This window comes from Amborella trichopoda, chromosome 7, assembly GCF_054954075.1.
Source record: "Amborella trichopoda isolate Santa Cruz 75 chromosome 7, AtrichopodaSantaCruz75HAP2 v2.0, whole genome shotgun sequence".
NCBI lineage: Eukaryota > Viridiplantae > Streptophyta > Magnoliopsida > Amborellales > Amborellaceae > Amborella > Amborella trichopoda.
Window position 1 is genome coordinate 30416719 of NC_142342.1, and position 72089 is coordinate 30488807.

Here is a 72089-nt window from a genome sequence, read left to right on the forward strand (position 1 = left end):
ATGTTCAATCTATTTGTCTCTCACTACTATGGATCAACACCAAGGCCTTTCTCTTTAGCAACGCAAAACCCTAGTGAATCCTTCTAAGCCTTCATCAATCAATTCCACGAGCCGACAATGCGGGTCATCGAATGTCTACTCATGGACCTGGCCAAGATCTCCATGGCCCTAGAAAATGTCACTCCTGAATACAGGACCTTCTGCAGACAAGGTCTTATCCCCTACTCTTTCGACTTCATAATTTAGTGGGGGATACGTTACGAAAGGACCCGAAGTACACCCCTCAGCATCAGGTCCAAGAAAAAACCAATAACCACTCCCCAAAACAAGATAAATAAGAACAACAATAAGGGGAATACTTCTGGTCATGTTAATCAAATTGCCATTAACGTGCCAGCTCGAGGTTCAGCCACTCAGTGCAACTATCTAAACCAAAATCAGAGGGGTCGACCTAGAACCAATGCTCAAAATAACAACCAAAGACAAGAGGATAATTTTACTCGTCTCAAAGACCCACTAGACAAAGTTCTTGCATTACTATGTGAATTACTATTATCTAAAGACATAGTTTACCTTCCAACGTCATCCAAGTCATGGACAACAGCAAGTGGTGCAAATGGCACCAAAACCATGCACATGACACAAAAAATAGTTATCATTTGAAACAGATTAGTCAAGGGTGATAGGGGGACATCACTGTCCCAACGAAAAATCATCATGTTGAAGAGCCTACTCAAAAGATGAGCATCTTTACAAATCCTCTTCCTGAAAATCCGACCACAATGGCTAGAAAGATGGAAGTTCAGGACAACCCAAAAGGGACCGTTGTCATTCACATGATCGAGAATGGAGATGATGAAGAAGACCCGACTCAGTTCATATTCCCTTGTGGCCACCACCTTCAAGAACCCTAAGAGGACCTATTGGGTCTTCTAAAAGGGACCCCTTCACCTCAAAACCTCGACGACCTACCTAAGTAGGATCAATATGATGATGACGAAGTGTTAGAAATCGATGTGGTCCAGAACAATGAGAAGGGTTCATCCTCCAATCGAGGGGCCTACACCCCAAAGTTCCCCATTACTCTTGCAAGGGAAGACCCTTTTGAACTTCATGCATGTGAAGTAGACTCTTTGACCCGAAAAGGTCGAATTTTCAAACTCATTTGATTGATGGCTGATACCCTCGATGAGAGAATAGGAAAGACTCCAGAGCCCAAGCATCCGACGAATGCCATAAATCGAGAACCCCGAAAGGAGTCTCGAGAAAGCTCAACCACTTATGATCTGCTGACTTACATGGGCAAGATTCAGGCTTAGATCTACATCTTGGAGTTGCTTAACAACTCACCAGCACATAGGGCCTAGATCGAGAAAGTCCTCAACAAGACACACGTCCCAAGCAACACACAACCGGAAGAGTTGTGCGGAATGATCAACCAGTTGACGACACCAATGCCAATCGTGTTCGTGGATGAAGACATCCCGACCAGTTTCAACGGCTTTCACATCCAACCATTGCATTTCACCATTTTCATGCAAGGGTACCAGATACGAAGGGTACTTGTTGACAATGGGGCATCCTTAAACATATGCCCGATGAAAACAGTGACACATATAGGCAAGACTCCAGGTGACTTTGAACCGTGTCAGCGCAACATCACAACATATGACAGGACTAAAAGGCAAACGAAAGGCATAATGCCTCCCACTCTCAAGATCTGTCCTATCGTCCAAATGATAAAGTTTTATGTCTTGGACATAAAACACTCATTCAACATCCTACTAAGAAGGCCATGGCCGCATGAGAATCTTGTGGTGGCCTCTATACTCCATCAATGCCTCAAATGTCCAACTGAGATAGGCATTGCCAAGGTATGTGTTGAACTCTCTCCTCTTCTAAACCCTAGTGTAGATAACGGGAAGCTAGTCGTGGGAGTCGAGCTCAAAGAAATCTCGATTGTTTCCTTCGAGCAAGCTAGTTGTGTCACCTTATGCTTAGAGGCTAGCGACTTTGTTCCTCAAATTCTTCAAACTTTTGCATTGATGGAAGACATTATCCAATACCAACATCGATACGGTTTCGGGTCCCTCGAGGCTTGGCATATGCTCTTCTCCCAGGGCCTCCAACCAAGCTAAGGCTTGGGAAGTCAAGGGCAGGGCGTAACGAATGCAATCACTGAATCACCCCTAGCCAAAACCGAAAAAGGGGATCGAAGAGGACTTGAGTGTTCACTCACCTTATTTCAAAGTCGGATGAAGCCTTCATGCCATCTGGGCTTTACATCTGGAGGCATTCAAAGCTTTGATCCTCTCAATCCCCATCCTTCGAAACAGCCAAAGGTGATCCTTAATCCCCAACAATGGAGGATTCTCCTTCCACACCTTGGCACACACAAGAATTGAGAATTGAAGATCTTTTCGCTAACCTGGACTTGAAAGTATACACAATTGGCTCTGACACAACCAATCTTTCCCATTCCCCAATTAAAACCTAGGGATAACATTGGTCAATCACCCTCCTGCCTCAAGAATCGATGGAAGCATACCAGTGGCACCTTTAAATCCCAGTGCCAAAAAATGGATAGGCATGAGGTGGCCACCTAACAGCCCTACGCGTCCGGTTCCCAATATATATCTTGCGAGTCCCATAAGGGACACCCCTTATAACTTTTCAAAAACCGATGAAAATTCAAAACGTGATAAAAATGAGAAAGAGTTTTAAAAATGACAAACACTCAGGATAGCCCATTAACGGTGCAGCACACCCAAGATGATGAATCAGATAACTCGAACGAAGATCAAGAGGACCAAGAGTCCGAGGAAATCCCTCAACTTGAGAAACTCACTTCCCATGTTGAGCATTTCAAGAAGCGATTTGTTGGTGGCCCAACGGCTGCCATCAAAGAGACAATCGACGTCAACCTAGGAACTGAGAAGGACTCAAGTTTAACCAAGATTGGAACCTCCCTATCTCCCTAGGAGGGAAAAAACATGATTTCCTTTCTCAAGGAATATCGTGAAGTCTTTACCTGATCATATGATGATATGTCAAGGTTAGATTCCACATTGGTGCAACTTCACCTAGTATTCAATGAAGGGATGAAGCCAATTAGGCAGAAACTCTAATGCCAAAAGACCCACCTTGAGCTCAAAATCAAAGAAGAAATCGATAAATTGCTCAAGGCAAAATTCATCACCCCTATCGATTACTCAAAATGGTTGGCCAACAAAATAGTCATGCCCAAGAACGACTAGAGGGTCCAAGTGTGTGGTCCTCCTAATTCAAACAAACCCATATTCCTATACATATATGTAAAAGACAAAACCATGGGGGCAATGTTAAGACAATATGATGACCATGGAAAAGAGCATACCATGTATTACATCAGCAAAACCATGGTCGATTATGAGACAAGTGTTATACGTCAGTTTTGACGTACTTGTATCCTCGAGGAGAATAAGGAGAGTGCTGACATTATCTGGTCTTGCCAGTGCCCAAGAAGCCGCCAAACCACCGGAACATTGTATAAATACACTTAAAATTTGGTGACCTTTGAAGAAGTGTCGGAATGGCCTCAAATTTAATGATAGGGTTGTTTTCAATAGCTTAAGGACACTTGTAAAGTTTTGTTGTGTTCTGACGAGTTTTAATATGATCATGACAAAACTTGGCTTTCAAATCCAATTCCTATCATGCTAAAAATGGATCATCTAACTATAGCCCTATCTTCTGGGTCTTAAAATAGTATCAGACCACCGTCATTGGATCCAGAATATTAAAACACCCCCAGGTACCAAATTTCACTCAATTGGACCCTCCGAGACAATTCTGGACCTAACTTACCATAAAAATATAGGTTTTACACTATTACGATGCAACCTTGGTGAACCAATTTCCATTTATGGAAACTATGTTTTCTCATTTCGAGATAATTTTCAAATACTCATAACTCGCTCGTTTTGAGTTCAATTAGGCTCAAATTCGGACACGAGCGAGATCTCGACGACTCGATCGTTTTGAAATATGGCAGACGTCATAGCATAGGAGAGAATTTATAGAGAGAATGGGCTCGAAACATGAAAATTCAAATTTTATAAAGAAGAACATCCAATTCTTTGAGGGGCTATAGCTCAAGATCCCGATGTTGGATTGTGCAAGTGTGGGTCTGTTGCGACCGTGCTTTGAAGAGCTATCGTTTGATATAATTTTTATGTATGATTGGAAATCGGGTGACACAAATTTTAAGGTCGAAAATGACATACTTTCCAGTCGTCGGTAACCCATTTTTTGGCGACTTCCCAAAATTGGAATGTGCTCAAAAGGAGACCAAAATGGACAAAATTTATCACAAAATAATCGTGATAGTATCCCATTCGATTTGTCATCTTAATGAAGGCTTGAAAAGTCAAAGATCGTGTCGGATTGGCAGTCGAAGAATAACGAGTTTATGGAACTTGACTGGATTTTGGGTTCTTCCAAAAACATCTATTTCAAGACGATTAAAGTGTATCAAAACGTACGTAATAGTTCAAACATCGATTCTGCGATGATTAATGACCCGAATTACCATTGTAAGCATCCGAAAAAGATTTCGAGGCCTTGCAATGGCAAGATGCCCCTCATGGAGGGATGGTTTTGTCATTTGTTGAAAAGAACATAGGGGTATCTTGGTCATTTCATAAAAAACCAAGAGTAATATTATAATTCATAAAATGTGTATTTTTTGACAATTTTGGTAGTTTCTTAACATTCCACCCTCGTTTTGTGGTTGCTCTATATAAGGAACTCAAGTCATTTGTAACAGAGTTCTTGAACTTTCTTGAATTCTTGGTCATTTGCAATCAAATTCTTGCTTTGCTTTCAAGTTCAAGACTCAAGATGGGAGGAGAGAGAAACATTTCTTCGAGAGAGAAAATATCCCTAGAACCCCTCACTCTCTAGCACCCCAAAGTTCCAACTACCTTAGGATCCCCAACTCCCAATCTCATACTCCCTAGAACTCCAAGCTTCCCATTAGTTCATGGACCCATGCCATATGAGGGTCCATCTCTCCCCTCTCTATTCTCTTTATCGTCTCTCTCTCACTCCCCCATTATTGGCGGACCTATGCCATAGGCAGGTCCATCTCTCCCCTCTCTATTCTAGCATCATCTCCTTCTCTCTCTCCCCCTATTAGTTGACGGACTCTCGCCATAAGTGAGTCCATCTCTTTCCTCTCTACTCTCTCATTTTCTTCACTCTTTCTATCCCCATCTTGTTAATTCTTCTCTCTCACTCTCTTACTCCATTCTCTCTAAATTCATTTATCTTCATCTACTCTTTCTCATTTAGTATATCCTTCTCTCATCTCTCACACACTCACTTCTCATTCATCTATCTTCACGCCATTTCATTTTGTTTTATCATTTTTTCTTACTCTCTCATCTCTTATTTTCATTACTTCTTCATTCTCTTTCTCACTCATCTCTTCTCTCATCCTTGAGCACTCGATTTAAGGTCGTCCTGAGATAGTGCCTTAGGGTTCTAACTTTGGGATTGCTACTCTAACCATCAGTTCATACATTGAAATCTAGTCATAAGAGACATTGATTCTCTTACACTCGGTCTCTCGGGTTGGGGTCATCCTGAGTTAACTTTCTTTAGAGTTCTAACCCTTTCACTACTTTTACCACCGAGTCACATAGTGTTCGGGTTGTGAGAGGCTATCATCTTTTTCTTTCTCTCTCTGTTTCTCTCTCTCTCACTTTGTAACTTCCCTTAATCACATTTAGGGGGCTTTTTGGTTTAGTGACATAGGTATAGGCTAAGTTTTGTAACTCCATTTTCTAAACCCTTAGGGTACCAAGGCTTCAAGCCCGGTGCTTTTCCTTGTCTTCGGTAATACCTCTTAGGAGGAGGTTACGCCGAGAGGCTGCCCAATTTTCTTTGGGTCATCTATTCACTTTTTTTTACTTTGCTTTCTTCATCTTCTTCTTCTTCTCACTTCTAAAATAAGTCCTCATCAAATTCTTATCCTTACTCTCTTTTTTCTCTTCTCTCTTACTTATTTCTCCTACTACTCTACCCCCCAAACTAGAGCCATTTATCCATAAGAAGCATATCAAAGAGGAGTACATTATATTTGGATTTCATTAGCAGGTTTTTAGTGAGATTTGAGGTGAGGTGTTGAGTTTATAGAGGGGGCCGAATTCAAACCACGCTGCTGGATAGCCGGAGGGCTTTGGTTCATTGATTTAAGAGGGCAATAGCCCTAGCTTATCTGACAAACTCAAACCGTGGTGAGGTAGGTGCTTGAGTCCATCTCTTCATCGCTTCAAAACCCTCTTATGGTTGAACATACCTATCTGCATGTAACACATGAGCCGCACACGCGCTCGTGAGGTCAAGGTGATTTTTCGAGAGGGGGTCAATCGAACCCAAGTCCTCGAGGGAGCCCGGGAGAGGTAGATTCAGGCTCGACCAACGAGATACACGGATGTTGAGAAGCATTGCTTAACGCTTATGTGGGCTATGCGAAAATTAAGACACTATGTCTTATCTCATACAATCCGGCTCATCTAAAAAATAAACTCACTCAAGTACATATTAGAAAGACCAGCCCTTAACGAATGTTTGGCAAACTGGATAATGCTCTTGAGCGAGTTTGAGATCAAATATGTCACTTAAAAGTAGGTCGAAGGACAAGCCATTGCAGACCATTTAACTGAACACACACAACTAGATAACTACTTATGTTAACACGGATCTCCTTGATAAGGACCTCTTCACAATTGAGGACTCAACTTGAGAGCTATACTTTGAAGGTGCAAGGAACGAATACAGGTCAGTGGTAGGGGTTATGTTATGCACACCTAAGAAACTTTTACCAACAGTCATCAGATTGAATTTTCCTTGTACCAATAACATCGCTGAATATGAAGCCCTGGTAGCTAAGCTCGGGAATGATAGCCGAGTCCAACATGGTAAGCCGAGTACATGCAGGTAATTCTTACAAAAAAAAAAATCAAGAGGGGTATGAACTAAACGTTCCCATTAATGTGATTTATCTCAAGAAATACTACCCCCAACGTGCTCAAAAAAAAAAAAGGATGTGAAAAGGAACCACAGGTAAAAAAAAAAATTAAGGACGTGGTGGAAAACCAAAATGGGTGCCACGGGTTAAAAAAAAAAAAAACAAAATTCCAAAACGGAACTTCTGATCCAAAACCTCAAGTACAAATAGGTACTTACAAGTTACAACAATACTGCATAAGCAGACTCTGAGGATGAAGATTCCTCCTATTCCCTACAAGTTCTCAACAGAACAACCTGAGAAGATATGTGAAGGTGACATGAATTGGAGACCTTAGAAACTTCAACTAATCTTGGGAAGAACATCGAGACCTCTCCAAGAAGGAAGCCCATCAAGAACCCAAGAAACCCCTCATGGTTCTGCGAAACACAGGATGGGAGCTCCAAAAGCCAAGGGAAACTTCTAGTCTTTTGGGTCCTCACGATCTTACAAGGAAATCCATTTCATCATCTTTAAAAAAAAAAAAAAATGACCACCAAATGAGTCACAAGTGGCAAAAATTGTAAGGCCCGTCCCTCTTTGAAAATGTTTTTCGAATTGACTATTAAAATCATCAATTTTAAAAACGTTTCCCTTTTTAAAAAGGACTTCCTCCATCATTACAAGAGGTTAAACTATTAGTTGATCTGGTCTCGCTCTTGAAACCAACTTCCTATACCTATTATGAAGTCTTGAAACTAGTTAGGCACCCCATGGTTGTATGAGTATAACTACCAACTACAACATATCAGAGATGGGTGAACCTCGCCAATGACGACATTGGGTAGTTTGGTAGCCTTTTCGCTCTTGACTAGATCTCCTGAAGTAAAAAGAGGCAAACTCGTCCCTGTGTATGACGGTCCGCTAATTGAAATTTTGGGACGTAAACCCTATAACAAGTGGGACTGCGTTTGTTGAAACTCGGTTTGAAAAGTGCGTACAAATAAAATGTCCCTCTCTACTTCGATGAATCAATTGCACATGTAAATATTAACAAACAAAATACCACATAATTGGGGCAATGGAGCAAGAAATTCCTCGAAGCAAGGACAAAAGCTATATAAAAAATGAGCAAGAACTACCATGTATGAATATTTTGCATTTAGGGGCATCTTGGTCATTTTTTACTAGATATAAGGGCAGTAACACGAAAATATTGACTCGAAATTAAATTTGAGAACTAAAAATATAATGTTTTTTCCCAAAATGCCTCTACTCATATTCTAGAGCCTCCTAGAGACTGATACAGCCACATGTATGTATTTTCTCTCTGAAAAAGACTTTTCAAACATTTAATTGATTTTCAAAAGTTTTCAGATGCTCATCGGTGGAATGAAATGGAGAATACTATTGAGCGAGTTCGAGATCAAATATGTCACTCAAAAGTTGGTCAAAGGACAAGCCATTGCTGACCATTTAATTGAACACGCACTACCAGATAACTACTCCTGTTAACACGGATCCCCTTAATGATGACCTCTTCACAATTGAGGACTCAACTTGTGAGCTATACTTTGATGGTGCAAGGAACGAATACGGGTTAGTTGCAAGGATTATACTATGCTCACACAGGATAATTATACCAACAGTCATCAGATTGAATTTTCCTTATACTAATAGCATCGCTGAATATGAAGCCCTGGTAGCCGAGCTCGAGAATGCAATGGAGCTGAAAATCCAGCAAATATCAGTCATTTGACCCATTGCTCATCATAAACCAAGTTCAGGGAATTTGGAAGGTTAAAGAAGAATAGCTCAAACCCTATCAAGAAAACGTGGAAAACATGATAAAATGTTTTAAGCAAATCACCTTCTCGCATGTAACTAGAGAAAACAATCAGTTCGTTGACACCCTTGCAACCCATGTTTCGATTGTCAACATCCCTTTAGAAGTCACCACATTTTCATTTTACATCAAGCACAAACATGACCATTCCTCACCAAGGATAAAAAATGAAATAGAGCAAGTAAATGAGAATGATGAGGAAGTGTCTTTCATGGCCTCAGACGCGCTGGTCAAGGCAAAACTATGGTTCCACGATGTGTTTTCCCTATTGAATGATCATACCCCGATAAAGCCACCAAAAAGGATAAGGAAGGCCTTCGAAGGTTTTCTATGGGTTTCTTAATAAGAGACGGCCTTCTATTCAAGAAATCCTTTGATTGTGTCATCTTGCAGTGCCTTGATCAACCAAAAATTGACCAGGTATCAACAGAATTACACAATGAAGGAGGTCACTTCGGGGCAGCTGCCTTGGCTCAGAAAGTCAGTCGCTAAGACTATTATTGGACCACCATAGCCGAAGACTGTTGGAAATTTGTTAAGAGGTGTCCCAAATGTTAACTTTATAAAGACCTCATCCATGCACCGCCTGTACCACTTAACTCGACACCGCCCGTACGGCCTTTTGCCATGTGGGGTCTTGATATTATCGGAATGATTTCACCAAAGCCTCGAATGGCCACCATTACATACTAATAGCTACATAATACTTCACAAAATAGGTAGAGGCTGCACCATTTTTCAAAATTGAAGGTCAACATGTTGCTTGTTTCATAAAAAATAACATTGTATTCAGATTTGGCGTTCTAGAGTCAAATCATTACTAACAATAGAATTAACTTCAAAAATGAAAGAGTCACTAGGGTGTGCAAACGGTTTGGAATAACGCATAAATTCTCCACACCCTACTACCCACAAGGAAAGGGACAAGCAGATACCACAAACAAAGGACTTCTCATAATGATAGACAGAATAATAGAAAGTGACAAAGATTGATACGAAAACTAACTGAAGTGCTACGAGTTTATCGAACAAATGCAAAGACTCCTACTAGCATGACTCCATACTCATTAGTGTATGGTATGAGGTTGTGCTACCCATTGAAATTGAGATATCATCCATCCGAGTGCTTATTCATAATGATATAGATGAGGAACAAAAGATTGAAGCACGAGTCACTGCCCTCGATACTCTGGATGAAAGATAACTATAAGCAACACATAATATTGTAGCATACCATCGTAGAATCGAAAGGGCATACCAAAGAAAAGTTGTTCCCTGATGATTCAAAGGAGGAGACATGGTACCCAAGAAGATATTTCACCCTCTAGCAAATCCGCACCCATTAGGCAAATTCAAACCTAATTGGGAGGGGTCATTCGTGGTAACCCGAGTACATGCAAGCCATTCTTACAAAATAAAAAATCAAGAGGGGTATGAACTCAAATACCCCATTAATGTAATGTAACTCAAGAAATACTACCTGTAACGAGCTCAAGAAAAAAAGAGGATGTGGTGAAATCCCAAAAAAAGCACCACGGATAAAATAAAAAGAATGAAGGATGTGGTGAAAACCCCAACAGAGCGCCACAGGTAAAAAAATAGAAAGAAATTTTTGTTTCAAAAAGGTGCCTCTGATCCAAAACCTCAAGTACAAATTGGTACTTGCAAGTTACAACAATTCTGCATAAGCAGATCTTGAGGATGGAAACTCCTCCTAATCTCTATAGGTTCCCAATAGAACAAACCTGGGAAGATATGTGAAGGTGACATGAATTGGAGACCCAAGAAACTTCATCGAACCCCTGGAAGAACATCGAGACCTCTCCAAGAAAGAATGTCAGCAAGAGCCCAAAGAACTCCTCATGGTTCTGCGAAACACAGGATGGGAGCTCCAAAAGCCAAGGGAAACTTCAAGTCTTTTGGTCCCTCACGATCTCATAAGGAAATCGATTTCATCATCTTTAAATAAATAAAAAGAAATGACCACCAAAGGTGTCACATGTGGAAAAACTTGTAAGGCCCCTCTCTCTTTGAAAATGTTTTTCGAATTGACTATTAAAATCATCAATTTTAGAAAACTTCCCTTTCTAGAAAGGACTTCCTCAATTATTACAAGAGGTTAAACTGTTAGTCAATTTGGCCTCGCTCTCGAAACCTACTTTCTATGCCTATTATGAAGGCTTGAAACTAGCCATGCATTTCATGTTTGTATAAGTATAACTACCAACTACCACATATCAGATATGGGTGAACCTCGCCAATGATGACCTTGGCTAATTTGGTAGCAATCTCTCTGTTGATTAGATCCCCTGAAGCAATAAGAAGCAAACTCGTCCTTGTGTGTGTGTATGATGGTCCACATATCTTTCTCTTTTTGAAATGATTCACTATATATTTTGTGTTTTCAAAAACCTTAATTTCTTTGTTAAAATTGTAACCCATCCAAAGCTCTTGGTTCTACTCTCCCTATTTTCAAATTTTCTAAAGCGTCTTTTAAAACAAAGGAACTTGGACACCTGTATATGATGATTACCGCGTTGCCGCCTCATATCTCTCTTCATAATTGACCAGGAAAAGTTTTCCTTAATTTAAATGTCAGCAGTATCTACTTCTGTGACACTTACTTATCCCTCGAAGGACATGGAGCGCCAAAGAGGGGCAATTGTAGACACCCCATTTTGAAAACTTGCAAATTCAATGGTTTTCTAAACTATAGGTAGCCTTAGGACCATACTATCCCAGTATACCCCCGAACCGTAGACCCTCATAGTCTATATTGCCTGCTACGTGATCCAGGATCTTGTAGAACTCCCTGTTTTAGTAAAAAAATAATTAAAAATAGCAAACCACTTCGTTTTGACCCAAAATTTGGCAGACAACATTTCAAGAGATTGTAAATTACCCAAGAATTGGAATATGCCAATTCTGAGCATATTTGGTTTGGGCGGCACCACTGTTGCTGCCCAGCCCTGACTGCCTTAAAATGGCAGTTTTTGCATGGCATCTCATCCTGAACCTTTTTTTAGTAGATTTATCGAATCTGGACCCTTTTTATCTGAGCGGGACTACTAGTGCTACTCATCCCTTTGACCCCCAAAACGGAAATTCGGTTGACAAACCTGCTTGAAATTGGTATATATCCCTTCTAGTATGATTTGAGCTTTTATATAAGCACATTTCATGACCCATTAGGGTTAGACCTTATTAACTTGTATGCCAAGGAAAATCCGACTCTAAGATACAAGAGAAGATCTGGAGAAAACCCTAGATCTAGGAAAACCTTAACTTTAGGTCATTGAACATGCAGCCCTTAGGTTAAAAAAATCATCCAACCAAGCTAAGGCCTGATCAAAACCTGAAGAGAGACAAAGATGACATACAACATAAACTCAGCCAGTCCTGATACAGACAAGGTCTTGAAGCCTCGAAAGCCCCAAGCCAATTAGCTTGATCTGGTATATTTTTACTATTTCCCACATTTCCCATATTTCCTTTTATTTTTGTTATTTTATTAGAATTAAATCAATTTTATGGCATTTTATGTAATATTTTACATTTTGGTTCAATGCTGGCTCTGCCACTGATTTGAGAGCATATATGCTCAATTCTGAGTAGCTCTGGTTTCATATCAGAATTTGATTATCCCCACTCTCTATCACTCTTAAAAAAAATTAGTTTGTAGTTCGAATCTAGTATATCTTTATCCTGAGATCGTCTCGATCTGTATCTGCACAATCGTGGATTGGAGTTCGGCTATATTCATGAGCAAGGTGTTTCCATTGCTCAGAAATCTGATCTCGAGGCTCATGTAGCTGAGCTAGTAGCATTGACGGGCGAGATTGATAGGTTGTCCCACCGTTATTGCGATTTGAAGCAGGAGTTGTTCCAATGGGGCCTTAAGAGTAAGGCTGAAGACATGAAGCTAATCAAGTTCAATGCTGACATAAAGGAGGTGAAGGCATCCGTGGGATGGCTTCGTGCATCCGTGGATGACGTTAGAGGGTGCATGGAGGCGACCTCAAAGAAGTCAGGATATCGATGATGAAGATTCGTGAGGCTCTAGGTAGTATTGAGCCGTGAGGGTGGCTTTCTTCCTCATTTCTCTTCCCTTTTCTTTTTTTATTTTGCACTATGAGGTCACACATGTAACCTCCTTTTGCTTGGAATGAATGTTTCTTTTGTTTGACTTTGTCGTCTTCTTTTCTCATGCTCACATGGTTTGCTTTGACAGGGGAATGAAGGGTGTTGGAGACGCTTATTATAGAAGTGCCTTCTGTCTCCATTTTTCTTGACTCGAATGCTTTATCGGCCTTTTATAAAACCTTAAGAAAATTTTTTTGTGGTGCTTTAACCTGTGATTGGTACACCACATCCGCCTTTTCTTTAACATTTTTAGTTACGACACCCTTGCGGGTTTCATTGCGCCCATTTTGACATTTTTACCTGAGATAGGTGATGGGACTTAAATATTGGATGATCTTTATCCACTCATATAATGCATTATTTTTCAGGTACATAGGGCTGTAGCACTGCTAGAGAAAAAGGTTGTGTCAATTTTTCGATCAAAGAAGAGCTCCTAGATTCGGTTTCCGTTGAGGTAATTAATTGAATAAATGCTCCCAAGAACACAAGATGTTTTGAGTTTAATACTTTGATGAAATTGAATTCATGTGGGGTTATTTACCAAAAAAAGATTCAAGGAGGGTCCTAAAAAGAAAAAATGTAAAGGCAAAAATGTTCACAATGAGAAGTGACAAATAAAAATTAATCAATTTTTCAAGTTAGAGGGTATAAAGTCCATAATAAAAATGGAAAATTACAAATATCCCCCAAAAAGAGACTCTCTAGACAACAACCCCCCAATAAAGTTTATTTTTAGCAATTTTTACTCCAAATTTAACTTTCTTAGCAAATACCCCTAAGTCAAAAAGTTATATTTTTTTCCCCATACCGTACATTTAGACATATCAAAGTGTCGGAACCTATGCAACAACTGTTGGACCCCCTAACAATCCAATGCCAATACCGGACCTCCCCTATTTTGTTCTAGACCGCACGCTTTCCAGAAGCCCAAAGTGTCACACAACCCCTATTTTGTGTTGGACCTATGCTTTTCAGAAGCCCAAAGTGACGGATCGCCCCTATTTTGGAACAAACCGCATGCTTTTCAAAAGCCTAAAATGCCATACCGCCCCTATTTAGTGTTGGATCCATGCTTTCCAATAGCCTAAAGTGCCGGACTGTATGCTTGCCACCTTAATGACTAGCTGTATGAGTATATAAACATTTTTGTCAAAAAAAATATGACTTTTTGACTTCGAGGTATTTGTTAAGAAAGTTAATTGAATATTTCGTAATAAAAGTTGAATAGCATTGATCAGATCAACAAAAATACAAAAAGCATTTTAGAAAGCTGAAAAAAAAAAAACAGAAAACGTTTTGATAGGGCTGCCGCCCTATCCAAATAACTCAGGCGGCAGTCCTCCTCACCGGTAATTAATTTGGAGGGTGAGATTGATTTGACTTAGTAAACGAAAATGGGCACCTATAGCACCGGTAAACCCTATATTTTTCTGAAATGCTTTTATTCCTATAAATCCCGTTTTTCCTCTTTTGCCTTATCTCAATACTCTCATCCGTAGTTAGTAAGTTAGGAAAGATCAATATATCAGCTCATCATAAAATCGAAAATAAATCGTTTTTATTTTAAAAAGTAGGATGAAAAATCGGGTAACAAATACAGATCGGCAAAAATACTTTATGTAAAAATATCGCAAATATATCGGACTATGCTCAAAAAATCGGAGTGAAAAAAACGAACATGTTTAAAATAAAATTAAGTAGAAATTAAAATCAAATTAAGTTAGAAATAAACAATAAAATAATAAGTTGCTGATAAATATGCGATATGAATTTTCTCATTAAATGCTTTAACAAACATCACACCTACTTAGTACATAACGCAAACAAAAAACCCAATGTGAGATAAGTAAAATTGAGTTGGGTATATTTATATCTCTCTCCGTATGGTGACCATCCCTTTATAACCATAGTTAAACAATGGGAAGATGTACACTTTTTTTTTGGTTAGATGAGCAACAAACGTAGTAGACCAAGAAAAGACACAGAATAAGAAGACGAGCATTACGTAAAATGAGAGAGAAGCAAACACAAAATCTTCCCTAAAGAAACGCAAAGTGAGAGAGAGAGAGAGAGAGAGAGAGAGAGCATGCATAGGCACAAAGAAACAAGATAGACATAAAATCTTAGAGAAGATGAAGAACACGGTGGACAGAAAACCCTAATCCAAAATTTCAAGCTCTAATATGTTTTTTTTTTTTTTTAAGCTTTTATTTTAGGATTTACTAATCCAAGATTTCCGATCATGAATTTGGGTTGGGGATTGAACTCTAATTTGTCTTTTTTTTTCTTTTTCTTTTTAAAGCTTTTCTTTACGGATTTAAGATGTACAAATTGTGATAATCCGGGTTTTTGTACCCTAATTTGGATGGATTTTTTGGTGGAATTTCGCCAACTCAAAATTTGGGGATTTTTGATTCAATGGTTTTCATGGTATTTTATTATAATTTGATTTCATGGATTTGAGCAAAACCCCTAAAATAATAAACCCTAATAATATACTTGGGGATACAAATTTATTTTTTGGGGAAATTTTTTTTTTTGGAAATAATATATTTTTTTAGAAAGCATCGAAATAACAATTACATAAAGCAGGAAAAAAGTTTTCACCTTTTGGAAGAAAAAAAATACAGGTAAAAAGGCAAAGTTTTTTTGGACCGATTTTTTCGTAAAGATCAATAAAAAGTGTTTTAAACGTTTATGTGAAAAAAACATGTATTTTTGCTGATCTTTTAAAAAAGTCGCTGTTTTATATGTTCTTGAAAATTTTTTGGTATTTTTTTAAAAGTCGCCGTTTTTAACTAGAGACTTGCTAACTATGCTCTCATCTCAATACTCTCTTTGCAGCGAGGAGGAACCGCCCCTATCGCTCTCTGGAACTGTCACGTCCAAGAAAGAACCCTAGCCCCTTGATCTAACTCTCTCTATCGAAACCCGTAAATTTCTATACGAATCTCACAATCAAAAAATTCACAACAAAAAAATAAGAGTAAGAGAGAGAGAAAAGAATTTGATCCTTTTCCTCCTTAAACCAGAGTAAGAGAAAGAAAATAGTTTGTTCCTTTAAAGAAAGTGAGCTCAAATTTGATGAACTGGATCCACCATAAAGATAGTAAGGGGACAAATGATGTCTCTCTCTCTTCATGCAAGGTAAAGCCAAAACTCATGAAACTGACCCATGAAACTGAATTGCAGATATCATAGTGAACTGATCTCTCTCTCCCCATGTAATGTGAAGGCAAAATCGAGAAACTCAACGACACATAATCGAGAAACTGAATAACACATATCAGAATCAATTGAAACCACAAAAGGAAAAACCATAAATCAGTTAATGGTAGGCCTAAGATTTAGTAAAAATGAAAAATATCCCAATTTCAGCCCAAGGAGTTAGGTACTTGAACCTGAAAAATACTAGGCGGTAATTATACAGGAAATTGAAGCCAAAACCCTTACTCCATGAATCTACAATTTCCAAGGGCTTTACCTTGTTATCTCTCTTGTCATCCCAAGCCCCAGGTCCATAACAGAGACTTATCATTCCAAACCCATGTCCATAACAGAGACTACAAAACTAATTAAAACCTTAAATCAATTGTTTCTAAATTGTTATTATTGATTCTGCAATTGTTATTATTGACTCTAAGAACTCCTCTGCAACTTCGAGATGAAGATCAAAGCAATTGCCCTCCATACACTTATATTCTCTCTCCTTTCAATTGGGATTTCTCTCCCTTGAGCCGATCCTAAAACCAACCTAGAAAAAAGGTTGCAGTCAATACGATACAATGTCGTAGATTCATGTGTTCTTTGAGAAATTCACTTGTATTCTTTCAAAATCTAAACGCTTTTTCTCATAGATAAGAACCAAGAGTTTCGTGTAGGGCAGGGGGCGAAGGGCAGGGCGGATGGCGAGGAAAATAGAAATGACAGGACGGGCAACGGGGGGCCCTGTTTCCTTCATCGATAACTGTGTGAGATTTGCACCGTGCAAATACGTGGACAGTGCTTATGGCTGCATCCCAATGTTAATACCTGCATCTCTATATAGATACCGCATCCAAAAACAAATTGGATAAGCTTTTTATGCTTTTCTTACGGTATAAAATTTATATATTTCTCCTTGTCGAATCATCCATTTTGAATGGAGAGTTAAGATTATCCCAATCACAATGTCAAGTCTCAATACTATTTATTTTTATTTTTTTTATAAATTATTTTGACATCAAATTTTGAACTTCAAATCTTCTATTAAATTGACACTAATGAAAAATATAAAAAATATTTTTAATAAAATATAATGATCAAAATACATTTAAAAGATTTAAAATATATTTTGGTCATTATATTTTATCAAAAAATTATTTTCAATATTTTTTATAGGTGCTTCTCAATAAAGAGATGACACATATCAAATTTCATATTTATATAATTTGTATAAAAATATTAAAAATAAAATACTTTAAAATATCAAATCTAAAATGAAAGGCGATCTTGATTAAAATTGAACGGCTAGATGGTAGGGGAAGTACACATCAATCATACAAACCTTTTCCCCTTATTAAAAACCAAGTGGAAAGCCTTCAAATGTTTCATTAGATGCCCTCCCATTCATTGTGACAGAAAATATTCCCCATTTCCCGCTCCACTAGAAATCATGCAACCGGAAGCTTGTGGCCCACTCCTAAAAGGTTCCACTCAGTCTCACCTCTCTCTCTAAACGACCAGTCACGAGTCTCTCTCTCTCAACCATCGTCTTTCCTTGGGACTCTCAATGTTGACAACGTAGAACCATTACGTATTTATATATTCATATAAATCAGAAAACAGCTTGAGAGGGAGCAACAGAGTTTTTGAAGCTCTGTGGTTTCTCTCTCTGCGAAAACGATAGAGGGCCTCAATGGCTTCTGTGAGGCTGAAAGCGGTTGCTGCAGTGGCAGCCGTCGGATCATCTGCATGGGGAATCCTCGCTGTTCAAGATAGGGCCTTAGCAGAGAGTGACCATGGAAGCTTAGAGAATGTAAGGAGAAGAATTCATCAATCAGATGGTTTGGTTCCTTCAAGAGAAGTCCAGGAATCTGCTTTAAAGGGAAGCAGCTCCATTAACCCTCTTGATGTTCTTGTGGTTGGTGGGGGAGCCACTGGTTGTGGTGTTGCCCTAGATGCTGCAACTCGAGGCTTGAGAGTGGGGCTTGTGGAGAGAGAGGATTTTGCATCAGGGACCTCTTCTCGCTCTACTAAGTTGGTTCATGGAGGTTAGTATGCCTGAATTCTTTTGGTTTTACATCATGGAACTGGGTTGTGGGCTATGGCCCAGAAGTTTTTCTTCTTGTTGATTGTTAAGTTGCTTGAATTATGCATGCTGTTCAACTTGTTTTATGATTTATAGTAATGGATGTCTTTGGAAAGTTTTGATTGTTTAAGGAAGTTTTTTTGTGATGTTTATTTGTTATGAGGTTGTCCGCTCTCTTGTTATCTGGTTTTAGAGATGGAAAAAGTTTATATAGAGCCCAGGCTCTAAAAAATCAAATTAGCGCCTACCTCAAAAATTTCACTAGAAGAGGTTGATCTGATGCCTAAATATCCTCAAATTGATTATTTTGAATGGGCATGAAAAAAAATAGATTTCAAGTTTTGGAAATAATGCATCTTGTATAGCATTTTTGGACCGTCAATTTTCAAGATTTTCAAGTTTTCATAGATCTGCCCAATCTACACTGTTTTCTAAGCTTTAAATTTTATAATTAAAGATAAAAGTATATTTTTAGGCTATCACACATATTCCCCATATTAAAACTATATACCATTTGAAAGTGGGCTTTTCTTTGATTGTTTAGAACCTCGGCTCTATACAAACCATACCCTTTGATTGTTTGACAGCTCTGCTTGCTTGACATAATACCCTTAATTGTAAAAATCTGTAGTTCTCTTTTCTCTTTTTGTAAGTGTTTCTTTTCTTGTTGCTTTTCGGAGGAAAACCAATGGACCCCTTTGCATCTATTGGAATTTGATGCAAATTAGGGTTGATTCTTCACAAATATGCAAATTAGGGTTGATTCTTTACAATCAACACCTTAAAATGTAGGGAGATCTCTAGAGAACAAGCCTTAAAGAGAATAAGAGTAGAGAAAGAAGGAAAAATCACAAAACCAAGTGGAATCCACCTCCCTAAGTTTAATCATCAAGGTTCTCTGCCAAAAAAAGAACAATTTATCTCCCCAAACCCTTCACTAGCAAATACTTAAATAACTCATAACCCTAAAAAGCCTTAACGAAATCTTGGCCATCCATCCGATTTAATCATAGCCACCCATTATTGATTTAAAATAAATGACTAAACTTGCCCCTAATGAAATAAAGAAATAACAATTAAAATAAAAGATAAACCCAACTAATTCCCCTTATTACATCATTGCTCCTTTGTTTCCTCCTTGGTTCCTACGACCCTTCTTGGCCCAGCCATGAACTATTGGCTAGGGCATGGCTGCATCAGAATTCCAATAGCATTGCACTGGAGTTCACATAATTCCTTTTTGCTTTTGGTGTGGTCATCATTTGGACTGGATTGACTAAATTGTTTGCAGAAACCAATTTGGAATCTAGAATTGGCACATTTTGAGGTTATAAAATAAATTACTAGGAATTTTTGTTAGAGGTAAATCAGACATAAGTGAGATCAATCGAACTACAGGGACTTGGAACTTTTCATTGATCTCCCCTATCGATGACAATATGTAGTTTGAAAATGTACAAATTGATTATTTACAATGTATGAATACCATGATGGCAAAGAGATATTCAACTCTTCACTCCCTCGACACAAATACCCACCCCCTGGTGAAGAGGGGGGGGGGGGGGGGGGTTGCGGTTTTCCTTCTCTCTCACACTCACCACAAAGAGCATAGAGGAGCATGTTTGATGCTATAAGGTTGAATACGTTTACATAAAGACTTATCAATAAATGAATAGAATAGACTTATCAATAAATGAATAGAATATAGGATCCTATTAGGTGCACACTCTCATGCTACTAATGAAACTTTTATAGATATCATTAACTTATATTGAGAAGATTGAGAAGTGAGGACCCCACTCTATCCAATCACTTCATTTATCCAATACCCAATGTGTCCAAGCAAATGATTGATATCTCAAGTCCACGTAATTGTAAGCCATCTCCATGTCTGCTTTGCCTACTTATCCTGGTGACGTGACATTGGAAGCATATGACATGCCTCGATTGAGGCATTTCATTTGCTGGCGATGTCATATCCATGTCTTGTGCCCCCACACTTGTCTTCTAAGATGGCAATACTATGTAGCCTATCATTCCCTTGATGTTTAGAACAACCTTGGTGCTGTTCTTTTACTTGCTACTTACTAGATTTATGGGTTGAACATAGAGGTTTTTGGAGAATATCATTGACATGCTGCTTGTCTTTGGTCTCGTCCACTTTTGTGTAATTTCATTAAAGGCAGCACCCATGCCTCTTTGAACTCAAATCCTCTAATATAAATGTTGACTACATTCATTAAATCATCGCTACATCCTAGGATTCATCTTAATGCAATTCTGATAAGATGTTTTTCAACTCTATTCTCGTGAAAACTGTGGTCCTAGCATCTTGAGTTCTTTTGGAATGAATATCTAAAAAAGAAAAAAAAGTTCATCTCATATTGAATGCAGTCAAGGAAACCTTGTAAACATTGGTCTTCAAGGATTGTCTGTTGTACATAAGTCTGGGGAGAAAACCCTGAAATCAGCTCACTAACTCCATACTACATCGCATCATGGACCTCAATGATGCTCACAGAATTTTGTGGGTGGCCTTATTTTCCATTTCCCTTTTGGATACCAGTTTACAGTTTTAGGGGAAACATTACAGGTATGTACTTCCAAATTTTCCAAGGGAAAATGTGAATGTGATATTCAAGACAAATTTAGAATCTATGTTCAATTTGTCTTTTATCTCAGCAGATACGTACTTCGTTGCAGGATCATACAAGTGGGGCAATTAGTGTGTGCATGCAAAAACTATTTTATGCATGCATATGTTCATTCCTTGGAATTTGAGGACCAAAAGACAAATTATTTCATGAACATTTTCAAGCCAGCCTGTATCAGATGCTATGTGCAAATGTTTCTTTTGACAATTTCTTCCATATATAACTTCTCTGTGGTTCCACGAATAAAGTCTTCAGCAAATGTCATCTCATAATTTTTTTTTTGGATAAAGTAAATTTGTATCAAGTAAGAATGTACTTTACTAATTAGACAACAATGTGCACAATATTTACAAAACTCAGGCCTTAAATAGAAGATAAATGCATAAATAGAAGTAACTAAATCTTATACATCACTCTCATAAATCAGCCCACAAATTCAACATGCATGTTCTCTAGGAAAAATCAGAAACTAAAGTCTTTGATGCAGATGGAAAACATCTTATAACACAAGCACATGGTTCCTAGGGGACAATATATGATGTTGGCCACAAAGATGTATCAGGGTTTGACATCCTAATATAATATAATTTCCTAGTTATATTAGAAACTTTTACGTAATCGCTACCAGAGTTATACCCATTGATCTGTAAATTTATTAATAACACAACTATGAATTCATGAGCTGAATGTAAAGACTTTAAGGGAGAAACCCTATCTTTCTTTCCTGTCTTTTTATCTGGAATACACTGAATTAGAGATCAAACCATTTCAAATCCTGAAGTTGAAGGCAGGCTGTGAAACCCGCTGGTTTTTTCTTCATAATGCACAAACAAGATGTGCACATGGCCCCATGTGTGTGTGTGTGTATGTGTATATGTGTGTGTGTGTGTGTGTGTGAGAGAGAGAGAGAGAGAGAGAGAGAGAGAGAGGGAGGGAGGGAGCAGGCTGTGAGCCACATCTCATTCTAAAATAGGAGGTATTAAATGCTCCCTTTAGTTTTTAGTTTATTGATTATTATTATTCTTACAATGTGTTTTATTGATCCACATTTATCATTGGTATCTTGACAATATTTTAGGAGTATAGAACGTGATTTGTTCTATCTTGGTCTTATCAAAAGCTTTTATGTAGCCCTTCTATTCAAAACTTAAGGTCAATTTCTATGTTCTCTTGATGAATTTTGTCAGATTCATCTTGTAAGTGTCAGCTTTTTAGTAATTTGTGAGGAAACATATTGAATAACTCTTATGGATTGAGGAGTCTTGGCATTAAACAGTCATCTCTCTCTCTCTCTCTTCTCCCCCCACCCCCTCCGGTGACCCCTTTTTTGTAAATTAAAATTGTCTAATCTTCGGTCGACCCCAAATAGTTGGGAAAAAGCTCTGATGATGATGATGATGATGAATATTGTCTAATCTTTTTGAAGCTAATATTAAAAAGATAAGTTTTAGAATTCTAAGCAGTTTTCCAAAATTCGCTGTTCAAAACTCTCTTTTCTTTAATTGGCATATTTAAACTAGTCATTAATTACATGAATTTTGGGCTCATCATTGTTTACTTTGCTAACAGGAGTGCGCTACTTGGAAAAGGCTGTCTTTAGCTTAGATTACAAGCAGCTGAAGTTGGTTTTCCATGCACTTGAGGAGCGTAAGCAGGTTATCGAAAATGCTCCACACTTGTGCCAAGCTTTGCCATTGATGACTCCATGTTTTGATTGGTTTGAAGCCGTGTACTACTGGATGGGATTGAAACTATATGATTTGGTTGCTGGCCCTCGAATGCTGCATTTGTCTCGATATTATTCTGCACAGGAGTCTATAGAGCTCTTTCCAACTCTGGCAAGAGAAGGTCGTGGTAGAAGCTTGAAAGGGACAGTTGTTTACTACGATGGACAAATGAATGATTCTCGACTAAATGTTGGGTTGGCTTGCACTGCTGCATTAGCTGGTGCGGCAATGCTCAATTATGCTGAAGTGATATCTTTCCACAAAGATGAGGCCACTGGTCGCGTAATTGGTGCACGGATACGAAACAATTTATCTGGTGAGTAGATTAATCATCCTTTTCTATCATGCTTAAGAATTTCTTGGCTGCAGTTATACCCTTGAATAGTCATACTACTTTGAACAATATGGTGTTTCGTACAATTAAAATAAGCTGATTGCACTGTTTGATCAGGGTTTGGTTCTTTTTTTATCTGACCTCAACCTAGAACCATTGAGATGTTGGACATACTAATGGGAGAAAGGTGTTGGGATAGAGGTGATTTTGTGTAGTTAATTGATGAATGATCATATCATCACCGTAGATGCAGGGAACTTGGTTAAGGGTTCTAGGATCCCTCGGAAACTTGCTTAAGGAACCCAGAATCGGAGCTCGAGCAGAACTCCGTCCTCCCTAGTCAGGTGACCTCAATTCCTATATTACTAGGATCTATATCACTGACTAAAGGAGCTCTTGATTACTTTGGAAGGGAGTAGCGACCCATTGAAATTGGGAACGCCATGCTAGTTTGAAGGGATCGTGGTTCTTTTGCTTTTTGACAATTATTTGGCTAACGACCACATGTTGATGATTTTTTGTTTTCCGTATTCATGGTTGTGGTTTGCATTAGTGGTTGAAAATTGGCAAGCCAACTTGTTACGACGGAGATTGTGGAGTCGCAAAAGGATGCATGGACTTAGTATGGGGTGTCTAGTATGACTGATAGTTGGAGTGACAGGAAGAGAAGAAGTCAGATGAATTTGTTGGTGAATTTTCCTTTAGGAACTATTTTTTGGAGGTCTGTTGATGCCTTGGATGATAGCCATGATGCATGTTACATATTTAAAGTGTTTGAGAAGGGCATCAAGGAGGTTGGGGAGCAGCATGTTATACAGGTTCTCGTAGAAAATGTTGCTCCGAATGTTGTTGTTGCTAATTTGTTGTGCATAGCCTACCCTTATATCTTTTGGACACCATATGCAAAACATTGCATAGACCTTATGCTTGAGGCTATTGCCCGTTTGAACGAGATTACAAGTGTAGTTAAGAAGGCTAGGTTAGTTTACAACTTTCATTTATAGCCATACCCTCATCCTCAACATGATGCACAAATTTACATAGAAGAAGGAGATAGTGAGGCCAGGGGTCACGGGATTTGCTACTTAGTACCTATGTTTACATAGCATACAGTCGAGGAGAGTCCAATTAAGGCAGATGTTCACCTCTAATGATTGGAGAGTATGCAAGTGGTCAGGGATCAGAAAGGGAAGAAGGTGAGAGATATTGTCTTATCTAAGGCTTTTTGATGAGGGCTAAAGGGTGCTTTTAAGGTATTATTTTTTCCTCTTGTCAAAGTCCTTCACATGGTTGACAGTGATAAGCCCTCCATGGGCTTCATGTATGTGGAAATTGAAAGCTCCAAACGAAGCCCATAATTTGGATAATGATGTGAGCTGCTATGAAGTAGTTTGAAAGATTATTGATGAGAAGTGAGATAGGCAGCTACATCGACCATTTCATGCAGCTCGGCTTTTTATTATGTTGATAGGGATATACAGAAAAATGATCCAATTATGACTGAATTTAATGTGTCTGTATGTCCTAATCCCTAATCAGGATATCTAAGATATTATATGCGCTGATGAATTAATAAGGTACAAGTGCGCATTGATGTCTTTTGGGAGTGCAATAGCGACAAGACAAAGGAACAAAAGTGATTCTGGTAATAATATACTTAAGGCAGTCTTCAAGTTCAAGTCTTGTTTAATTATTTTTTATATTACATATATAATCGTAATTCATAAATATTCGCAGCCAATTGGTGGAGCCAGCATGGGTGTAGTGCTCCAAACTTACAATAGTTGGCCATTTGGATCTTGAGCCTAATCACTACCTCGTTCAGCTGTGAGCGGAATTGGAGTACTTTTGAGATGGTAATTTATTATATTAGTTTGTAGTTTACTAATTTGCATTAGTAATTATTGATTATTGTGTTAATTGTAATATTAATTAGTTTCATTTGATGTTATTATATGTGTTTATCATTTTTCATATTGATTCATACAAATAAAAGAAACAAGCTTGAATCAAAGAGGCTAAATGATCTAGTTTATATGAAGTACAATCGATACTCGAAGGAGATATTTGCTAAGAGAGATTAGAGAGAACACCTCAAAACCAAACACATGGACAATGCCCTGGAGTGGTTGGTTGATGATGATGATGTTGAGGTTAAGGGGCATGAAGGATTGACATGGGATATGGTCATGGAGGCCTTAAGGACAGTAACCGACCCTAGGGCCACTAGATCGTCTGATGATTCTGATAATGATGGGCTCGACTCCGATGCATATGAAGCCGCTGACCCTACTTTTTCTTATGATGACTGAGACTCTTTAAGTCTTCAAGTCTATATTTCTTTCTGTTTCTGTTTTCTCCTCTTATTTGTATGTAAAATGTATGTACTATGGAGTATGGAGTCTTGGAGTGTACATGGAGTTGTGAACTATGGACCATGTTTTATTTCGTTCCTTTTCCTGATGATGAGTTGATGGCCGAATTTGAAAATTTTGAATATTGGATTATACTTTCCTATTTTATTGTGTATGGAATATGCTATGGAGTATGTATTATGGATTATATGTTATGTATTCTTAATGTGTTATATGCTTCAATATGCATTTTTTAGTTTTTACATAGAAACTGAGCCTAAAACAGTTGGATCAGACACCTCTGCTCCCTGTTCTAACTGGGCCGCCCAAGTTCTAAGCGGCCACCTAGGCACTGGGTGGCCAGGACCCCACCAACTACCTAGGTGCCGACCAACAATTTATGGAACATTGATTCAGAATGAATACATCAGAGGAACTTAAGTGTAGCTCCAATAGGTGATAAGAGGAGGGAAAGTAGACTTAGGTGGATGGTCATATGCTGCATCGACCTAGAACATCACAGGTTAGGAGGGGTGATTCAGTTCAAATGCAAGGCTCTGAAGGGCAAGGGAAAGACCTAAAAGGACATGGATGGAAGTAGTGAGAAGATATACGGTGCCTTATGGTCCAACCGAGGGATAGGACCCTTGATAGAGCAGAATGGCAGAACAAGATTCATGTAGCCATCTCTGAATAGTTGGGATAAGGCTCAGATGTTGATGATGATGATGATATATATATATATATATATATATATATATATATATATATATATTAAAAGTTTCTCTCCAAGTGCTCTCTCTCTCTCTAAACTAAAAAGTATCATTCTGAAAAAAAAAAAAGAGTTGCTCTCTAAGTACTCCTGTATTGTACTTATATAAATCCACTCTTTAAACAAAACTTCCAGGCTCTCCTTAGGTAGGGACTTCAACTATGGATCAATTCTGGTATCTCACTCCTGCTCCCACTCTTGACAGCTATGGTCACCACCAATCCAATGCACTTAACCTACGTGACTTCATGGTTCTTGACTAAACGAATGACACGCTAGCATAAGTTAACCAACATGAGCATTGTGCTCTGGTTGGATATTTTATTGCCATAAGGACACAAAATTATAGGTTCATGTCTTTATAAATAACTAACAATATAATGTTCTTCCTAGTTCCTAATGAAAGCTTACTTCATGCAGCTTCATTCTACAGACATGTCATTATTTGGTATCATATCTGTCATGCTTTAATGCATCAATACTTCTTAGTTATTTAGAGCAAGGAGAAGTGACAGGTACCTCAGCCCCTTGTTTGAACAATGCGACCTTGTATGGATGCAGGTGCTTTTCTACCATGAGATGAAACTTGCCAACTGCTTTTGCCACACGGCATACTTTCACACCTCCGTTGTCAATGATGATGTTACACACCTTGCCGTCCCATGCACATCACGGTCAAAGTACATTGATTTGCAACAAAAGTTCTCCTTGTGGTGTGCGCGGTCAAGAGAAGTGGTGGAGTGGTAAAGAAAGTGTGTGTTGAAGCAATAGGGACTCGCCTTGGTTAACTACCACTTCACTCTCCTGATCATCAAACTTAACATCACCTCCAACCATAATCATTGTGTGCTTATCGTGGTCCACCTCCTGTTCTGTATAATACTCGAGTTCAAGGAATTGGTGTGGTGCTGAGTTGCATGCAACAAATACTCAGTAGATCAGTGAACCACCTCATTGCGCCTGTAACATCTAGGATCAGTGGCATTTTTGGCTAGGGTTAGCCCTAGTTCCCATAGCCATGCCATCTTTAGCGGCCTAAACTCCCTCAGCAGGAGGCACAAGACCCCTAGATTGAGACGATCCCTCCCTTTACGTGGGTTTCGATGTGGATGCTCCCTTCCACTATTGTTCCTCTACCTTTAAAGCTGCATTATGGGCTGCTGCCAACTAGCTAAAGGATTACCATATTTCTATATAGTTTCTTTCCTCAATTTATGGAAGTCCCCTTCAAAGAATCCAATCCACAAGGAAACTCCAAGATTTGTTTGGGTGAAGGAAAACTCCAAGTTAATCCTAAAGAAGTAGAATATGTTAATTGACTACCCTTGCCTAAATAAAATTCGTTATGACCTCACTTCACAACAACCTAAAAAATGACCAAAAACAATAATAAAGTCAATCCTTGAAAAATAAAATTCAATCAGCCCATAACTTGCATGTAATTTGCATCAGTTCCTCTTGTCTTTTTATACGAAAAGAGAGGTTGGAAGCTTAATGAACTCTAGTAGATTTCTTTTATGAAGGAAAGCATTAAAGAAAATGATGAGGAGAAGGAGTAATAGAAATTCAAACCAAGAATAAAGTAAATCATAACCCTTACATCACATTGAGAAAATATTGATGACTTTGTAACTGCATCGAGATGAGTTAGTAGAATAGCAACTAAGAGAGAAAACCCACAATGAAATTGAGAAAATTCCTTTTCCATAGCTTTGTAAGGTAAGGTATGGGCAAAAATCATGTGCTTATCTTATTGTCATTGGAGCCACAAACGGGCCGAATAATAGTGACACTTCTTTGCAAGCGTTTGGAAGGTTTGATATGGAAATCAACATTCACCTTCATGTTGAAGTTGGAATTTGTTTTCATCCTTACCGAGAAGATGAATCTTGCGAAGTTGTTGATCTTTAGAGAATCGCGAAAGACAGTCATGGAAATGTCGGAGCTGATCTTGCAGCTTTGTGCCTTGAGGTTGTTTTCCAATGCATTAGGGAGATGATGGATATAATTGACTTGGTAATTGAGACTATTGATAGTGAAATATTCAATTCAATGGTCATTACTGATGAGCTCTTCATGACTGTTCTTGGAACATGCAACCATCTACCCATCATGAAACAGTTTTCTAGATACCCAATCTGAGTGGGGAAGACCATAGTTACCAGAATCTTCCAACCCAGGTGGCGATTCTTCTCCAGAATATTGCTTCGGCTCTCCAAACAAGGGTTCTTCTTGGGATCTTGTTGTTTTAATATAGTATTCTCGTTCCCCACTATTTAGGTATCTCAATCCTAAGTTATTTGGGATCCAAATTCCAGAATATCAAATCCCAGGTTCCGTAGGTGCACGGAACCGTGGTTCAAGCGACATGGGATCCAAGTTTTGTTAACACTGAATTGAGATTCATATACAAATGTCTAGAGTTCTTAATTTGTTCACGAGTGACCATGTTATTGTCTCTTGCAGGTAAGTGTCTAGTTGCAAGCCAGCATCTACCTGGGCCTTGGAGCATTAAAACAAAGTTCTTCAGCTTCCTTACGAAATTAGATTCATAACTCACTGCCCGTAGCGCCCGAAGTTGATTGGTCAAACTGGAACTCTGGTTTAGGGCAGTCGAGGGCCTCAGTTCCAATACTAGGGGAACCCTGGCTAAGGCACTAAATATAACAATTCCAATATTAAGGGCTTCTTGTTTAGGATACTCTAAACCCTCAAACCTTTTGCCACATGGAACCCCCTCTTTAATAATTTGTTGCACTGTCCCAATGGTTGGGAGCACGATTCCCAAAACATTGAGATCTTAAATCACAGAGGTTTTGGATCTTGATCCCTAAGATATGCATTGTATAGACAGCATTTCCCCCATAGGGATCGTTGAGCCAGTCGTGATTCTTTGCCTCTGATTCGCATATCACTTTTGCACTTGCTCCCACATCCAACAACTATGAATAATGCATTGATAATGTGGAGAATGTAAGGAGAGACTTGCAAGAGACTGTTCAATATACTGTGGGGTTTCTAGAGAAGTTCGAGAAGTTTGGAATGTGACTGTTGAAGGGGATTCTTTTATATTGCTCTCTAGGCTGCAGTAAGTCCCTATCTGCCAAGGCCATTACTAATGAATGCCAAGCTAACTTCGTAATGTCAATGGTCCCAAGTGGCTTGCGATGGTTCGGAGAGTGAAACTAGAATGTGGGAGATTGTTGACAGGGCCCACCAGTCCATTGTTTGCATTCTCTTCTTTGATGAGTTGGATTCTATTGCCTTTTGGAGGGAAAGCATTGGAGATTCTGGTTGAAGGAAAGAGTTTTCTTACCCAAAGATTCAGATGGCTGATGTTCTTTGTTCACAATCACATCTTGTGTGCATGTACTGGAAGTCTGGAATGTTTTTGGGTGTTTATTGTGGAGTTGCCTAGTTGGTGAAACATCTCTCTAGTCTTTGATGTGTGAGATCTGTACGTGTTTCATGGTGATGCCGAGTCTAAGGATTTGAGTCTTCTCCAACCCAGGGAGGATGATGCGAATTGTATTCAAGAGATGGGCTGGTTAATTTTAGTTTTTGCTTTAGTTTTCAGGGATGTGTATGTACTTTTTAATATTAATTTTGGTCAATTTTTCAGGGGCAATAGCCTATGGGGGTCAAGGAGTTTTATTAAATGTTTTAGGTAGGGGTAGTAAATTAGCAAGTTTTACTTCTTTAATAAATTAGCAAGTTTTACTTCTTTAATAAATTAGCAAGTTTTACTTCTTTAGGACTAGGTTGAATTTCCTTTTTCATTGGATTATTTGAAGGGGAGTTCATAAACTTAGGAGTGAAAGGAGTTACGAGTGGCGTTAATTCTTTTATTGCTTTAGCGTCTATTTGACCACACCATATCCTAATATTTCAAGATAATATAAAATCTATTGTAATTGGAATTATACAAGTTAATATACCCTATTTGATAGGACCAAAGTCTATCTTTTTATATTCAGATAACCTCCAAATATCTAAATCCCCAAAAATTCAAGTCGTAGTTGAATTTTGCGAGATTCAATTCTAGCGTCAAAATTTATTGCGTCTCTCTCCCCCTCTCATCCACTCATAACCATCTTTTTTCTCTCTCTCTCTCCCGTACAGCAGCCCCTTTCCTATCATTCAACTGAAACCCTTTGTCTCTATTTAATCAGAGACCCTATCTCTCTGCCCCTCAACGGAGCCCTCTAAACTTTGATATCTCTCTCACACTATTTCATGGTACTCATCCATGTCTCTCTCCGCCTCCATTGCCATTAACTGAAGAACACAAAGATGTTAGAGGCATGAATTTTCTTTTTTTTTTGTAATAACTCCATTAAGAAGACCTGTAACTCCCTTACCAGAGGTTGACGAAGAAAAAGCGTTTACAGGTTTGGGTTTTTTCTTCTATGAAATAACTCCATTACAAAGACCTGTAACTCTATTACCAGAGGATGGTGAAGACAAAGAGTTTACAGGTTTGGGTTTTTTCCTTCTTTGAAATAACTTCATTGCCAGAGGAAGGTGAAGATAAAGAGTTTACATGTTTGGGTTTTTACTTTTCTGAAATAACTCGATTGCCAGAGGAAGGTGAAGATAAGGAGTTTGCATGAGAGAGAGAGAGAGAGAACTAGATATAGTGGATTGTTTTCTCAAGCGTAGCATATAAGAGAGAGAGAGAGAGAGAGAGAGAGAGAGAGAGAGAGAGCGGGAGAGAGAGAACTAGATATTGCGTCTCTCTCCCTCTCTCATCCACTCATAACCATCTTTTTTCTCTCTCCCTCTCCCGTTCCTATCATTCAACTAAAACCCTTTGTCTCTATCTAATCAGCGACCCTATCTCTCTGCCCCTCAACGGAGCCCTCTAAACCTTGATATCTCTCTCACACTATTTCATGGTACTCATCCTTGTCTCTCTCCTCCTCCATTGCCATTAACTGAAGAACACAAAGATGTTAGAGGCATGAATTTTCTTTTTGTTTGTAACAACTCCGTCAAGAAGACGTATAACTCCATTACCAGTGGTTGACGAAGATAAAGCGTTTACAGGTTTGGGTTTTTTTTTCTATGAAATAACTCCATTACAAAGACTTGTAACTCTATTACCAGAGGATGGTGAAGATAAAGAGTTTATAGGTTTGCGTTTTTCCCTTCTTTGAAATTACTCCATTGCCAGAGGAAGGTGAAGATAAAGAGTTTGCATGTTTGGGTTTTTGCTTTTCTGAAATAACTCGATTGCCAAAGGAAGGTGAAGATAGGGAGTTTGCATGAGAGAGAGAGAGAGAGAGAGAGAGAGAGAGAGAGAGAGAGATAATAGTGGCTCTTTTAGTGGGGAAGAAAGAGATAGATTCGGGCATGAGCAATTTGGGTGGCGTGGTGGCCAAGTTTTGGTGGAGAAAAGTGAGGGAGGTCAATGGAGAGGGAAATTTTAAACCCAGGAGATCAATGGAGAGGGAGATTTATTTTTTAAGGTGTTTTTGGAGTAGAGCGAGAGGAATTGAAACCAGAAATTTCTATATGAGACCTCAAGATCTCTATGATGGAGAGTTTGGGCAGACCACTCCTTTGATTCAGAAGCACAGTTCGTGATGGTTGAGGATTGGCACTTGTTTGAGCATTGTTCTATACACGTAAGTAGGAAGATACTGCCAACCAGAGGGCTTTTCTTTGTGTTGTGGATGCAACATCGGGAAATGGCATGATGGCACGATACAAGTGTAGATGAATTAGGGGTTTGCATGTTTGGGGTCACTGCTATTAAAACAGCTAGTGGAGGAAAGCCGTTTTCAAATATGTGCCAAATATAAAAATCAATAAGTTATAATTTTGTCAGCCGTAAAGTCCAAAAATTTCAAATATATGAAAAATTTGAAATACAGTTAGACAGTCTGTGTACATAAAAAGGCATATCATGGTAATATAACATCCAAATATAACAGAAAGCAAGGGAGTGCCTTTATTCAAATGTTTAAAAATTTGAATATCCAAATCCTGTTTTGTTAAACACATGCTTAGCTAGTTCGATACTTAGATTTCCTTTCAATCTGGGTTACTTGGAGTCCAAAAATAATGGGGTTTGGTAGGTAAGTGCGTGGATCTAGAGTGAATCCTAAATTATTGGAAACTGCGTGAATTAGAAAAGAGATGGAGATATCTTATGAATTTTTATTTTCTTTTGGATTTCTTGTATTAAGGGTATGTTTGACAGAACAGGATTTAGATATTCAAATTTTTAGAAATCTGAATAAAGGCATTGCCTTGCTTTGTGAAGATATGCCTTTTTATGTACATGTTTGACTGTCTAATTGCATTTCAAATTTTTTGTAGATTTTTAATTTTTCAACTTTTTGGCTTACAAAATTATAACTCATTGATTTTTTATATTTGGCACATATTTGGTGATGGCTTTGTTCCATGAAGATGAGATCTACCTGGCAACAACTGATACAGGAATGTATGACAAAGGAGATAGGATATGGAGATATCATCATGGAGGATTGGAATCAAGTGCTTTGGCTCTTGCATGGGTCTTGATCTACTTTTGTTCTTCAGAGCTTGAAATTAGCAATTGTGGATGTTGGGGTTCTGAGGAGGGGATAGCTTCAATGGTGGACGTTGGGGTTCTGAGGAGGGGATAGCTTCAATGACGGATGTTGGGGTTCAAATAGGCTTCGATGGCGGATGCTGTTCTCTCTCTCTAAGATGTCTCAGGAGACTTTCCCTCTCTAAGATGTTGATCTTTCTGCTCAACTCTTTGATGTGAGATATATATATATATATATATATATATATATATATATATATATATATATATATATATAGAGAGAGAGAGAGAGAGAGAGAGAGAGAGAGAGAGAGAGGTATGTGTTGAATCATAGAAAGTAGTTGTTGGATTGGAGAGGGAGAGAGAGAAACGATGATATGAGTGGGTAAGAGAGGGAGAGAGATGCAAAATATTTTAATGCTCAAAGTGAATCCTGCAAAATTCAAGTATAACTTGAATTTTTGGGGATTCAAATATTTGGAGGTTATCTGAGTATAAGAAGATCTAATTTGGTCCTATCAAACAGGGAATATTAACTTGTAAAATTCAAATTGCATTAGATTCTATATTATCCTAAAATATTAGGATATTAGGGTGCTGTCAAATAGATCCTAAAAGATCTGGACGTCCCATTGAAAATAGGCTTTTGTTGAACAAAGTTTCTTTCATAGAAAAAAGAGAGAAATTTTTCTTCTTCATTGACGCATGTTCAAGTGCCTTTTCTTCCTCCTTAGTTGCTTGTGTGAATTAGAAAAGAGATGGAGATATCTTTTCAATTTTTTTTTCTTTTTTGGATTTCTTGTATTAAAAGATCTGAGCGCCCCATTGAAAAGACGCTTTTGTTGACCATAGTTTCTTTCATAGAAAAAAAAGAAACTTTTCTTCTCCATTGACACTTGTTCGAGTTCCTTTTCTTCCTCCTTGGTTGCTTGCTACTTCATGGTTGTTTTGATCGAAAAGAAGGTGAATTTAATTTCTTGCTGTCCTTCTGCATTAGGAGTGTAAAGAGAGCTACCTGCCTCTGAGTACAGGTTAAGCAGTCAGCCAGTGATTAAAAAAGCGGACCTCTGGGCGGATCGCTTAGGCCTAGGCGGCCAATCTGGGCGGTCGATCCTTGAGCGGTTGCCCAGGGCCTGTGCCCCGCCCCGGGGTGGAAAAACCATTCGACGAGGGCATTTTTTCTCTTTTTTTTTGTTTTTAAGGGCCAAAAATTAGGGTTTTTGGTTCATTTGAAACCTAAAACTTGTTGGAGCCAAATTTAGAGAGAGAACCCCCAAAAAACTAGATTGTGGTGACTTTTTTAAGAACGAAGAGTTACTCAAAGTTAACAAAAATTGATCAAAACATCACCCATTGGTATTATATTTACTTTTTGATGTTTTGAAAAGTTATTAGGAGGCTTTTTAGAAGATTTTGAGTATTTAGAAGCATCTTTGAGGTGGAAGTTTGAAGATTGAGCAATCAAACTCAAAGTAAGTGATTTTTTTATTGCTTTAGTAATTTGCATTATTTTTTATATGTCTTCTTCGGCATCTAATAGAAGTGGTGATCCCAGTTGGAAATATGGCTATAACCCATATGCAATACATATAACTGATACTGACATAACTGCAGAATGCCATAATCCTTATTTGGATTCAACTGGCTGCCCAGGTTCTGGGCACCCGCCTGGGCGCCCGCCTAGGCGCTAGACGACCTGGACCCCCTAGGCACCCCAAGACCTGCCTAGCGCGTTTTGAAACTATGTAGTCAGCTAAGAGTACTCTTCTTCTCTGGGATTCCTTTCTTTCTTTACAGGCTCTCTCCTTCCTTCAAGCTCTTTCTGTGCCATAAGACATGGCCATCTGGGGCATCTTTAGTAGTTGTTCTTCTTTAGCCCTTTTTCCTTACCCTTTTGCTTCGGTACAATCAAATCTTGGGGCTACCCAAGATTCACTCACTGATATGGAAATACAACCTTACTAGCCCTGTCTCATTCTTCCATTTTCCATCTGCGTTTGACATACTTAAAGTTTCCTCTTTATGGAGGAATTTGAGTCAACAAAACTATTTGCATGCACGGTGTTGAAAATTTGAGATACAAAAGTTGGTAAATGGCCTTCCTTCCAACACTCATTGCTTTCTTAAAGCATTACCATGTTGTCAACCATGCATGCATTTGTAAAATGACTATGATGCATTATTTGTTGAGTTTTTAATTAGAATTCTCGTGTGTTATTGAGCTAAATGTCCAAATGCAACTTTCGAATGCAATATGCTGTGCTATTGGAGCCTGGCTACTTCTGATCATGTTTCATTAAGGGTTTGGACATGCTGCATCGCTGTCTCCAGACGTTAACATGTCAACATAATGTGTTGTGCAGGTTCTTGTTTTGTTTCCTTTATTTTTTATAAAATATAAAAAATTTAGTTAAGTTGAAAAATTAAAAACTGAAAGAAATTCTAATAAATTGGAAAATAATGGAAACAATAGTATCATGAAGAAAACTAAATGGAACTGGAATGACGCTAAGAGTATAATCTTGGGATCTGACATAGAATGCATCTGAAGTTGTAACATTAATCTTTTCTTGATAATGGTCTATATGTACATCACATGACACAATTACCTCGTTAATATGCTCAAGATTGCAAAAGAAAAAAAGGTAGAAAAAAAAAAAGGCTTGAAGTTATTATAATCACTAAGTTAGCTTAGTAATTCTTGTGAGGTTTGTTTTGATATCTGGTGTCCAAAAAGTAGCTCAGTGAAATGATGCTGGACGTGCTATAATTTTTCCTGTGAGTCTTACACCTATTATGTCTGAATGTGATGCAGGAAAAGAATTCGATACTTATGCTAAAGTTATTGTCAATGCGGCGGGACCCTTTTGTGATTCTGTGAGGAAATTGGCAGACAAAGATGCTCCACTTATGATTTGTCCTAGTAGTGGTGTACACATAATCCTTCCTGATTATTATTCTCCAGAAGGAATGGGCTTAATTGTTCCAAAAACTAAGGATGGCCGTATTGCTTTCATGCTGCCATGGTTGGGAAAAACCATTGCAGGAACTACAGATTCTAGTACAACGATAACAATGCTTCCAGAGCCTCATGAAGATGAGATACAGTTCATTCTGGACGCCATATGTGATTACCTTAATGTGAAGGTGGGTCGGAACTCATCCTGTTCTACCTCTTATGGTTCACTTTCTTTACTTCTCTCTTTCTATTTTTGGTGGCTTAATGTTGAATTTTAGACCTTAATCCTGTTACTTTTATTGGCTACTTCTGTATCTCTTGTTTGTTTCTCAGTATACATTAGGCAAGTATATATTTGTGCATTTCGTAGTACTTTAGCTTTTTTGATACATTAGATAGTGAGGAGACAAGATTATGACTCTTGTTTCTGGTTATGATGAACATTCCAGTTTTATCTCACAGTTGTACTTTTACTATGTTCAGTGACTAACTTGAATATGCTGCTTGTGACATGGTTTTACTCTTCTGTTTAATGCATTTCTTAACAGATCTGGAGGCCATTGTTGTATGCTCCATCTTTTGGAACTCATGTATCTAGAGCCTGTTTGGATTACATATAATTCGTGGATAGTGTGTTTAATATGCACTGGCGCTTCTCCTTATTGTTCTGTGCTGTGCCAATTTCTATAGGGAACCAACCCCTCTTGTTCTTAAAACAGGACTTATTGGAGACGGGGTTTAAAGTTTAAATACCTATTATGCTTTTCCCCTATTGCAAATAAGGCAGATTGATGTGGTGACTTACATGCATCATCCAACCTGGCCCCTCAAGATTTATCAAATTTTGGCAACATATTTCCATTCTGACTAAACATAAGGAATAAAAGATGGCTAACTGCTTGTCCTTCTTCCATTCCAGTCTGTAGTGCAGTTGTACTTTGGGCTCAGAATCATGTTAGCTGAACAATTCCCTAAAATGAAGGAAAAGTGGGTATTGACAATTTTAGCTAATCTATCAGGCGAAATTTATAGAGTCACAGTGTTCTAAGCCTAGATGAATTATTCAATGCGAGATTGAAGATATATGTTTGCGCATGTGTTCATGTGCATGTGTGAATGCTTGTGTTGTGTGTATGTGTATATATTGATAGATAGCACATGCTATGATGTGCAATACTCATAAATCAGTCAGGTTCCCTCTCATGATGAAGTGGATTTTGTCAATTATTGAGTTTCTTATGTAATATTGTGCATGTGAAATGGTCCATGACTTTGTCCAGAAGTCTGCAGTCCACAGTTAACTGTGAGATAAGGATATGAGTTACTGTTACAGGTGCTTGGCGTTAATGTGACAATCTCTCTGGAATAAGTTTAAGAAGAACTTACATATAATGTATCTCAACGGTTCTCTTATTGTTATAAAAGAGGGCTGTCATCGTGAGTGTATGGATAGATTATGTAGCAAAGTTTGAAGCTCAAATATGATTATTAACAGATAAATGGCCTGGTTAGGACTGCATTAGAGTCTTTCATGAAACCCTTGGATCTCTCAGGATTATTCGGAATCTTATAATGGCTATTATTTGGCAACTTAATTTGCAGCCCCAGATGCACAAGGATCCCTTGCAGACATATTGGGAAGAAAAATTCTTGCATTGTAAGTGGCCTAGATAATATCAGACACAATGACAAACATATGTACGATAAGGTTTACTCGACTTATCTGCTAATTGACTCACATGCACTACATGAACTTTAGTTAGGTGAGTAATTGTGAGACTAAATGGCCAAATTATGGAGGCACTTGCTTCATATTGGAACTTGCGTGAAGTCCTATCTCACAATCATATTGACCTATATTGATTGGTGTGTGATTGAATGCTGCTTATGTTTCCCCTTAGTCTTTCACTTTATACAGCATCCCTCTACAGTACTTGCTATTGCTGCTTGAGAATATTTCATAGATGCCGTCTCCTGCCATTTTATTTCGTCTTTTCCATTGAAGTTTCACTGTGCTGCAAGTTGGGTAGGATATGTTGACAGTTGAGGATCTACTATGGCCAACATCAGATACCTGTTGGAGACAGCTTCTATCCTCATTACACCTGGCCTGTTGTCCAAGGAACTCAGTGGTCCACCATGGTGCATGGTGAAGAAAGGATAGTGAATACCCTGGATACCCTTCGTATCTACGGAACGCTAGTGGTTTTACAAAATTCATGCACATTAACTACACTAGTGCCTGAACCATGTGAGGTGATATGTTTGCATTTTACTCCTGGTCTCTTCATCGTAGGTCTGTTTTAAGTTGAAATTAAAGTGGAGACTAAAACAGTTTGGTATGATCTAGAGAGAGAGAGAGAGAGAGAGAGAGAGAGGAAAGAAAATAAAGATGATGGAGGGAGAGGTGTGAGAGATAGAGAGATAGAGAGGGAAGGAGAGTGTCATTGAGGTCACTTGTGACCTCTACCCCTCTTATAACATTAAGTATTAACCCTAATTACAACTGATGGACAATACTTCCCTTATTTAGAGACATAAGAAAAATAAGGACTAAAACAAAAAAAAAATGACAGTTCTGTCTATCAAATACAATAAAGCTTATTCCTTTTATTTACAACACTTGCCCTCAAGCTTTTTTTTTTTTTTTGGGTGAGTACTTGCCCTCAAGCTGGTGCATAGATATCGATCATACCAAGCTTGCTTGTAATATCATGTAATCAGTTTCGTCCAACAGCCCTGGTGAAGATATCTGCAAGTTGATCTTTCGATTTCATATGAGAAGTGTGAATGATCTTTGCAGCAGCCTTCTCTTTGATAAAGTTACAATCTACTTCAATGTATTTTGTCCTTTCATGGAAAACAAGATTTTCTGCGATATGAATGGCTGCTTCATTGTCACAATATAGAGTCCTGGGAATCTTAACTCTAACACCCAAATAAAAAAGCACACTTATTGATCCACATTATTTTGCATGTACCATGAGCCATTGCTCTGTATCCTGCTTCAACACTTGATCTTGCCACCACATTTTGCCTCATGCTTTTCCAAGTAACTAGGTTACCCAAAATGAAGGTACAATAGCCAGTTGTGAATCTTCCAATCAGTTTGAAACCCAACCCAATTAGCACCTCTGTAAATTGAAACATCGAAATGTCCTTGATTTGAGAAAGATATCCCTTTCCCTGGTTTAGACTTAAGATATCTTAATATTTTGTACATAGCATCAAGGTAGGGTTTACGTGGTGTATGCATAAATTGGTTGACCACTCTAACTACATTAGAAATGTCTAGTCAAGTGATTGTGAGATATATAAGCTTGCCCACTATTCGTTGATATCGATTAGGATCTATAAGGTGCTCTCCCCTTTCTCCATGAAGTTCATGATTGACTTCTATAGGAGTATCTATTGGTCTAGATTCCAATATCCCCGTTTATTGTAACAAGTCCAACACATTTTATTTAGGAGGTGACTATCCCTTTCTTTGATCTTGCCACTTCAATTCCCAAAAAATACTTAAGGGGTCCTAAATCTTTAATATGAAACACCTTCCTTAAATAAGATTTAAGATCCTCAATGCCCTTCACAATATCCCCTATCACAACAATATCATCAAAGTACACAATAAGGGCAATAATTCCAACAATAGCCTTCTTCACAAGGAGTGTATGATCAACTTGACTCCTTTTGAACCCAAATTTCAGCAGTGCCTCACTGAATTTTTTGAACCACGCTCTTGGAGACTTTTTAAGTCCATATAGTGCCTTCTTTAACTTGCAAACCTTTCATGTCTACCCTTAATCTGAAAACTAGGAGGCATTCCATATAGTTTAGTCCTTGGATGTTTCCATGTAAGAATGCATTCTTAACCTCTAGGTGATGGAGTGCCCACGATTTATTTGCAACTAGTGAAACAATGATCCTTGCAGTGTTCGATTTGGCCACAGGCATGAAAGTATTTTTGTAGGCTATACCAGGAGTCTGGGTTAAACCTGTTACACCCAATCTTGCTTTTTTTGTATCTTTCAATGGTACCATCATCTTTGTATTTTACGGTGAATACCTATCGACATCCTACAACCTTCTTCCCTTTAGGAAGTTTAGTGATTTCTCATGTATTATTCCGCTCAAGTGCTTGCATCTCGTCACCCCTGGCAGCTTTCTATTGTGATTGTGAAAGTGCTTCTGCAACACTGGAAGGTATTCTAATAGAAGATAGAGCAGATATGAAGGCATGATGAGAGGAAGGCATGATGAGAGGGAGGCACAAGATTGTAGGATATGAAGTTTCCTACTGGTGTTGAGTGCAGGAACGTGAACCCTTGGGAATAGCAATAGGTAAGTCTAAATTAGGATTCTCTGAGAGGCTGAAAGAGTGACCTGGGTTAGGGTCAGTTTCTGTTTCCGGGTTAGCATTCGCGGTATGGTCGCTTAGCTGCGGGTTGCACCATTTTCTTCTTTGTGGTATACATCTTCTTCTTTGAATGTGCATCATTCCTTTGAGATAAACCACTCTTCAAATAAAAGTGGTGTGGGAATAGGAAGGGGAACAACTAATGTGCTCTCTTTACGAAGCTGTATCGTATTCTCCCCCTTAAGAGAGCACTTAGGACCTATATAGGAGAAGTATGGAACAAATTCAAAGAAGGTGACATCCATGGAGGCGTAGCGGACCTTCGTAACAGGATCATAACATTTGTATCCCTTTTGATGAGAAGAATACCCAAAGAATACATTTTTCAGCTTTAGCATCAAGCTTGTCCCTCTTTGGACCAAGGATGTGGACAAAACATACACAACCAAACACCTTGGGAGGTATAGGGAACATGGGTGAGTTAGAATGAACAATTTCAGCTGGTGATTCTCCCTCAAGAACATGAGAGGGCATGCAGTTTATTAAAAAGGCAGCAGTGAGAACTGCTTTAGAACATAAATTTTTTGGAACTTCCATTCCAAGTAGACGGGCTCGGGTGACTTCCAACAATTGTCTGGTTTTTTCCATTAACTATACCATTTTGCTGAGGTGTGTATGGACACTTTGTTTGGAACTCAATTTCTAGATCAAGAAGATAATCTGTGAGTTTGTTTGACACATACTCGTTGCCATTGTTAGATCGCAAGACTTTAATTTGTGCATTATATTGACTTTTAACTATTTTGTGATAGACATGGAATAGATTGGGAACTTCATCTTTGTGTTTTATTAGATAGTTGTAAATCTAGAAGAATCATCTAAAAATGTAATAAAGAAACAAAATCAAAACACAGATACAACTGGTAAAGGACCCCACACATAAGAGTGTATACGAGAGAAAATAACATCACTCTTTTTATTGATACTGATAGAAAATGAAGTTCTACAATGTTTTGACAACTCACAAATGTCACATTGCATCTGAACTTGACTTAGAGACTCAAACAAATTAAGAACTAAAGAACGTAAAGTAAAAGACGATGCATGGCATGTCGGGTGTGCCATAAGTACATCCTTTCTTTATTAGCAATTGAAGATGTAACTGCTACAGTCAAGGCACGATCAAGAGTCTCCAAAAAGTACCCTTTATTTTCACGACCATATCCATATGTCTTCCCCATCATCAAGTCCTGGAATACACGGTGAAAAGGGAAAAATGTTATACTGCAGTTTAGGGTCTTTGTGAGATTATTAACTGACATGGGGTTACCATAAATATTGGGAACATGCAACGTGGAGGACAAGTTAATAGAAGGAGTAACATGTATGGTTCCCTTTCCTTTGATTGGAATAAGAGAACCATTCGCTATATTAACTGATCATGACTAGAACAAGGGATACAAGAGGAGAAAAATCAACCATATCAGTCATATGTTCAATTTCTCTAGAATTAATGATCCAAGGGGTTTCAGAACTATTTACAGATATGATGCGTTTATGCAGATATTTGATTGTGAATGTGAGACTTAGAAGTGAAAGAAGGGTCTCGCATGGAAGTCTGCTGCTTCAAATCAAGGAGCTTCTTTTAGGAATAGTCACCAACTCTTCTTGAGGTGCAAAGGAGATGGTATCTTGCTGCCCTTGAGTAATTAGGAAAGTTTTGCCTTGGGCGTCCATCCAGATTCCAACATGTTTCCCTTGTGTGGCGAGTCATCCCATAGTGGGTGCAGTTTAATTTGTCCTTCCCATCAGATGTGGCGTTTCCATGGCCACATCTATAACCTCGGCTCCCAAAAACGTTCTCCACGTCAAGTACCACTCAAACATGTGAATAGGTTAGGTCTTTTAGTTTTCACCCATAGACACTGCCATTATCTTGTGTTGAGGTTCTTCACGTTGAAGAAAGGAAAAAAACAATACCAAGTGATGGCAGAGTCTCGCCACCATGAACATTTTCCCTAATTGCTTCATATTCTCCATTTACTCCCCTTAAAAATTAAAAAATCTTCCTTTGGTCTAGTCTCTCTCTGTTCTTTTGCACAAGAAGAACACTAAATGTAAGAGTGTCAACAGTCTAGGCCGGGGTTCTGGCTTTCGAGCTGGGCTTGAGTTCTAGGCCGTTTTGGGGCCTAATTTCGAGCCAACATTTGGGCTACATGCGGGGCCCAAGCTGGGTAATTAAATAGGAAGCTATTTTGAGCTGGGTCGGGCTTTAAGCGGGAGTCTCGAAAGCCGGAAAAATATTTCAATCGTCGCCCAAAACCTTTTTTTGTTCTCTCTCTTTCTCCTGCTTATGAAACGTTTTGTTCTCTCTGCCTCTCTCTCACTGTCTTTCGTAGCACTTTTTTGCTCTCTCTCAAAAATCCCAAAACGAATATACTGTCTCTCTCTCAACCCATCTCTCTTTCTCTCAAAACCCTCACAAAACACCCCTCTCTCTTCTATCTCGCTCCGAAGAGCTTCTAGATTGAGAAAGTCGAAGTGGATGATTTCTCTTACCTGGATTTAGAGAGATAAGGAACGACAACCTCTATCATTCTAAATAGGGAAAAAAGGTATGGGTTTCTTGATGAAAGAGTTTGATAACAGAAGGCAGAGCGTAAACTCGACTTACGAGCTGAAAGTTCACAAATTGAGCAGAAAGAGCTCCAACTCTACCATGGAGAGCAGAGAGCTCCAATCCATAGCTGCCATTAGAGAGAAATCTACCCAAAAGCCACAAGTTTTAGGCCAAAAACCAGAGGCCCCACCTTCCTCAGTACCCTCTTCGAAAGCCCACATCCATGGCCTCTCCGAGAAGCAGAGACGGTTCCAGAGAGAGAGAGAGAGAGAGAGAGAGAGAGAGGGTTTCAGGGGGACAGAGAGAGAGAGGGGTCTCAGATAGAGAGAGTGGGGTATTGTGTGAGAGAGAGAGAAGGTTTTAGAGAGAGAGAGGGGTTTTAGAGAGCTTTGAGAGGTGGGGGTTCCATAAAGAGGGGGTTTTAGAGAGAGAGAGGGGGTTTCACATTGAGAGAGAAGGTTTCAGAGAAAGCGAGAGAGGGGGTTTAGAGAGAGAGATTCAGAGTGGGGGTTTGGAGAGAGAGGGAGAGGGTTTACAGGGAGAGGGTTTCAGGGGGACAGAGAGAGAGAGGGGTCTCTGATAGAGAGAGTGGGGGTTTGAGAGAGAGAGAGAAGGTTTTAGAGAGGGGTTTTAGAGAGCTTTGAGAGTAGGAGGGGTTCCATAGAGAGGGGGGTTTTAGAGAGAGAGAGGGGGTTTCACGTAGAGAGAGCAGGTTTCAGAGAGAGCGAGAGAGGGGCTTTAGAGAGAGAATTTCAGAGAAAGGGGGTTCAGAGAGAGAGGGAGAGGGTTTGCAGAGAGGGGAACTTCGAGAGAGTGAGAGACATTGGCCACGTGGGCAAAAGCCTCTCCCTCTATATTGTTATTAATAAAATAGCTTTGTTTTTTTGTTCTTCTTTTTTTGGGGGTGGGGATGGGGACTTTGGACACTGGTAAATTTGGAGTTATATATGGACCAATTAGATCTTAACGACAAAAAAATAAAATAAAGACCTATATTTGGGTTGGGACGGGCCTAGACCCAGGGCCAGATTGAAAACATATTTTTCGGGCCGGCTCGGGCTGACCCGTGCTTCATAATGATTTTGGGCCAGGTTTAAAACTATGAACTTCGGGCCGGCCAAAAAATGTTTTGGGCTTGATCGGGCTCGAACCCGGCACAGTGGCAGCCCTAACTATATGGGTTTGATGCTGGTTTAATTCATCAAAAGACCACGTTGATGAGCATAATTGTCTCATAATAACAAGTTACTGTGTTTAAAATCACTGATTTGCTACAACAATTCATAAACCCTTGCATTATTTTTCTTTTGGTAATAAGAATCAGAGGCTACGTGCCATAAATCCTTGGAGGTATTGTAGGTCATAAAGGATCGACTCATATTAAGCTGCATAGAAAAGAGTATCCAATTTATAATAGCCATAGCTTCAGCCTCCCAGTCTGCATATTTAGTATCCTTCAGGTCTGGTTTTTCGACATGACCGTCAATGTATCCTAGGTCTTTTCTTTCCACCCAAAAATAGTCTAACCGACCTAGCCCATTCTCAATAGTTGGTTCCATCAAACCTAACTGTGGTGATCATAGATTCAAAAAGCGCTAGGCGGCACCCAGACGGCCATGGGGGTCCAGACTACCCAACGCCTAGGAGGGCACCCAGAACCTGGGCGGCCGAGTTGAATTTTGATAATCCATAAGACCATAATCCCAGTTGCAACAAAAAAAGATAGAAGTCGAGAAGAGAATTTTGATAATCCATAAGACCTTAATCCATATTTTTATACAATGCTAAAAGCCTAAAATAGTAAAACCATAGTCTGATACACTGTAGACTGTACACACAACAGTTAGATAGTAGAATTAGAAACTGAAAATAAGAAAAAGAAAATATACAGAAATTTAGAAAATATACAGACTACAGTCTAGGACACAATAGTCAATACTCAACAATCAACACTCAACAACAAGAGTCTTCAGTCATCATCATCATCATCATCAGAAGGAATAGGGTAAGCCTCATCATATACATCAGATTCGAGGCCATCATCATCAGAGTCATCTCTCTCTTCAATATAACGCTCGTCCTCCTCTGTTTCTTCTGAATATGCATCTTCCTCTTCTTCTACCTCCATGTTACTAGTATCTGCAGATGAGGCCTTAGAAGTCTTGGTTGCTCTACGTTTTTCTATCTTTTTGTGCTTCCCTAAACGCAAATGTTGTATAATCTCCTCCCTAGTAGCTTCAGGGACATTTTTACACGGGGCAACATCCCCCTTAATACCGGCAAGGTGTTTTATAAACCGGTAAATGCCCGCATTAGTATCCTTTCTACAATAATTACATTTAATACGATTTTTGTCATTCAGATTAGGGTTATAACCAAACTTCCAACTTGGATCACTACATCTAAAAGAACCTGAAGAAGATATTTCCATAGAACAAGGCTCAATTTCATCATTTTCTGGTTCTTTTAAATTCAAAAATTGTTTAATCTCATTCCGAATAGCTTCATGAACCTTTTTACAAGACGCAACGTTCCCTTTAATACCAGCAAGGTGTTTCTTGATTCAGTTTGATATATTTTTCACAAAAATTATACCTTATACAATTTTTATTGTTTGGTTTTTGTGTTATAACGATACTTCTAACCCGGATTACTTCTTCTAGAAGAAGCATAAATAGATTTATTCAAATGACAAGGATTTTGTTCCTGATTTTGTTTTACATATCTCATATATTGCTTAATCTCCTCTCTAATATCTTCAGGAACATTTTTACAAGAGGCAACATTCCCCTTAATACTGACAAGATGTTTCTTAGACCGGTTTATGCCCCCTTTTGTATATTTTTCACATTAATTGCATCTAATGCAATTTTTGTCATTTGGATTTGAGTTATATCCATATTTCCAACCTGGATCTCCACTTTAACTAGATCCTGAAGAAGATATCTCAAAATAAAGCAAGCAATCTAAAATATAATGTTTTGCACTTATTTTGATTGCTTGAACTCCAACTCCCACCTCTGAGATATTTTCAGGTGCTAAAATAATAGAAAACACCCTGTAATAAGATTATAAAACTCCAAAACTAAATCCAATCTACCTAGGTGATGTTTGGATCCATTTTTCATAACTTTGTGACGCACTTTGATCAAATGAAAATCACAAAATTTAGTTTCTTTGAAGTTTTTTTCTCCACGGTACCTCATCTTGTAGGTGCCTAGTTAAGTCGTCCATAACTAAGACAAAGAGGTACGGGCTCGCTGACCCTTGATGTAGATCTATTGTCACTGAAAACTCATTCATCTCTCCACTAGCGGTTTGTACACTAGTAACCGCTCCATCGTACATATCTCTCACCAAGTCGATGTAGTGTTTAAGGACGCCTTTCTCTTCCAACACCCGCCAAATCAAATCTCGAGGTACTCTATCATAAGCTTTTTCTAGATCAATAAAGACCATGTGGAGGTCTATCATAAGTTTTCTCTAGATTAATAAATATTAAGTAATAACCCTAATTACAACTTATGGATAATACTGCCCTTATGTGGAGACACAAGACAAATAAGGGCTAAACAAAAAATAAATGCAGTTCTGTCCATCAAATACAATAAGCTTATTCCTTTTACTTCTAGCATTTTGTACATCGAAGGGGATAATAGGACTATAAGATGTGCCCAGCATAGGACATTATCTTCACTTGCTTTTGCCTTTTTACTTGTAAAAAGCCTTTCTTCTACCATTTGATGTTATGGATTACAATTTGTGGCATGTCATGTTTGGCTACACCTTCTCCAACCTGCTGAAGAGCTGTGATGCTCAAGAATATTTATGAATGTGAACAATGTCTGCAAGGTCCTCCACTATCGTGCAATATAATTAAATGGTATACTAGTATACATAAATAACTGAATAAGTTTATATAAGGTTGCAACCTTAAAATGTAGAATTAAATGTACACCTAAAAAATCCATCATAAAAGGTTGTTTGGATGTTGGAAAACCTTCTAATTGATCATCTCAACATCGAGATGTACAAATATGAAAAGAAAAAAAGATTTCGAGTCTGTAACATAGTGTATCTTGCAACACATTATTTGGATCGTCAATTTTCATGATTTTCATGTGTTTATAGATCTACTTGATTTGAACCATTTTTAGAATTTAAAAGTTTATAATTAGAGATGAACATAGATTCTCAAGCCATCCTAAGAATTTTTTATTTCAAAATTACATTTATGATAAAATTTAGAGGTGCACTTAATTAGATTGTTTAAGGTTGCAACCATATGCAAACCACACCCATAATTAAATGGTATATTAGAATATTGTTTAGAGACTATTGAAACCTTTTTATAGATCTATGTCATGTATTTATTTCACTACGATAGTTATTTAATTGATCAGTATGCTTTAGACTCATTTCATTTGCTTGCTATTTATTTTTTAGTAGTTTTGTGGTTAGGAACAATCTGATCCAATAGTTCCACAAATATCCTTCTTGTTCGATGGATATGTATTGCAGTCATTAGTTTTTAATCAGCACTGCAACGCAAATATTTAATCAGCACTGCAACGCAAATATTTATGAATTTTTGAGTGTCTGTATTTCTGTGTGGAACATCATTTGAACTCTAGTTCGATTTTCCCAAAGATCTCATATTGATGTGATTCATAGGAGCATGACCTGCATTTGGCATAGGCAAATTCTTACCATTAGGCAGATCCAGTCATGTTTTGCCTGATCTTCATGATTACCTGTTGCGTTTTAGTTTCTTTTATGGTTATTTCTCCTTAAATGTGTTGGGACAAATTTGTGGATTTTGAATTGCAGATGATGTCCTTTTTTGCTCAAATTGTTGTTGTTTAGGATGACAGTTTTACTGGTCATGTGGTATAACTAGTGTAACTGACATTTGTTTTTGATACATGAAACATATATTTTATATTCCACTATAATCGTTGTCATGTTATGAGTTTTGACAGAATATAACTATCTTGATTTGTTTGAAATATGGCACTCATGCTCAATTCTTAAAATTTAGGAGCTTCTAAATAATTTTGGGAGCTTGTGTGGTTGCCTTTTACTTCTTCATCTAGAGGTTTCTACTTAAGATTCTTCCTATCATTGTTGGAGATCAATCTGCTGTCGGATCAATATTTGCAACACCTGATTTAGCTGGGCTTGAAAACCTGGCAAAAGGGTTTAGAAATATTTCCTTTTGGAGGCATTCACTAGTTTAGGGTCCAGTTCGCTAGAGACAATCCATGCTTCTTTGTTTCATTATGAAGCTCATTATGAATATCATGTGAATAACTGAATGACAATGGCAGTTGAAAGTTGCAGGTACGCCGTACAGACGTTCTTTCCGCTTGGAGTGGTATACGCCCATTGGCTATTGATCCATCAGCAAAAAATACTGAGAGTATTTCCAGGGATCATGTTGTGAGTGAAGAGTATCCTGGTCTGATCACAATTACTGGGGGAAAGTGGACTACCTACCGAAGGTTAAACAAAGTTATTTTATCTATTGGCATTTTGACAGTTAAAAATGAGTACAGTTTACATTTTGTTGATGCTTTTTCCTTGGACTTTTTTCTCTTGCTGACATATTTGAACATATAGAAATTTCAGATTAAAATAATTGTAAGCTATATAATTTGAAAAGAGAGGGTCCCTGGAAAGAGAAAAGGGGGGGCGGGGGGTGTGGTTTGGCTTCAGAAGGATGTTGTGTTTTGTCCAGCCGGGTAATAAGCTGTAGAATTGGGTGTTCCTAGAGTTCCTTTGGGTTTTTGTAGCACACCCTTTTGTTTTAGTAGATTAATAAAAAAATAAAGTCATTTGAGTAGGTTTTATTTTTTATTTTTTGGTTATCATTGCTCGAACCAGGCTCAGGTTGCTGTGTGGTTCAAGCTTTTCTTAATTACTCAAATAAGATAGAAGATAGAAGAGGCAAAACCTAGGTTCTTACCATCCTAGAGTTCCCTTTCTTACACATGCATAAGGAAAAGCAATAGAATGCATGTGTATGTAGAGATACTTTATTGATGCATTTATTTGTCTTTTATTTTGTGCATCACTTTGCATTCAATATTTTAATCTCAATGCCTTTATTTGCTTTCAGTATGGCTGAAGATGCAGTTGATGCTGCCATAAAATCTGGCAAACTCAACCCATCTGGTGACTGTATAACCAGTCGTCTTCACATTATTGGAGGAGATGGATGGGATCCTGCATCATTCACTGTGCTTGCACAGAAGTTTATACGTATGAAGAAGACATATGGTGGTAAAATTGTTCCAGGTGTAATGGACAGTGCAGTAGCCAAACATTTGGCACATGCATATGGAAGCATGGCTGATCGTGTAGCCACCATTGCTCAGGTTAGATTTTTCTCTCCATTATTCGTATATTTTGTTTTAGATGAGGTTACATTCCAATCACATTTTCCCCTAGTGTACATTTGTTTCCCTTCAGAATTTTCTTGCAGCTCATTAACTTTCGGGAATTTGAAGGGTTCTTCTGTATGACAATTTCCAAATCTCAATTATGTTATAGTCATTGCCATATTGGTACTGAAATATCAGAATTCATTATTATAGCACTCCTTTCTTTGCCTTACATTTTTGAGCTTATATATTTACGAAATGCCTTTGGCAACCCTTCTTTAAGGTATGTCAGATTTCTTCATTGATGTTCTGTAAACTACAGATGTTTTTTGGATAAATTTTAAACAATAGAATATTCTTGATGTGTATTTAAATATTTCTTAATCATAATTCTTACATCAAAGTTCTTTATTTAGAGGTGGTCATTTCACTTATTAGTCTTTACATTTTAGCATTAGAAACCAAGACCATAGTGCTTGGCTAGTCTTTACATTTCACTTATTAGTCTTTACATTTCTTAATCATAATTCTTACTCATGCACTATGCACTAGTCTAAGACCCCAAATCTAGGCTTCTCAGAAATTAGTGGGATGAAATGAGGGATAACCTAATATTTGTTATCAAAAGTAAATAATCTACTTTCCTCTATGGTCATGATTACAGTAGAAAAGGTCCACAGGTGTACTGTAAACAGGTGTATAGTTGTAAACACTGCCTGTGTTTTGTTTCCTCAATGAGTTGTGCAGGCAAAGTTGTCACCCCCTACAAGCTTTGCTATAATGAATTATCTATTCCTCAAAATATGAGCAGAATCCAATAAATAAGCACTGAAATAAGTAAAGACACCAAATTACCCTCAAAGGTTTGAGAGTAGATAATCAAGAGAGCGTATAGCACGATCCTGCTGAAGCATACTATGCACTTACTCCCTCGGGTGAAAGAGCTACTTACGAGAATCATTGAGATTTTGGGATCACCTATGGATAATTATTTTCAAAAAAATAAGAAGAATTTTGAATTCTTAAATACTCGGATCTGACTGCAAATATTGGATGGTCTTTGTCCAATCTTAGGATGTTATCGTTTTAGGCACACAGGTTTTTTTGTGTTTGGTTGAAGTGGTTACATCCTTAAAATTGCAGGCCTAAAATTACTCCTAGACTGGGTTTTACTTGAGGGAGTGAATGGAGGAAATGCTCCTATTGGATCGTAGAATCTATAATCAAAATGATGCTATGTATGAAAACTAAATGATCAATGTGAGTGCAATGTTCCAAGAACACAGGATTTACAGAGACACTCTAACACTGACCAGAACAAGATTGTTTTGATCAATATACAAGTGCTAACTCACTTTAACCTTTTGGATTCTGAGAAATCGCTACCTTGAACACTTCTGCTAAAACAGCTGGTCTATTCGAATGCCGTAAACAATAATCACCATGATGAGAAGTTCTATGCAAAAACCTATGCTTCATTTAGACCATGAATTACTAGCTTGGGGACAGTTTTTTGTTGCTGATGCTGTTATATTAAAGCTAGGGCCTTAACCAAACCTCGAAGAAAAACTGAACGCAAAATAGTCTTAATTGAAATGAACCAATATTTATGTTCATATTAGAGTTTGAAGTTGGATCCCATAGTTTGCTTCTTGCTCTTCCAAGATGCCAATGAGAAACCAAGGAATGTATCAATGCCCAATCAAACAACATCTAAGTTCTGGGATGACTGAACCACGGCAAGTCATTTTAACTTTTGTTTTATTGTGAAATGATGCATATCTGTTGATTTTACACATGGTTATGTGTTTTGAAATGTGGACTACTTGTGCATATTAAAATTGCTCTTTTTTTTTTAACGAGTATGATGAAAGACTCCTCGCCATGCAGCCTTCAATGGATAAAAAAGTACTTGCTATGCAAACTAAATTATTAGGTCCAGTGTTTACATCACATACAATCCACTTCTGGTAATTCATGTGAAAAGGACCTTCTATAATGAAATATAATCTGCGACCCTTGTCCTTCAAGAAATCAGAAGAAATCAAATATGTTCCTTTTTCATATTGCAGTATGAGAATCTAGGAAAGAGACTAGCACATGGATATCCCTATCTAGAGGCTGAAGTGGCATATTGTGCTCGCAATGAGTACTGTGAGTCTGCTGTTGACTTCATTGCCCGGAGGTCTCGGCTTGCATTCCTTGATACAGATGCTGCCAATAGAGCGTTGCCACGTGTCATCGAAATATTGGCTGCAGAGCACAAGTGGGACAGGGCACGAAAGAAGCAGGAAATACAGAAAGCCAAAGACTTCCTTGAAACCTTCAAGTCTTCGAAGAATGCCCAATTCCATGATGGGAAACACATAGGTGAGTCTTCAAATGTTCTTTTCCACAATTGCCTTTTCCTGTACTATCTTATTTTCCAAGAACTTTGCAGGTTAATAATTTTCAGTGGCCAACAAGAGAGAATCTTTAAACAATATTTTGGCATGTTTCTTTCAGGCTCATGATTTTGGAATGGAGTATGACATGAGCATGGGGAACTTTTGCGTCTCCACTAAAGCAGCAAAGGCAAGCTAGCGACTGTCACTTGATATATGCATAGGGTGAAGGGTGTCAGAGCTTTCTTATTTGCTTATCCGCAATTTCTCCTCTATGGAATATGACATGTAAATATAACATGGAAGGTCTATGTTATATTTGCAATTTTCCTAAGTAATTATGTGGCAATATTGGGTGATACTAATTAAAATTGGGATTGCCTTCTGGCACCCCATCTCAAATAAATTTAAGAAAGAAATGGACCAAGCACATTGCTTGAAACAGGAAGAACTTCCTCCTTGAGGGGTTGGCTGTGTTCAGAGTGCACAGCAAGAGAGTAATGATGATATCAGAGAAGTCTCCAAAATCTCTAACTTGTGAAACTTAACTCACAGATGGAATCAATATTTTGTTTCAGCGAGCCTGTTGTTGATATTTAGCTGTGATGAAATTATAATAAATTTTGGAGTACGAAAGAAGGTTAACCATCTTTCATTTGCCTGGCCAGATAGACTTGGACATTGATTTGTTTTTTCTAATTATTGTTTTCGTATTTCATGCATCTCATATAATTGACAAGCATATGTTGTCATTTTAATTTGAGAACGTGTTGGTGTACAAATGAGTAGGCATATGCTGCTTATAAAATCACAACCACCACTTTCCCGAAAATTGTAGTTTCTTTAATTGAAATCCTGGTTGTCCATTTTTGAGACTTATATAAAACGGGCCCAAATTTTTGTGACATTACTAGTAGAACACCCCACAGCGTTTCATGAAAACTTTTGCATCGATGCAACAATACACGAGAACGTCGGCAGTTAGTCGCCTTCATGGCTGTAAAGTTGGGAAGCATTGAAATATTGTTCAGAAAAGACATGTAAGTAAGCTTTCCAATGGACAAGGATCTGTAGCTGCTTTTCCTCCTTTGGAGTGGATGAACTAATGTGCAGAGTAATTCACAGTACAATTAGATTTCTAAGCGATGAAGTCTCATGTTCCAATGGGCAAGGATCTGAAGCTGCTTTTCCTCCTTTGGAGTCGATGAACTAATGTGCAGAGTAATTCACAGTACAATTAGATTTCTAAGTGATGAAGTCTCATGATAAATTGATTACATGCACATATCTCATATGCTTAAACCAATACAGGTTGGTTACTTTCTATAATGGACCTATATGGCAGTGTAGGGCATTGGGGAAGCTATGGATTGCATGTGAGGTTCGGGCAAGTCAGATGCACCTTTGAGATTAGAAGGTTTATCCCCATTGAAATATGAAATTCACATGTTCAGCAACTATGACATTTGTGCTACAGGTCTCGATTAAGCATCCAAATTTCTTTTTGGGAGCATCCATTGTTTTAAATGTGATCTGTTCTCGTCTTCCCAAAGGTTGGTTGGATCTTGCAATCTAAATTATTTTGAAAATATGAGATCAATGGGACAGTTCTGGACTCCTAAGAATTTATTGCCTATCATTGACGTCCTACTGACCTTGTGCATTTCATTATTGTCATCAACTTGCCGTGTGTGGGCATAGGCATGCCAGAACAAGTGTGTGGGCATAGGCATGCCCGAACAGTGAGAGGTGGAGGTAGCATTGTTTGTTGAGGAACTTAAGAGAACGTGGTTTGAAGCCCAGCTCATTGAAACGGCCCCTAGGTACTGAAAAGGATCCATAGTCATGATAGGTGAATACAAATTATAAAGTTCAGAATCCATGTGTTATTGCTTTTTGGGCTTGAAAATTAATAAAAGATGCCAATAAGAGGCACCTAGAAGTGGAGTTTAGGACATTACATACAACTTCTCCACAAGAAGAATCTGGCCTCCAAACATTATTATTTTATTTTTTCTAGGAAGGATTCCAAATTATTACCATAATTAGGGTTGCTCATGGTGCAGTGATTTGTAAACAAAATAATGAAGTTGTAAATATAGTTTAGGTGTGCTATAGCGCTTCCAAATATTGTTAAAATGTTTATGGGGTCATTGTGAGTTTCTGTGTGGTTATCACATCACCATTTTGTAGGACCTGAAAAGGCCTCATGACTCGCCAGGCTTCATGGGGCGTGGGGTTTTGGTCTTTGAAGCCAATTGGTGGTTATCATTACACTGATCTATTATGGCCCAACAAAAACAAAGGCAAGTATTGGTAGAAGGGCCTGTACTTGTTAAAATACATGCCTTTGATGTGCTAAATGTGTAGTGCATTGGAAAAGTGAAATAATGCCAAAGATTGCGCACAATAGGGCTTGGTAATCGGATAGATAAGTGAGCCACTTGACTAAGATCGTAGTAATTTATGAACCTAGTGGTGTGGACTTGATAGTTGGGTTTGGGTCAGGTCCAGTTCTAGCCAGACCAAACCAGGTCAATGTCGGAAGAAATATGATAGGGTTGCTGATGTAGCACATTACAATGAGACTATTTACCTTGGTACATGGAGTTCACAATTATTTACATCCAATGTGAAATCTGATAGCTTAGGTGTGTTACAAAGTTCGAGAAAATTTCTTTTGAACATTGAGCTTGGTCAATAAAATTAATGCGGCCACCAAATTTCACATCCAACGATCAAGATTAATTGTGACTACCTCTCATTGTATACTTTCCCAAAGGAAATCTCTCTTACCTTTGTTAGCATGCTATTTTTCTCTTACCTCACTATTTCCGTGGCTCATACGTCACACACTCTCTCATATCCATTTATGTCAGTGGCACACCAAAACTTCACAAGAGAATCCAACAATCTTCATTAAGTGAGGAATCCAGACTTTTTTTTTTGTTTTACCCGCTTTCATCTAATGGGGAATCTAGAGGTTTCTTGAGTTGCGAGGATGTTTCTTTCTAAGAGAGGGATTATGCATTAATTCCAATAGCTTCTTCATGTACTCTGATCTTTTACCCCTAACATTTTTCTGGAATAAATGGCTTTTTCTTTTGACGATGCTTTTGTACAAATAGACACCATCTCCTCACTCCTCTTCAAAATTTGAGTTCATTTTTCTCCACTTGCTACATCATCTTTGAATAAATGACACTTCAATATAATGTGCTTAGTCCGACTGTGAGAAAATGTGTTCTTGCAATGCAATTGCTTGTCACAAAGTTCGATCCCATCATTTTGTCTTCTTTGAAATCTTCAAGAATTCTTCCAACACAGTGTGCTTGGTAAACCATAGTTGCTGCTGCTACATATTCACCTTCTGCAAATGAAGATGCCATAGCTAATTACTCTGGTGCGTAAGGTGAAAGCATGCCCACTATGTTTGATATTTGGTAGATTTGGCCAGCTGCTATCTGAGTATGTAATCAACTTTGAATCTTCAATTGACTTGTACCATTTTCCATAGTTTATTACCCTATATAAGTATCTAATTACTGTTTGGCAACTCCCAAATGACTTTGGCTTGGATTCTACGTGAATATAGCAACTCCCAAATGAGTTTGGCTTGGATTCTACATAAATATAGGAAGCTAACTTGCTGTGAATATGATATCAGGTCTATTTGTAGTAAGATGCATTAAACTTCCGACTAGACGTCGATGAACTAGAAGATTTGACTTTTTAGTTCCATCTTTAACACATGGTTTTTCATTGGCCCAAAGGAGTATGGATATAGTTGCAACTAGACATTTGGAATCTCTTGAAAATAGTTCAGCATGTTATGTTTTGTATACAACCTTGAAGAGGTGCTAAGTTGGATATTTAAAGAATAAACAATAATAGAAAATGGTTTCCACCCCAACAAAGCATTTTAAAACTAAACTTTAATGGAAGTTCACTTAGGAATCCAGATCATGTTGTGATTAGAGGGATACTACAGGACACTACAACCTCCTAATGGTAATATTCTGCTAGAACACTCCTAACCATGTGGAACTACTACAACAAATGAAGCAGTGTTGCAAGGTTTGAAGTTAATAGAATAATTATAGTATGGTTCAAATGCAATTTGATGTAAAGGGTGTCTAATTTTTTTTATTATATTTTTAGATATTAAAATTTGTTTTAGAATATATGATCCTATTTATGTTTTTTTTTTTTTTTACGTATAGAGAATTTAGGGGTAGAGTTGAAAAGTTTAATTTTCAAAAGATGAAGATTAGGATTTAATATTGATTAGGTTCCTTTAGACAAAGTTAGGTTTTAGGGTTTTCTTCTAAAACTATGTAAGTATTGGATAAAAAAAAATCATAAAGAATAATTTATTTAGAGTCTTGGAAAAAGATCTTTTTAAGGTGGACTCCCATGCAAATCTCAAGAGATGGCCAAATCTTTTGAACTTTAGGGTGGACTTGTCTACGGACCTAGAGAGAAGTTACATTTTATTTATTTATTTTACTTTTTGGTTTGTTTTTGTTCTTTCCCATCTTTCCTACATTAATGGGTAGTAGAGCTTCAGAAGTTCCATCCATTACAACGGCACCAAAGCCCACACTTTTGATTAATGAAATTTTGTCACAAATTGTGGAGGTTGTGAATCAACATATTAAAGATGTTATAAATCAAAGTCATGGAAGTTATTCTAGTTAAGATCTGCAAACTCCAAGAAAAGATTAGCAAAATTGAAAGCCTTATCAATTGTTGATAAGATGGTGCACGCAATCCCTTAGATTCGGTACTAAATCTCAGCCTAGGGATGAATCGAGCTCCACAATTAACTCTAGGTATCATTTCCATAAGTAATGAACAAATTTTGAGACAAGAACCACGACTAGAGAAATGTCCATGTAATCTTGCATCAAGGAAATCTTCTTGAGTTTCAAGAGAGTTTGAGAGAGCAAGGCAATCTTCTTGAGTTTCAAGAGAGTTTGAGAGAGCAAGGCAATCTTCTTGAGTTAAAAGAGAGTTTGAGAGAGAGAAAAAAACTACGGTGACATCCCAAAGTTCCACCGCAAATCTCATATTAAGTATTTGATTAATCAGTTTATAGAAAAAGAGAAAGTACATAATAGGCGTATGCGTCAACCAAATCTTTTGTGAGTTCGGTTAAATAGGACATTTCAAGGATAGGTGGAAGATTGAGCAAATATTCAGTGAACAATGAAGCACCCATTAGATAATAAGAAATATTGTATTGTGATAAAAGGGAAGAGAAATTATATTAAGAAAGAAAAGTTAGAAAAAATTTATTATTTGTAAGAATTTATCAAAAAAGGTAATATTTTTTTTTAAATTATATTAAATACATAATCTTTATATTTTAAAAGATATCTAAAAATAGCAAAATGACTCAAGCATGGCATCTAAAAGCACAAAAAAATCAGTAACAAAAATATTAAGGGCTATAAAACCGATTTCATAATCTAATATTGTATAGAAAGGTAAGCATGTGGTAATGGAAAATTCAATAGGCATAATTTTAATTTTTATTTAATTCATTCTTCCATTGGTTGAGGAGTAATAAGTTGATCCACTCCATTGTTCATATGTGAACGCCCTGTTTAGTTTCGTCTAACCAAATCTCTCCCTACTAAAAACAATTCTCTTACAGTTATCTATTACAAAATAAACCCCATCTCTAATGGAAAATTCTTTTAAAAATTTAGTCTTCAGCTTTTCCATGTAACTTAGCGAAGCAGTGGTTTGGACTCGAGAGCTCTTCACAATGTCGTATGGCTTTATCAAGAGGACATATATTTGAAAGAACTCATATTAAATTATAATGCAATCACAGGAATTATATATGACCCCAAATTTTGCATACGTACTTTTTTTATCTTAATTATCAATAAAAAAAATAGTTTATACATTAGATACAGTTAAAATGAGTCTTTCTCCAACAATGAATCTAGATCGCCAATTTGGTGAATTTTAAGATTTGGGCTTTTAGAAATTCAAAATTAATTTTTCCTTTTTTTAACATTGCTCATCTATTGATAACAACACCATCTAAAATTTTTGAAAAAGAAAATAAAAATATCCTTCTAAGACCTAGATCTAAACATCTATTCAAATGGATGGCTTATGTGAAATAGTTTAAAAATACATTTTAGAGTTTACATGGGTCTTTTTCATTTTCTTTTGCAAAATATTATTCTCTTTAAAGACGTTTTAGAAAATATAATAGTTTTTGAAAATTCGTTGCATAAAATAACTCCCATATACATAAGGGCACGTTTTTAGGATTTATTTTGTCGCATAAAATCACTCTCATATACATAATGGCAAGTTTTTAGGATTTATTTGTTTTTATAGTTTACGTGGGTCTTTTTCAAAGTTTTGGCATAATATTGTTTTCTTTAAAGAGGTTTACGCAAAAAAAAAAAATGGTAAATGAGGATTCACATGTCGAGTTTATCAATTCCATGTAGAGCTTATCAATTCCTATATTCAAACTCTTGATATTTATCAAGTTGCCATGATGTAGGACTCAGTCTCATGCTTAGAGGTGGCAATGGACCGAGACCCGACCCAGGACCCTCTGGGTATACCCAACAAGGGTCCGTTCCGCATTTGGACCTAGCAGGTCAAGTCTGAATAAGAAACTTGGACCTAAACACTATTTGGGTCCTGGTCGAGTTAGATCTGACCTATACCCAACCCATACCTGTAAACCTTTAAAAAAAAACATACTTTACTTTAAGCTATATTTGTTTGGGTATATTAATGATTGTATACAATAAGAACTTGTAGTCATATTTAGCTATTAAATGATAAATCAAACAACTTGCAATCAATTATAAATGATTGTGACCTTGTTGCCGATAATACAGGTATATGATTGTAAAAATAAGGGTAAAAAAAAAAAAAAAAAAGAAGCTCATAGTAAGGTGCCAATGGACCCGACCAGTCATGAGACCCAATGGGATAGACCTTGGATCCGATGGGTATGGGTCCAACTTTTAAACCTGACGGTCGGATCACGGTCCAAGACTTAGACCTGAATCCTATTCGGGTTTGAGTCTGGGTCAAACTGACCCGACCCGTACTCGACTCGTTGCCGCCTCTAGAACTCTCTCGATCACCTCTCTCCCGTCCCACTCAAAAAAGAAGTTAGGAAATCATAAAGAGACATAATATAAGTTGATAAAGTTGAGATCCTCTAGAACAAGGTTAGGAAATCATAAAAAGACATAATATAAGTTGAGATCTAGAGTTCATCAGTTGCCATAATTCAATAATTCAATAATTCAATATTTTTGTGCGTTGAATTCTCTTTAATCTCTTTGACCCCTTTTTAGGAAATTTTGGAGAATAGAGAGAGAGATTGAGGAGGGATCCACCTCAAAGATAATTTAATTATTAAAAAAAGTTTATCAAAATCCCTAAAATTTGGTATTTTTTTTTTATTCCTAGGCACTGACATCACTTACACTTGATCGAGCATCCAAACATGGACAATGGCAACACTATTTGCCCTGCAAATAACCAAATCTAGCAACAATATTTACCCTGCAACCTATGAATAATCAGGGTTTCTTCGTGGGTCCATGGACCAGGGTGTTTTCTAGGGCGAGGAGGTTTTCTAGGCCAGAGTATGGAGTATCTGTTAAAGCAACAGTCACAGGGAGAAGACCATGGCTTATCTGCAGCTATCCTTTATTAAATCCCATAAACTTAGCTTCTTTAAAACCCAAGTAAAGGCCCCTAAACCCCATTAAAACCCTAAACCAACAAAACCCATCTCCAAAAGGTCTTACATCAAAACGCCCCAAAAGAAGAGCTCACCCTTACGATCCCTTTAGGACTCAGATGATGGATCTCTCCTAAACTTCTTCGTGGAATACAAGGCCCAAGCAAAGAGCTCCACGACATGTTATTGAAACTCAAGAACCATCTTTTTGTGGGTGGGTCCATGGACCAGGAGGTTTCTAGGGTGACGAGATAGAAAGGGCTCCGGCTCTGCGTCTCCTTGAGGTAAGGAGGAGGAGGTGGGAGCCACGAGAGCCATAGGCAAAGAGAGGAGACGGAGGCAAGGGTTGGGTAGAGAGAGAACACAGAGACTAGGGTTGGATAGAGAGAGATAAAGGGAGTGCGCTTTCTCTTATTAGAGGACTCGCACAGCACGTAATAGGTTTTTTTAACGTTTCACGGTTTTTTTAAAAATTTTAAGTAACCTATTTGTATTTTTTTATTATTACAGTGTATACAAACATTATAAATCTCATATTTCAAACATTATGAATCTCATATTTTTTTGTAATCTATTTTCAAATAATAGATTTTCAAATACCCAAATGACTCTAAATTTTACCAAGCTTTTATATTCTTTCTAAACGATGCTCTAAAAACAAATGGGCCTTGCTCTTTCCCTACAAACCACGTAGCCAAACCCAAATTATGAGCTTAACTTAACTTAATTCAAGATTCAATTTCTGGGAGCAATTTAGGCATTAGCCCTTCCCATATGTGCCTTATGTGGGATTCCCTTTCTTCTTCGCCTGCTGTAATGACCCCATGTGAGCCTCTTCACTTGAATTTCTTCCTCTTCATTCCAGCCATTTGAAGGAGAGAGAGAGAGAGAATCAATGATGAGGAAGAGCCATCTGAAGAGGAGAGAGGATTAATGAAGAGACATGAACTGCGAAGAGAAAGAGAGAGAATCAATGATGAGGAAGAGCCATGTGAAGAAGAGGGAGAGGATTAATGAAGAGAGATGAACGGTGAAGACAAAGCAGTGATGGAGGTATTGCAATGCAACTTAGAGAGAGAGAGATTTGTTGGGCTTGCCTTGCAGCCTAAGGAGCAGAATCGGGCAGTGTCTTGGAGGCTTCTAGCACAAATCTCACAGGCATGTGTGATCCCATTTCCAGGATGTGGCCGAGGCATATGGTTTAAAAACACAACCTTAAAATGAGTCTAGAGAGAGAAAGAGAATGACCCATTGCAGAGATTCTAAGGAAAAACAGAATGACTCGGTTGCAGAGATCCTAGAGAAAGAAAGCGGACCTGAATGATGCGACAACTGTGGTGGGCGAGGAGACAGAATGACCGGTTGCAAAGATCCTAGATCTCCCCAGCTGTCGGGTACCGGTTCATGTCCCTAATTTAAAATTATCCGTCGGGTCCGGGTCTGGGTTGTTTAATTTGGACTCATTGGGTCCAGGGAGATATAGTATATTTTGGGTCCTGATCCAGCTAAACCTGACCCATATCCGACCCATTACCATCCCTAGTTGCAACTTCAAAAAATCAAAGATAGAGTGTACCATCAAATTTTATCATAAGATGTAATTCTAGCATATAAAACTTTTGAGAATTTATTTTTATCTTTAATTATAAACTTTTAGACGGCAAAAGTGGTTTAAATCAAGTAGACTTATAATCACATGAAAATATTGAAAATGGATGGTCGAGATAATATGTTAATCCCACAACTTGTGTTATTACTTTAAAAATAAATAAACCAATATTTTGAACAGTGGAAAGCATCATTTTTGTGGTATCACTATGTTGTATTTAAAGAGGATGTATTGTTTCATTATAGAGTTTAAAAAGATATGTGCAGTGGATTGCTTCAAAAATATAAATTAGAAGTCATTTAATATTGGTAGATTATATTATAGGCTTCTTTTTAAAAGATCTTGTAGTAGTACAATATGTCACTTTTTATGTTGGCACTATGTTGTATTACCTGGGTTGGGGTTGTAGTAGTAGCACTACTTGTGCCCCAGCTAAATTATGGGATTTTATTCTCAACTAACGCCTTCAAAAACTACTAACTATTTAGAAAACGAATAGGGGCTTACCATCCCCCACTGAATTACCAAAAAAAGGGGCATGTGCATTACAAACTAACACGAGGGCTTAATGTTTTATTTGTATAGAAGAAAAAAATATAAGTTTTTTATTGTGGTCTTATTAGACTATATTGTACGTTTATCTATATTTAATATTATGTTTTTTAATTGAAATAAAAATATTTAAAAAACTTCTAATTTATTTTAAAAGATGTAACTTAAAACTATGGTACACATAAGCCTAGAAACCTCTCGCTTCTCTTTCTTTCCATTTTCTCTCGCTTCTCTTTCTTTCCATTTTCTTTTTCCTTTGTGTTTGCTTATTTCTATTTTTTCAAAGAGGAAACCTCAATGAATTGACATATGGGTTTTTATATGTGTTTGGGTTTTTTATATCTCTTACTCTTTGTTTCTTTATTTCATCTCTCTTTTTAATTTTCTTAAAGTTACTCCAAAAGGCTACCTTTTTCTTAAAGTTACTACAAAAGGCTGCCCTTTCAAATCATTTTGATTAGTTAAAAATAAATAAAAATTGAAACACTACCGGACAACTGTGACTGTGTGATGAAGTTTGGATGGTGATGATGGTAGGCGAAATCACTGTTCATTTTCGCCTATAGGCATTTAATAGTATATGGTTATAGGCGAAAATGAACAGTGATTTCGCCTGCCCTCATTACCATCCAAACTTTATCGCATTATCACAGTTGTCCGGTAGTATTTCAATTTTTAATTTTTTTTACTAATCGGGATCATCTGAAATTTGGGGCGTGTGTACATCTTAGTGAGGCACACCTAATAAAAATATGAAAAACAAAAGAAAACTCTTCCCAACGCCTATAGGCAAAAATGAACAGTGATTTCGCCTACCCTCATCACCATCAAAATTTCATCGTACGGTCATAGTTGTCTGGTAGTATTTCATTTTTCATTTTTTTTTATAAATTCCAAATTACTTGAAATTTGGAGCGTGTATACATCTTAGTGAGGCACACCTAATACAAATATAAAAAAAATAATTCGTAAAATATAAATTGATTAAAATATACGGAGGTATTTTGATCAATTTATATTTTACAAATTATGTTTTTCATATTTTTATTAGCTGCACCTCATTAAGATGTACATGCGCTCTAAATTTCAGATCATTCCGATTAGTGCAAAAAAATGAAATACTACCAAACAACTGTGACCGTCTAATGAAGTTTGGATGTTGATGAGGGTAGGTAAAATCATTGTTCATTTTCGCCTATAGGCATAGCCGAAAATGAATAGTGATTTCGTCTACCCTCATCACCGTCCAAGTTTCATCGTTCGGTCACAATTGTCTGGTAGTATTTTATTTTTCATTGTTTTTCTATAGATCGGAATGACCTAAAATTTGGAGGATATGTACATATTAATGAGGTACATCTAATAAAAATATAAAAAAAATTATCTGTAAAAATAATTTGACCAAAATACCCCTAAAATATTTTGGAGGTATTTTGGTCAATTATTTTCATCTAAAATATTTTTTTTATATTTTTCGAAGATTATCCTTTTTTTTATGAATACACGCTCTAAATAAAAAATGAAATACTACCGGACAATCGTGACCGTGCGATGAACTTTGAACGGTGATGGGAGTAGGCGAAATTACTGTTCATTTTTGCCTATAAGCGTTGCATAGTATTTTCCTATATATATATATATATATAACAACCTTAAATTGTAGAATCATAGATGCATCTAAAAAATCATTAGAAAATGTTGTTTTATTGTTTAAAACACTCTAATTGATCATCTCAACATCGAGATGAATGAATATACATAAAAAAAACAGACATTTTGAGTCCCAAAAATGGTTTGTATTGCAACATATTATCTAGACCGTTTATTTTCAAGATTTTCATATATTTATAGATCTACTTGTTTTTATCTATGGGTGTGGTTTTTATAAGGTTGCAACCTTAAACAACCCAATTAAGGCACACCCTCATAACATGCAATTTCGGTGAAAAAATTTATTAGGATTATCTCAAAATCTATTTTTATATCTAATTATAAAATTTAAAACTCCAAAACTGGTTAAAATCAAGTAGATCTATAAACATATGAAAATCTTGAAATGAATGGTCTAGATAATGTATTGCAAGATGTACTATTTTTAGTATTCAAACTTTTTTTTGTTTTTTCCATATTCATACATCTCGATGTTGAAATAACCAATTAGAAGTTTTTTTTTAACATTTAAATAACACTTTTTGATGGATTTTTGAGATGCATTTGTAATTCTACATTTTATGGTAGCAGCCTTATATAAACTTTTCCTTTTAAGTATTTTTAGGGTTTAAAATTTCATAATTAGATATAAAAATAGATTTTTGGATAATCTTAAGAATGTTTTACATGAAAATTACATGTTATGATAAAATTTGGAGGTGCGCGTTAATTGGATTGTGTAAGGTTGCAACTTTATAAAAACCACACCACACACACACACACACACACACAAACACACACACACACACATACACACACACATATATATATATATATATATATATATATATATAGGAAGATGCTACAAAACGCCTATAGGCGAAAATGAACAGTGGTTTCGCCTACCCTCATCACCATCCAAACTTCATCACACGGTCACAATTGTTTGGTAGTGTTTCAATTTTCATTTTTTTTACTAATCAGAATGATTTGAAATTTGGAACGTGTATACATCTTAGTGAGACACACCTAATAAAAATATCAAAAACATAATTCGTAAAATATAAGTCATATATTTTTTAGAGTGTTGTGGTCAATTTATATTTTACGAATTATTTTTTTCATATTTTTATTAGGTGTGCCTCACTAAGATGTACACAAGCTTCAAAATTCAAGTAGTTTGGATTTGTAGAAAAACAATGAAAATTAAAACACTACCGAATAACTGTGACCCTGCGATGAAGTTTGGATTGTAATGAAGGTAGGTGAAATCATATATATATATATATATATATATATATATATATATATATATATATATATATATATATAAAACTCTTCCCAATGCCTATAGGCAAAAATGAACAGTGATTTTGCCTACCCTCATCACCATCCAAATTAATCACACGGTCACAGTTGTCTGGTAGTGTTTTAAATTTTATTTTTTTTCTACAAATCCAAATTACTTGAAATTTGGAACATACATACATCTTAATGAGATGTACCTAATAAAATATTAAAAAAAAATTCACAAAATATAAATTGACCAAAATACCTCTGAAATTTTATGGGGGTATGTTGGTCAATTTATATTTTACGAATTATACTTTCATATTTGTATTAGGTACGCCTCACTAAGATGTACATATAATCAAACTTTCAGATCATTGCGATTAGTAAAAGCAAAAATTAAACACTACTGAACAACTGTGACCGTACGATGAAGTTCGGATGGTGACGAGGATAAACGAAATCACTGTTCATTTTCATCTATAGGCAATGAGAAGAGTTTCCCCCGCCCCCCCTCTCTCTCTCTCTCTTTATATATATATATATATATCTTATAACTAATAACTTTCAAATATTTTAATTATTTTATAAGTTATAGGAATTATAAATTATAAATTTTAATTAGAACAGACTCTTAAAAATTAATTAATCAATCTAATGGACTTAAAAAACATAATATTAATCATCGATAAATCTACGATATAGTGTAGCTAGACCACAATAAAAAGTTCATATTTTTTTCTTCAACGCAATTAAAGCATTAAACCCCCCAATTAGTTTGTAATGCACATGTCCCTTTGGTATGTATAATGAAACACTATATTCATTTTAAATAAGTTCTGCATTCAAGTTGACTTCTTTGAAATAAATTTGACACATAACATAGTGGCAACATAAAAATGACACGTTATACTGCTATAAGATTAATTAAAAACAAGCCTATAATTTAATAAAGTAAGTTCAAAATAAGTTTATAATTTTTAGGAATTCTAACGAACATGTATATTTAAACTCTATAATGAAACAATATGTTCACTTTCAATTATTATACATTCATGTTAATTTCTTAAAAATGAATATCATAAGTCAAATAGGTAGCACAACACAGTGGCACACCAAAATATGACGCTTTCCACCGCTCAAAGTAGTAGTTTATTTAAGATTAGTGTTCTTTAAAATAATAACACATCGTGCGAACAACAAAATATGGTTCCACCACAAAAATGACTTGTTATATTGTTCTAAAGTATAATATCAACTTAATTCTTAATAAATTATGTATTTTTTTGTAAGTACAATATCAACTTATCTGTCAAATTGTAAAGTTACTAAGTTACATTTGTTTTGATTCATCATAAGTTATATAGGTTATTCTATGTTCTTATAGTAGAACCCTTTCACTATTACTTTTTCCTAAGTACCTTTAGAGCCCGTTATGGTTGACACTTAACCTTATCTCACAAATTGAGATGGCAACACAATAAATCAGCACCATAAACATAGCACTCTTAAAATGTAGAATTAAGGTTCTAAAAAATCCATAGTAAATTAGTATTTTTAAGTTCGAAAAACCTCTAATTGATTATTTCCCCATCGAGATGTATGAAAATAAAAAAGAATAAGGATTTTAAGTCTTAAAAATAGTATATCTTGCATCGCCTAGTTTCAATATTTTTATGTGTTTATCGATCTACTTGATTTGAAACATTTTTTTAGTCTAAAATTTTATAATTAGAGATGAAAATAGATTCGTATGACAACCTATGAATTTTTATACCAAATTTGCATCTTATGATAAAATTTGATGCTGTAGCTTAGCTTGATGGTTTATGGTTGCAACTTTATGTAAACCACACCCTTAATAATAACATTTGAATTTATTTTAAGAGATCAAATTACATGCGGAGCACCTAGATTCCGCTAGGCATATTAAAATATCATCGTAGTTTTGAGTGGAGAGCCAACACTTCTCAATTGCATACTCGACTCTAGTGGTGTACACTCGGTTCCCCACCCAAGATAGTTACTTAGAACAAATTTTTTAAGGGTGTGGTTTGTATAGAGCCGAGGCTCTAAACAATCAAAGTAAAGCCTACCTTTAAATAGAGTTGAGTAATGTGGTTTCAATACTGGAAATCTTTGTAGGAGCCTTAAAATATATTTTCATCTTTTATTATAAAATTTAAAGCTTCAAAAATAGTATAGATCGAGTAGATATATGAAAACTTGAAAATCTTGAAAATTGACGGTCCAAAGAAATTAGGCTTGAGATATGGGGTTGGTTTTTTAACCTTGAACATTTTGGTCATCAAATTGTTAAGTAATTTTGGTGATCAAACTGTTAGGTAATTATTTTCATCTCTAATATAAATTTTGGTGATCAAATTGTTAGGTAAGTTTTTTAATCTTAACTTATTTTATAACTTTATAAGTACAATATCAAGATTAAAAAAAATATATGAAGGAAGAAATGCTATTAAAGAAGAAAACAAATTTCTTGAACTATAAAATACAAATCATGATTTGTTTTTATACCAGATCTAAATAAATTCTTCACTCATGGTATTTCACTAAAATAAATTCCACACAATTTTAGTGGGTAGCATGACATGGTGCCAGAATGGAATGTGTATATATATATATATATATATATATATATATATATATATATATATATATATATATATATATATATATTACATATTTGTAACTTATAACTAATAACTTACAAATATTTAAATTAGACTAATGATCTTATAGGACCTTCCCCCACCCATGTATATAGCACTCCAAAAGATCACCATTAAATTTGGTATAGATATCTAGAAAAGTACTCACATGGGTGTGGGAGTTGATTTTTCTATAGATCCGTGCCAAATTCACCCATGTGTATAGGACCTCAAAGGATCACCATTAAAGTTGGCATGAATCTCTAGAAATTACTCACATGGGTGTAGGACTTGACTTTTCAATATATCTGTGCCAAATTTAATGGTGATCGTTTGGGAAATTACACAGATGGGTGGGGGAGGGTCCTATAGGATAATTTCTCTTTAAATTATTTTATAAATTATAATAAATTATAAATTTTAATTAGGATGAACTCCTAAATAATTTAATAAATCTAATGGACTTAAAAAAAAAAACATTAATTATAGATAAATCTACAATATAGTCTAGCAAGACCACAATATAAAACTTATATTTTTTCTTCTACGCTATTAAAACATTAAACCCCTATTATTTTGTAATGCACGTGCCCCCTCGAAATATAAAGGGAAACACTATATTCATTTTAAATAAATTCTACTTGCATGTTGACTTCTTTGAAATAAATTTGACACAAGTTAAACATGCAATACCAACATAAAAATGACGCATTGCACTACTTCAAAATTAATTAAAAACAAATTTATAATGTAATAAAGTAAGATCATAATAAGTTCTAATTTTTAAACAATCTAATGAACATGTCCTTAAAACTCCATAATGAAACAATATGTTTCTTTTTAAATAAATTATACATTCATATTAGTTTCTTATAAAAGAATATCATAAGTTGAGTTGATAGCACAACACAATGGCACTACAAAAACAACACAATGGCACTACAAAAATGATGCTTTCCACCCCTCGAAGCAGTGGTTTATTTAAGATTAGAGCTTCTTTATAATAATAACACAAATTGTACGAGTAACAGAATATAGTGCCACTACAAAAATGACATGTTGTACTGTTCTAAACACTAGTTCACTTAATATTAATATTAATTGAATGTCAACTTTAAATCTCAAGGTTAATATTAATTGAATGTTCTAAACGTAACTTTAAAAGTTACGTTTGTTTTGACTCAATATAAATTACCTAGATTTTTCTTACATGTTCTTATAGTAGAAAACTCTGACTATTTTAGTTGGGAACACAATAAATAAGCACCATAAATATAACAATATTAAAATGAAAAATTTAGGTACACTTAAAAAATCCATTGTAAAAGATAATTTTTAAGTTTGAAAACCCTTTAATTGATTATCTCCCCATCGAGATGTATGAATATGAAAAAGAAAAAAGATTTGAATCCCAAAAATAGTGCATCTTACAACATATTATCTGGACCGTCCAATTTCAATATTTTCATGTGTTTATTGATCTACTTGATTTGATGCAATATCCTCAAATTGTTCATCTCAACATCAAGATTCATGGGTTTGAAAAAAAAATGGATTTCAAGTTCTGAAAGTAGTGCATCTTGTAACACATTTTTGGATCGTCAATTTTTATGTTATTCAAGTTTGCATAGATCTACTTGATCTACATTATTTTTGTAGCTTTAAATTTTATAATTAAAGATGAAAATATATTTTAAGGCTAGTCAAAGATTTCCAGTATTGAAGGTGGAGCAAGACTATTGTAAAAAACTTCTACTTTTTTTTTCTTTGCGCTTAAAGCAAACCCCCTTATTAGTTTGTAATGCATATGTCACTTTCAAACATATGATGAAACAATATATTCATTTTAAATAAATTCTACATTCATGTTGACTTCTTTGAAATAAATTTCACACAAGTTAAACAAGCAACACAACATATTACCAACATAAAAATGACACATTACACTACTGCAAGATTTAATTAAACACAAACCTATAATATAATCTAGCAAGATCATATAACTTTATAGTTTTTAAGCATTCTAATGAACATGTCCTTTGAAACTTTATAATAAAACATGATGTCCACTTTAAATAAATTATACATTCATGTTAATTTCTTAAAAATGAATCTCACAAGCATAGCACAGTGACACCATAAAAATGATGCTTTCCACTGCTCGATGAAGTGGTTTACTTAAGATTAGTGCTTTGTTAAAATAATAACATAAGTTGTGTGAGTAACAGAATATAGTGGCACTACAAAAAATGAAATGTTGTACTGTTTTAAACAATACTTTACTTAATATGAATATTAATTGAATATCAAATTTAAATAAGAATAAAATGACATGTACTGTTTTAAACAATAATTTACTTAATATGAATATTAATTGCATATCAAATTTAAATCTTAATAAAGTATTTATTCTTTTCTAAATATAATATCAACTTATCAGTCAAATTATAAAGTTACTAAGTACATTTATTTCTGATTCAATATAAGTTACATAGGTTGTTCTTATATGTTGTTATACTAGAAAACTTTCACTATTACTTTTTCCTAGGTATCTCTAGAGCTACTTATGGTTGACACCGAAATGTATCACACAAATTAAGTTGGCAACACAATAAATCAGCACCATAAACATAACGCTATTAAAATGTAGAATTAAGGTGCACTTAAAAAATCTATTTTTGAGCTTAAAAGCCCTCTAATTGATTATTGCCCCATCGAGAAGTACGAATATGAAAAAGAAAAAAGATTTTGAGTCACAAAAATTGCATCTTCCAATATATTATCTGGACCGTCTAGTTTCAATATTTTCATGTGTTTATAGATCTACTTGATTTGAGCAATTTTCTTAGTCTAAAATTTTATAATTAGAGATGACAATAGATTCTCAGGACATCCTATGAATTTTTTATACCAATTTTATGCAGACTAAATGGCAAAAGGTTGCTCAGTATGTTAATGGGCTCCAACTACATCGGCCATGGACTTTAAGTAAAACTTTTCAAATTGCTTTACAAGTGGAGACTAAATTCCAATGAATTAATGATAAATATATTTTCACCCAAAAGGAGATTTTATATCAACCAAAAGTCAATAAAAAAAAAAGGATTTTTCTTGTTACTTACTATTGGTATAATGAAATGGGGCACCAAGTATATGAATGCCCCAAAAAAGAAGATAAATGTACACTTGGTAAGGAAATAGATGAAGTTCAAGAAGAAGATGAAGCTCTAGAAATATTTATGCATGGTGATGAAGGAGATACTATTTGAATCTAAGTTCAACATTTCAAGCTTGATGTTGAGCTTTTTCCAATGATGTAAATAAATATTAGGGAATTTAATTTCTATTTATTTATTAATTTATTTATTTTAATGAGATTAGAATTGGAAGGTGCGCCGTTTCTTTGATTAATTAGGCTTGATTGCTTTTGACGTGAGATGAGAGCTATTTAGTTGAAGCTTTTAGGTAGAATAGAAGTTTTTCTTTGGGTTTTGAGGTGTTTATTTCTTGTTTCGTGGATAACTCTCATATTGAGAAATTTATAAAAGATTCTTATTTGTATGGAGTTGAAAGATATGGGAAAGAATGAGAATATTCACATATGAGAAAAAGGGTGGCACATGTTTTACATGTAGAGGTAGAGAAAAAAAAAACCATAGAAGATAGAAGAGAGTATTTTGGGGGATTTATTTTATTCTATTTTATTTTATTTTTTATATATATTTGAAAGGAAAGACATCCCTCTTTTGAAAATGATGGTGACATTTAGGTGTGACATCAATAGGAGATAAGATGAGAGATAATAGACTTAGGTGGGCTGACCATGTGTAGCACTACCCGGTAGAGAAATAGTAGAAATATCATTTTGTCTTCTTCGCGCATTCACGATAGCATGAAAAATTTTGGTATCTTTGTCACCCTCCTAAAGCCATTTAACTCTTGATCTTTGTTCCAATAAATCTCCTCCATCCTAAAGAGATCATGTAGCTTATCAAGCAGATAAGTTTTATTAACAATCATCTCATCAGATAAAACTTGGGTTTCCTGAATAGAATTTTCAGTCATCTCTAAGTGTATAAAAGTGGTATCATTCTTGCCTTTAAGTTGATACTGGTTTGTTTTTTTTTCCAAGAGATGAGTTTGTGCTTTAGGCATAGACGAAAGCCAAAACTACCTAAAACATAACAACTACCTCAAGTATGATTGATGATATCCACAACTTCAGGCTCATCCAACTAGTGAATATCAAAACGAAAAGGTCTAGGCCCATATAAAACCTCCTCAGTATGAGGACAAATAGGGAGGTGATCAGATGAAAGTTTGGTAAGAGCATTAACCTTGACCAAAAGGAATACTCTTTCCCAAGCCTCTGAGACAATCTTGGACATAATTAGATTGGAGGAATAATTATTGAACCAAGTAAAGTGAGCTCCAGTAGTAAGAAGATCTAGTAAATCATTATTCATAATGAATTCATTAAATAGATGCATATGAGATTTTAACCGAGAATAAGTGGAAATTTCATCTCGGTGGCGAATAAGGTTAAAATCCCATCCAATGCAAACATGAAGTCCCAAAGAGGAGATAAAAGATTTCAAATCATCCAAAAAGACAACTTTAAGTGTAGCAATATTAGGCCCATACATATTAATAAGCACCCAACGGAAACCGTTGACAGGACATTTAAAAGTAATTGCCAAGAACTTATCAGATTTAAAAACATCTAAGAAAAACAAAACTCTTAGATCCCAAAGAACCCACATATCCCCAGAAAATCCAATGGCATCGATACCCTCAAAGCACATAGAACTATTACCCCAGAGAGTCTTGGCATCCAAAAGAGAGGGGGAAGCACGCTTAGTTTCTTGCATAATAAAAGCAAAAGGTTTAAATTTAGAAATCAAGAAATTGACCTCCTTCTTATGTTGATCAGCATAGAGACCATGCATGTTCCAATTGATAATCTTCATGGGTAAGATGAAGGTTCACTGGGTCCCTCGAAACCACCATTTTCATAGGGACAAAAAGAGCTGGACGAGCAAGTGCTGCCGTTGCAATTAGAAGAGGAGTGGTTCTTCGAAGTCACACGACCTGTCTTGAAAACCACTCCACTTGAAGGAGGAGCTGAAGCGCCCCGAGAGCCACGAGCAGCCAGTCTAGGTGATGAGCACACACCTTTAGAGTCTGCCTTTAAATTGGGTTTCAGTATCA

General features: G+C 36.6%; 2 protein-coding genes across 4 annotated transcripts; one reads left to right on the forward strand and one right to left on the reverse strand.

Moving 5' to 3' along the window:
• Positions 1–17813: 17813 nt before the first annotated feature.
• Positions 17814–51945, forward strand: SDP6 (FAD-dependent oxidoreductase family protein). Of its 3 annotated transcripts, none has more exons than XR_016059843.1 (7): positions 17814–18235; positions 22497–22970; positions 35474–35805; positions 47925–48098; positions 48716–48974; positions 51053–51350; positions 51486–51945. XR_016059843.1 is itself a non-coding variant. In XM_006848829.4 (7 exons), exons 1-7 carry the CDS (start codon positions 17881–17883, stop codon positions 51491–51493), a joined length of 1887 nt encoding a protein of 628 aa, XP_006848892.1. In that variant the 5' UTR covers positions 17814–17880; the 3' UTR covers positions 51494–51945. The 3 variants fall into 3 exon arrangements, 2 of the variants coding, with proteins under 2 accessions (XP_006848892.1, XP_088728873.1); XM_006848829.4 differs by having other exon boundaries at positions 47938–48098; XM_088872747.1 differs by lacking the exons at positions 35474–35805; positions 47925–48098; positions 48716–48974; positions 51053–51350; positions 51486–51945 and adding an exon at positions 32535–32838.
• Positions 51946–71113: 19168 nt separating this feature from the next.
• Positions 71114–71848, reverse strand: LOC148781330 (uncharacterized). Its single transcript, XM_088871047.1, has one exon. The coding sequence runs from the start codon at positions 71846–71848 to the stop codon at positions 71114–71116; it is 735 nt and encodes a 244-aa protein (XP_088727173.1).
• Positions 71849–72089: the final 241 nt, after the last annotated feature.

Coding starts and splice junctions, on each gene's coding strand:
- SDP6 (XM_006848829.4), top strand. CDS start 17,881: ATGGCTTCTGTGAGGCTGAAAGCGGTTGCTGCAGTGGCAGCCGTCGGA. Junction 35,806..47,937: donor GTGATTACCTTAATGTGAAG/GTGGGTCGGAAC, acceptor TGAAAGTTGCAG/GTACGCCGTACAGACGTTCT. Junction 48,099..48,715: donor AAGTGGACTACCTACCGAAG/GTTAAACAAAGT, acceptor ATTTGCTTTCAG/TATGGCTGAAGATGCAGTTG.
- LOC148781330 (XM_088871047.1), bottom strand. CDS start 71,848: ATGAAGATTATCAATTGGAACATGCATGGTCTCTATGCTGATCAACAT.